Genomic DNA, 72089 nt, shown 5'->3' with positions numbered 1-72089 from the left:
GAAAAATAAAAATAATAAAGACATATGGTGCAAATGTGAAACTCTTAATTTTTCGTCCTTTAGTTTCATTTGTTTTAGATTTACTATTTTGTCCTTAATCTAACAACAAAACCTTTCTAAGAATTCTTCTTTTAAGAAAATGAAATTTTTGGTTCTCAAATCTTTTGATATATACTCATGACTTTGATATCAATTAGTTTGATTGCATATGTACTTCAATCTTTTCGCTTATGTTCCCCCAAATATCTTTTCAAACTAAATTCTAAGTATACTATATAGATATATATATATTAAGATACCAAGATTATAGATAAGCAATGACAAAAATAGATAGAGCAAAGGATGACAATGACAAATACATAGAAACTGGATTTTATGGTTAATAATTTTTTAATAACTATTTAATTTTTCATTTGTAAATTTTCATAAAGTTTATTTTATCTAAATTGTAAATATAGCAAAGGATGTGATTTTTTTCGCCCTTCCTCTGTGTATTCTTCTTTTTTATAGTGATATTCCTTATTATTTTAGTTAAATTTTGTTTGGTACAAAATATTAACACATTTCTTCTTGAAGAATTCTCTATTTGGGATATGTTTGTTTTGTTTTGTTGATTCTTCATTTTATTTTCTAATCCTTTTTTAAAAATTTATTTTTCTTTGTTTCATTACTGCCTTTAGAGTACTGCCTTTCTTTGTTTTGTCTCCTCTTTTTATTTAACATTTAGAGTACTGCCTTTCTTTGTTTCTTTCTCTTTTACAGTACTGGTGCGCTTTTCCTTAATTTTCTATGTGTTTTGTTTGATGATTATTAGGATAACTTCATTCTTGGTAGACGAGACTTCAAATCAGAGTTGTTCTAGTCCAATGTTAGGAAAAAGAAAATCGGTTAAACCACCATCATCGGTATGGGAACATTTTATAAAAGTAGAAGGATGTGATCCTAAATATCCTAGAGCTGCTTGTCAACATTGTGGGGCTTCATATGCTTGTGATTCCAAAAGAAATGGTACCACTAATTTAAAAAGACATTTAGAGAAATGTAAGATGTATGTAAATCTATTGAAAGATAATGTTGAAGGAGAGGGAGATTCTGAAAGTAGTTTGATGGCTACATCATTCACTCAAGAAAATTGTAGAAAAATGCTTGCTAGGATGGTTATCTTGGATGAATTGTCATTTAAGTTCATAGAAAGTGAAGGATTTCACCAATTTTGTCAGGCATTAAATCCAAAGTTTGTGATTCCATCAAGAGTAACCGTTGCAAAAGATTGTTTTCAAATGTATATGAAGGAGAAAAAAAAGTTAAAAAATGCATTAACTCGAAGTGGCCAAAGAGTTTGTTTAACAACAGATACGTGGACTTCTGTGCAAAAATATTAATTATATGGTTATAACGGCTCATTTCATTGATGATGATTGGAACTTGTACAAAAGAATTTTGAACTTTTGTCAAGTAACTAATCATAAAGGAGATACCATAGGTAGAGCCATTGAAAAGTGCTTAGAAGGTTGGGGTATTGATAGGCTCTTTACTATAACAGTTGATAATGCGAGTTCAAACATATTTTTTCATGAACTTTGTTTGATCCAAGAAATAATTCGTGAATACTCTTCGTATGAGAATGCATTATTGAGTCAAATGACATTAAGCATGCAGACTAAATTCAACAAGTATTGGGGTATAACTACAAGTGAGAAGACCAATTTATTATTGTATGTTTCTGTAGTTCTTGACCCTAGGTACAAGCTAGCTTATGTGAATTATTGTTTTAATGAATTTTTGGAGGAAGATTATGCAAAAATATGGACGAATACGGTTGAAGAAGAATTTCGTCGATTGTGTGATGATTATTATATGAGAATGTCAAAAGAAAAATATTCACAAACACAATCATGTACACCTATCGAAGGATTTGGCTTTCAAAGTCAAAGTGAAATACCTTCTATCTCATCTAGTGGATCTTATAAGGCACGTGCTACTGTTCATGATAGATTTAAACAAAGTAACAAAATATGTCTAGATGATGCTAAAACAGAGGTGACTCGTTATCTGGATGAGACTCGTATAGATTGTATGAGTGATGAATATTTAGATTTGCTAACTTGGTGGAAGGTGAATTCCTCTCGATTTAAGATCATTAGCCAAGTAGCTAGGGACATCTACAGTATTCCTATATCAACTGTGCCTTCTGAGTCCGCCTTTAGCACTGGAGGACGGGTGTTAGATTCTTTTCGAAGTTCTTTAACTCCTCAAACGCAAAGGCACTCATTTGTGCTCAGAATTGGATTCAGTCTAAATCTTTGGATGACATGACTGAAGAAATTGACGGGGCTGAAGAAATTGATGAAGGTAATATTCTTTTTGAAGTACGCATTTAAAATTTTCAATTATCCCATATAAGCTAACTGTTTATCATTTTGATCTAGAATTCATAAACATAGGAAAGAAGATGGAAGCAGCATTTGAGAATTTGAATAATGACTCTATGGTTTAAATCCCTACTCTCAAATCTTTATTTACATTTTTTTAAAATTTTTAACTTGTTAAATATCGAATCTTGTTTTTTTAGTGTCTTGAAGCTCAGTGATGGAAGCACTTTGGGTTATACGAACAAGGTGGTCTCGTGAAGATGTTCATTAATTCATACCTTCACAATTGTAAACTCTGTTGTTTGCGTAAGGATTTGAAGGGCCAGTAGCTTCTCTACTATCAACTCTTTAATCCCGCTATGTGTGTCCTTAGAAGATTCTTAGTTTATTTTCCTTTGTTTTCTATTTTCCATTTTTAAGTAATATACTTTAGTAATATACTTTATGTGCAGTTTTTACTTTTTATCCAAGTGCAGATATATGTTTTTCTCTCGTAGGTACAAATTAAAGAACTAACTATACTTTATTTAGCTTTTGATTATCATTTGGGAGATGGACAAGCTTGTGTTGTCACCATTATCGTTGCCTTTGATTATTTCTTCTCATGGTTTCTATTTTCATTTTTAGTGTGAACTGTGAGAATTTATATATTTAATTTCGATCTTCCTTCACTTTATTGGGTGCTTCTATTTTTCTTCTTCTAAAAGAGATAAAGATGCTTCATCAATAAGTGGACTTCAATAAGCATTTTGCCCATAAACTTTGTTTAGGACAAAGTTATGTGTCTAATTGTTTCAAGGAGCTAATTGTTTATTTTGGTGTATAATGTTAGACCCATATTTATTTTCATTGAAGTGGTTTCTAAATAACTTTTTCATTCATGTAAATTATACCCATATTTATTTTATTTTATGCTTCATCAATAAGGAGGAGGAGGAGGAGCGGAAAAAAAACCGACCCGACCCGACCCATTCGGCCCAACCCGAATGTGGGTCGGGTCGAGTTTCAGAATTAACCGTACATTTCAGGTCGGGTCGATTTTGAAGAAAATCCGACCCGACCCGACCCAATTACACCCCTAGTATATACAGATGCCAGTTGAGCTAAATTCTTGTTGGCTTATTTTGGATTTTTAAAAATTATGTTTTCCTACAATTGATCTATCATAGTTTTGATCTTTCCTGACTACATATTGAAAAATCTTAGTCAATTAAAGAAGACAAACTAGTCTTTTTAGTTTTCAAATTTTGGTATATATATAAAAACTAAAAAAACGATAGTCCTTTCAAAATTACACAAATAAGAAAAGTTTCTCTAAAAAATAAAAATTAGTTACCATCATAAATGATAATAAGAATCAACATAAGTTCCAAATGAGAAAATAAGGTATGTTTGATATCTATACATACATACATACATACTTACATACATACATACATACATACATATATAGATACATACATACATATATACATACATACATACGTACGTACGTATACATACCTACATACATATACATATACATAATATATATAACACAATATATTTGAATTTTCTAGAGATAAATATGACATAGATGATAAGCATACAAATACTACAATTTGTAAAAATACATCATTTTAAATCCCGAACAATATATTTGATGTATATTTACATTTTATAATATATTGGTAAACACACAAAAAAAAAAAAATAATTCGTGGTATTTACAATGTATTTTACCATTTTTATAATACAATATAGTATATTTATAAATATACTCAAGATATTGGATGAGAATCGACTTTCGATCAGAAAGAAAATAAATAAAATCTCTCCCAATAAAAACATTAATTTATTCTACAAATAGTCGAGTGGATAATAGAGCTATTAGTATATTTTATAGATTGGTCCAACAAAAATCAATTATATGTTGTAAAAATTAGCCACAATCGAATTTCCTCCACTTTCTCATTTTCTGTTTTCTGTTTCTAATTTTTTAAGAAACGAATGTGTTCGATAACATTCCCTGTTTCTTGTTCTCAAAACAATACAAACATTTTTCTATTGGTTAGAAATTTGTCGGAAAAAAAAAAACAATAGTTTCTCTGGTTTTGTTTTTTTTTTTTTTTTTTGTCATTCGATTCTCTTCTCTCCCTCGCAACTGTCGAGTTTTCTTCCTCTCTAAATCTTTCTTCCTCTCAAGTTAGGGCTACGGCTACACATGATTTTTGCTTATTTTGTAATTTAATTACAAAATCATTTCATGAATAGAACATGTTAAGCTCTAATTATGCAACTATAGTCGCGACTAGGCTAGGGCTATGCAATAAAAGGGACACAATCCTACCACGTTCCTAACTTCATTAATTAAACGTTATAGTTCAAAATTTCCTCTCTCCTGTTCAAGTGTGAGCGATAAAAAAAGTTTCCTACGAAAGCTAGGTTCGAACATAGGGAATTGGCGATCCTAAAGGGTTAACCGTGCATTCTAACCTCATTCAGTATCTATACAGCATATTGATATGAACAATATATTTTTATCCTTTGTATGTACAATAATGTGCAAGGGGACAACAAGATGGAGATGGCGGCGAAATGAAGTAAACTGTGAACTCATGTATTGATAACTTATAGAAATACAAGTTGTTATAGCATATGTAAAATAATGAAGTTTAATCACATAAGAATAGAAAAAATTTAGGGAAAAGTAGGCAATTTGATTAATTTATGAATAACATTGTGCATAAGAACCGCATCCCTGTTTTATTGTGTTTTAGTGCTTTTATCGTAGGATTTTAGGCAAAAGAAGTGAAGCTCGACAATATAACATTTACGTGAGGAGACGTATCCAGCCAACATGGCGACAAGAAAGCAAGCTAGGCAATCTGAGGCACTAGCAGATAAATATGGTTGGTGTGAATGTCAGAAAAAGGACAAAGAGACATATGTGCATTGCTGATGCAGCATTTTAGAAGCATTAATGACGAGTGGAATGTCCTTTCAACATTAGTCCTCACCTATAAATAAAGCCCCTCACTTCAGAACAAGGTGTGCATATTTTGGTTGGAGAGCAAGCTCAAACATCGTCCATCTTCTCTCTTCCCTTAAGTTTTAAGTCAGAGCTTAGGACAAAAGAGAGAGAGAGAGAGAGTTCATCCTCTCCATTTTCCCCTTCATTAATAGGCAAAAATCTGAGGTAAAGAGTATGAGAAATCATACTCTGCAGCATAACACCTTCTGTATTCCATTTTATATTTTTCTTGTATTGTTATGTAAGTTGTACATCATGGTCAAGAGTCCTAAAGTTATTTTTATAAAAGCAATGCATTTCTTCTTTCATTCTCCCATATTTCTTTTACTTTCCATGTTAAATTTGTTTGGTTAACTTGTGAGCAATGAAATGTGTTTTTAATAAATAGAGAATCATAATGTTTGTGTTATGAGTTTGGTTGAGTTAAACGCAGATATCAAAGCATTATACATTCGAGAGAAGAACAATGATGATTAATCGCCTGACAAGTGAAAACACACATTTAGCTAAGCGAGTGGCAAGAAGATTGTAACGATACAATCTTATCGCCAAATTCATCATTCACATACATTGTCGAGAGGCCAATGTGTGTGATGAAAGCACCGAGAGGTTGTCTGCCTTAATTAAGGATAAATTACTAACATTGTATCAAGATGATTAGATATAAATAATAGCTTAACTTTGTTTATTTGGATCCCAAGAGGCAAGCAAGTCTGGCAAAGGCGTCGAGAGGTCACTCCTTAATTCAAAGTTAATATATGCTTTGTATCGCCTTGAAGTATTAAAATACAAATCAATGCAATTAGATAATTAAACTGTTCATTCATCGCCATGCTTAAAAATGAGCTCATTTACCATCATCTTTTTCTCACTATGCTCATCTTGCACTGCCAAGCACCTTAATGTAGATAGTTAGGATAAAAGTACATTGTGCATAACATTATTGTATAGCTTATACTGCATGATTTAGTTGTGCAATAAGACAATTAGGCATTTAAATTCCCTGTGTTCGACCCTAGACTTACCAGGAAACCCCTCTTCGGTTACACTTAGACGATAGAGAGGAAAACTTGCAAAACATGCATATCTTTAGAAAGTTGGCAATACATGAATAAGAATGTACCTTTTAACGCATGACCTTATTCAGTCGCTCACTTAGAGCTTAGCATGACAAATCCACAATAGAGACTTATGCACATAAATTATCTCAAGCAGGTATTAGGAAATATCATGTTGGAATATCTAACTAATTAAGTGTAAAGCAAGGATAGTTAATGCATCAAGGCGATATAAAGCATTTGTTAACTTCAAATTAAGGCGAGCAACCTCTCGGTGCTTTTGCCATACTTGATCGCTTTCAAGATCCAAGTACTTAAAATTAAGAGATGATTTATATATGATCTTTTAGAATGAATTATAAGCAATCCATCTTAAATTAAGGCTAGCAACCTTTTGTTGCTTTCACTAAACATTATTCGCATTTTTGATATGTATGCCATAGATAATTAAGTTTGGAGACAAGATTACATTGCCACAATCCTCTCGTCGTCTATTTAACTAAATTCGGGTCATCACGCGTCAAATGACAACAGTCAACACTTTGTCTTATCTCGAATAGGACAAAGCATTAATGGTTACATTTAACTGAACAAGGCAAATAATGCAGACATCCAGATTCTCTAGCAAACTATGCCTTACATTATTTACACATGATTACTTAAACTTATGTGAAGTGGCAAGATAAGTAAATGGGAGAATGAAATTAGAAATGCATTAAATTCATAACTAAATCTTTGAGACGAGCAACATCATATACAGAAGTGAGGCTAGCTACGAAGTATGATTTCTCTACGAAGTATGATTTCTCATACTCTTTGGCTCTGATTTTTGTCTTTTACACTGAGGGGAAACAAAAGGGAATCTCTCTCTGTTCTAAGCTCCCACTTAAAACAAAGGAATTGAAGGGAATATAGAATGAAAGCTTGCTTTATGGTGAAGGTTTTCACACCCCTCTCTCTTTAAAGATGCAATCGCTATTTATATGCATGGTGTGATAAGATGTGACATAGTCTGATATTCATTTAATTCTCTAATAAAGATGCTTTGAGTCGCAGACGTCCTTTTCATCCTTTTCTGACCTTCGCGCCAACCATTTTGTCTACTAGTGCTTTAGAACGCCTAGCTTCATTATACTAGCCGCATTGTCTCCTCGCCTAACGTTTCTTCACCATGCTACTCTTTCATTATTTTGCTCGAAAACCTGTATAAAGACATGAAAAACACGATAAACAAGGATAAATCTCTTTTGTAATCCATAACAGGTAACATAATCATTTTTTCTATTTTACTATGCGTTTTCTTCCTATTTTATGTGTTAAAGTTTCATTATTCTACCTAGAAAGTTACAATAACCTGTATTTCTACTCGTTATCAATTTTCCCTTCAAATCTTTCTCTCCATCAAACCAATAGCTAGGGCACGCACAACTATCCCTCTTCTTCTCCCAAGCTAGAGCATGCACCAATAGCTACTCTTTTTTCCTCTCAAGCTAGGGCACGCATAGGTATTTTTTTTCCTTCAATTTCTGTTTAGTTTTTTATTTGGGTTTCTCTCTCTAATTTTTTCTCTAATTTGAATTTTTTCTGGAATTGTTGGTATTCTGATTTGAGAATGAATGTACAAATGCAACCTACTGTACAATATCATGATGTATGTTTTTGGATAATTAAGAACCTTGTGTGAGGCCCTTTGTTGTTACCTTTTTAGCTTTAATTGTCGGAGTAGTAGCTTAAAGATATCATCCATGACAAAGAATTTTTTGGAGGGGGCTACTTGGCAATTTTGTGAATAAATTTTATTGTTTTGATAGATGAGTAGGTTAGAATCTCTCTCACACGTATGTTGGATCCTTTATCTAATGAACAAACTTGAAAATAATAGAGATTATAATGGCAGCCTTTTATTTGGAAAGCATGATTACAGAACTCATTCTATAGGGGTAAGTATATGTAACGCCCCAAATTAAGTTAATCTTATTCTTAATTATCTTAAGTTTAATTTTGACAATTGTTGAAATTATTTTGGGTGTTATTTGATTTAATTGTTAAAATATTTGACTTGTAGAAATTAGAATTTATTAGATATTTTGGAAAAATATCTAATTAATTGAAATTTAGAATTTATGAATGGAATTGGTTGTTTTAAATGATTTGTGCTCGGGGGAATTGTATTTAAAGAAATTATGATTAATTATATATGTGATTATATAATTAATTGAATTTGAAGTTAAAATAATTATATTATGAATATAGTATAATTATTTAAGAATATATATTGTTTTGGGAAGATAAAAAGAGGATTTGGTGGGACAAGTTATTGAAGAGAGAAGATTTGAGTTAAAAGGGAAATTTGATGAGTTTTAAATGAAGAAAGAGAAATTTATTTTTGTTTGGAAAAGAATAAGGAAAAAGAAAAGAAAATAATAATAATTTTATTATTTTTTTTTCTTTTAAATAGGCTTCGGTTTATGTGTTTATTATTCATCATCTTCCTCATTGGAAACCATCTTCTTCATCACAAACCCTAATTACTCAAGCCCGCCGTCATCCTTTTTCCTCCGACCACCACTGCACACCCACTGTTCAAATCCATGAGTCTCTTTCGCCCGTCATCCATCGATCGTTCATTTCACGTAGTTGATCCTCTAGCTGTCTCAAACTTCGTCTTTCCATCAAAGTTCGCGTCGCTCGATTCTCCTCTCCATTCGCAAGTCGCCGCGTGTTCGCCATTCACCGTTCGAAGCTCTGATCTCTCTCACCAGTCATCGCAAGCCTCATGTACACCACTAGTTTTCACAATTCGTCAGCCGTCCGCCGAGCCGTACAAGTCGTTTAGCAGCTGAGCCACGTCCTTGCGTAAGTGGAGCTACATGCATGCCTTAGCCGAGCCAAGTTCGTCCAAGCCGCCCCGTCTTCTACAGTCGAGCCATCCTGTCTTCCAAGTCAAGCTGCCTAGCCGGGTCCCCCTCTAGCCAAGCCAGTTTGAGCCGTCAAGCTTGTTTTTTGCTCTTTTTTTTACCTATTTTTGGTAAGTTTGATTGAGTTTTAGTTAATGCCCAACGAAGATTAATTTTGGACCCTAAATAATGTTATTTTGGATTAATTTGGTTAAATTTTAACTGGAAGTTTGAGCGGAATTTTTTCAATCAAGGGTAATTTGGATTCGACCTCAACTTTAGGTAAGTTAAATTAAATGGATTTTGGGTTTTTAAGCAACCATTAAGTTTATTATCTTAGTATGTTATCCTTACTGTTTAGAATTTTCTTGGGAAGCTTGACCTTGCTGTCAGGATTGTATTTTTGGATTCAGCTAATCTCCAGGTAAGAGATTCTTCTACTAGACCTTCGAACTAAAGTAAGATCTTGCATGTAATTTTCCATTATGCATTGATGTAGCTAAGATGCATAATGAGTTTATGTTTATGATGATCGATAATCATAACAAAGTTTATGTTTATGATGACTGATAGTTATGATTGAGTTATGTTGATGATGATATTTGATGATGTTGATGTTTATGCATGAAATATTACTCTCATGATTAAAAATGCTATGATTAATATTCATGTCATGCTTATGATGTTACGTTGTGCTACATGCTATGGATAAGGTGTACTGTTAGCTTTATCTATTAGAGTCGTACCTACATAGGTGTCCCTCGAGATCACCACCTTTTATGACTGTGTAGTCCGACGGGATCACCAGTCCAGTATAAGATATTTACAAGTGACTCAATAGGGTCACTCACAGCCCGATTATCTTAGTGTTTGTTTCGAGTTCACTAAAGATCAGTTTTGTTCTAAGTGTGTTCCTTGTGTTCACCGAAGACCAGTTTTGTCCTAGGTTTTCCTTTGGATTCATCAAAGACCAGAAATGTTCCTACGAGATCATAGATTGCGCGTGTTCGGAAACGTGCTAGTTTAATTAGGGGTAATACTTTATAGGACTCTAATAGGAAATTAACAGACACATAGCGGGACTAGTAGTAGGTCCCTTACTGAGTATATTTTTATACTCACTCTTTAATATTTAATTTTTTTTAGGCAGGGGAGAGGTCAAGGCAGAGGAGAACTGGCGAATAACAAAAAGTGACTGTGGCGTGCCATAAGGAACATTTCTGCTTCCGCATTTATGTTATTAGTTTTAATTTCAGTATTTATGCATTTTCATTTTTACTCTTTTAAAACTAGATAGGGTCCGAGCTAGGATTTTATTTTTTAGATTTATTTCTACTTACATTTGTTTATTTATGATTTTAATGAATATTTGAGGTTTTGATTATGAACATTTCTTTTATTTTCCATTTTGATTTAAAAAGTTTTATTTTCCTTTAAATAGTAATGATCTCAGCTTAGTATAAATAGTTGGGTCGTTACAGTATAAGTTTAGTACTTCCTCGTGAATGTGCTCTGAAGGGATGGTTGGTAAGTGTTTTGAACAAAGCTTTATATGGGAGTTTTTAATACTATTGTTATTATTTTGATTTATTTTCTTAAGTTGGATTTTTTTTGTTAGGGTATTGTTCTTTCAGGTATTTGTGATGTGGGTTTACATAAGTGGATATTCCTTGGGACTCTTTTTTGGTTTGAATCTTGTTTTGTGTCAAACATATATCAATAGTTCCATTTCTAGTTTTCTACTTTTGAAAGTTATCCTTGTTTATTATTGTTAGGGTTGTTCTCAAATATAGCAAAATAAATCAAAATATTTATAAGGGGGTTTGCAAAATAGCAAAAAAATTTATGATAATAGGACTCATGTCACTACATTTTTTAAATTGCAAAAGTAGCAAATTAAAAAGTGGATAGCCCTTTGATAGCCCTTTGATAGGCTTCTGAAAGTCGTTTGATATATCTAATTACTTGACATATTTGTTATATTTGTAATATGTAAAAAAGAGGTGTTGGGCTGCTTTTTTCTAAATTTTTTTGTCATCTGATGCAATTTCCCTGTTTATAAAGTATACCAAAATTTTAGAATCTATAAATAATAGACATGGATATTAAGTTTATCAATGATAGATTTTCAAATTTTGTTATATTTTGTTAATATTTTCACTTTTCTAGATAATACTTTGCATGACAAAAAATCTAGTCTTTTTAGTACACCAATGTTAGATACCAAATAATCCTGGGTCATAGGTTCCTTTGTTCTAAATTATAATGATTGAATTATAAAATTAAACAAGTCAAATACTAATTTTAATTTATTAATGGTTGATTTCATTTCTGAGTTCATTTGAAAAGTTAAATTTGTTAATTCTTTTATTGTTGTTTTCAAAATTTTTTGAAGATCAAGTAAAGATTTCTAAGCTACATTCATTATAAACCTCTCATTTCTATTGCAATGGAAAGTAAAATTATTTGTAAAACTTGTGCTTTATTTTTATTTTTAACAATCTTCCCCATCCCACTCATCTTTAACATTCATAGTTCATTTAATGTGCTATGAAATCATGAGATAGGTCTTTTAGATAGACCATCCATATATTGTCTCTAAATGTAAAAAGTAAAAATGTATTATAATATGAAAAGTATACGTATGTGCAAATCATCTACACCATTATTGAATTATGCCATTTTTCTTATTGATTCAATCTCACCTCTCCAATTTGAGCTTCATTTTTCCATGACTTCTTCCTTTTTCTGATTTTCTTAGGTGCTCTGTATTTGCACTTTGCTACTTCAATCATTCACTACATTGATGTGTGAACAATGGGTGAATTAGCAGCTTTCTAGTTTTATTGATTTTCTTTTTTATTCCAATTTTAATATTACATTCTAGATATCACAAAAATCATTTGAACAACATTATATCGATAGGATTGTTGAAATTGATGGATTAAGAAGTGAGGGAAGATTGAAGCTCTATTGTTGACTTAATGGATGAAAAGGTTGCGAAAGGCAATCGACCAACCACAACATTTACAAAGACTAGTTGGAATTGTATGAGAAACCAACTAAACGCTAGTACAAAATATATTCATACTCATGATCAATTGAAAAATAAGTTCAATAAATTAAGACAAATTTACAAAGATTTCAAAAAGATACTGAGTGATATGACAGGAAATGGTTGGAATCCATCATTAGGCACTATCGATCTACAAGATGAGCAATGAAATGAACTTTTAAGGTAAAATATTAGATTGCAAGTGTTTGTTTTTTTTCATTTATGATCATCTATTGAAATATGGTTGGTTTTATACCTTTTTGTGTGCTACTACTTATTATAGGTGAATAAGAGAGGTAAAAAGTTTAAAAAAGTGGTTACCCACATTATGAAGAACTCATGAGAATTTTTGAAGATACTACCGGCACATGTGTAAATGTTTGCCTATTAACAAAACTTCATTCAGATTATGAAGATGGAAATGATGGTAGAAGAAATACGAACATTGGTGTTGAAAAAAATGATAATGAAAAAAGTAGAACGAGTTTGAAGAAAAAGGGACGAATTTGACAGTTTCTTTTTTACATTCATAGATGTGTATGCTGAGAATGCAAAGAGAAAAAAAATGACATCCTTGAGAAAAGATCTTTTGGTTCTACATGTAGTCAAGTTGATGAGGGTCAATCATCAAGAAAAAAAGATGATCTTGATAAAGAGTTGATGGAATGTTTCAAAATTTCAAATACAATGGAAGATATTGATGGACAGGATTATACCAAAGCACTGAACTCTTACATGGAGATCTTGCTTGGATAAAACTATTTTTTCTCATGCTCGATTCAAGGTAGAAAGATTTTATAAATAGTCTCTTGATGTCACTTACAGATGTTTTAAGATCATGTCATTTACTTCTTCATACTAGACTTAAATTACATCAATTTTATATGTTTGTCTTTTTGGTTTTGTGTTATTTTTTAACATGACTGTTGTGAATGTGATTTCTTTTGGAATTTAGAAATATATTATGTTTATGTTTCATTTATGAGATTAATTTCATTTTTGTTCCAAATTTTTTCTTTTTTCTTTTTGAGTTTGATTTAGGGATATACTAGGGAAGTGAAATGAATTTGATTCAAGAATGATTTTGAGGATTTTGATTCTGGCAACAATGATGACATCATGTGCATCATTTTCAATTTATTTTACAACATTTCAATAAAATACAATCTTCTAGACAACCATGTAGAACCTCTGCACTGAAAGGACATGATCATGTGATCGAATTGTTAAATGGAAACGATAGAATATGTTTTGATTGTTTCAAAAATGAAAGAGTTACATTCATAAGGTTTTATGAAGATTTAAAATCCAAGACAAATCTGAAAGCATCTAGGTATTACACTATTCAAGAAAAAGTTGTTATATTTTTATTAATCATATCACATATTGAAAGTGATTGTATAGCAGCAGAAAGATTTTAACATTTAGGTCAAACTATTTCTCTAGCTTTTAACCTTGTTTTGAGGAAGGTTTGCAAGCTTGGAGCAGAAATTACGAGCCCTCTCAACATGGACACTGTACCACTAGAGATCGTATTAAAATTGAAATATTACCCTTTCTTTAAGGTAATGCTTTTGAGTAAAATGTTTTAATTTATTCCTCAATAATACAATATTTTGAAATATATTTATGTTTATGCTTATCTTTTAGGGTGCTATTGATGACACTCATGTTGGTGCAAGTATTCCCCAAAATGAACAAATATCGTTTTGTGGAAAAAAAAACTAACACAACATGAAATATAACGTGTGTCTGTTAATTTGTAGGTTATTCATGTATGTCAGTCTAGTTGGAAAGGTTCGACCAATGATTCGTGTCACGCCCCATCCTAAAGGCCACTTCTCACGACCAGATCAGGATGTGCCGCCTAGACATTCATTACATATCTCTCCACAAGACAACACTTTAAACACCTAGTAAGCTGAACAACTTTTACTCTTGTCTCTTTCGATAAGCTCTTCCATTGAGTCTTAGAGATCTTCATGACTTTCTATAGTGAAAGATACTTCAACTTAGCTTCGTCGCCTAACTTTTATTGCTTAACTCAATAACTTGTAGGTGATAAGCACAAGGATATACATAGAGGAAAAATAATTTACAACCTTTGAACTTTACTTTGTCGCCTAATGCTTTTTCATGGCACAACTTAACTTTAACTCTTAAGCGACCTACAGAGAGATGACAACAACAACAAAAATAACTAAGCTTCTTTTGTTTATTAACTTACCACTTACAGAGTTCATACATTACAATTTACAACCCTTAAACTTTACTTTGCATAAAATGAAACCTAGTTTAATTTTCTCGCGTCGTCCTTCTTCTTCTTACCAAGTGCTTCTCTATGTGCCAAGGTATTTAAGAGTATAAGACTCTGATCTCTATCCTTTTTCCTTTTTGTCATCTATAATCAATCTCAAGGACATCCTTTGAGGTCTTCTTTTCTTTCTTCGCCACTTCAATTGCTTCTTTGAGGCGGGACATCTAAAGATGCAAAGTCCTCCTTCACTTCTTCACCTTGGTCACTCAGCACCCCTCAACTTAGAAAAAAATCTTTAGGGCTTCATTTCCTTGCCTAAGTTCTTCGACTCTTTTGCTTTCTAGCTTGATCTCACAAGCCAAGGTGCAATCGCTTTCCTACTGAACTGAGTTTTAAACGTTAAGGAGCGATGCTCTTATCAACGGGCTCCTTAAACATGTGATGACATGCCATGGCTAGCATGCAGCATGTAAGACTACAAAGTAACTATGTCTTCCCTCTTTAACTAGGCTACAACGCCCAAGATCAATCCTTCGCTTAGCTTTAATGCTTAACAACCTAAGGAGGGGAAAAACTTAAAACTTAAGTCATAAAAACTTAGCGGATGATGAGTTTTAGAAAACCTTTCTAGAGAAGACAGTAGAATTAATAATAAGGTCAAATTGCATCGTATAAATCTCATCGCATCAAGACACAAACACCTCAATCATCAGTAAAATAAACGCCACTGCTACCACACGCTTAAATCCTCTCGCAATTCATGTTCAACACTGAGATCTCGGATTTTCCACTCGCCTGACCTTAGGATTCACCCTCAACCAGCATCAGCGAGTTACTTAGGATGTAACGACCCAACTCCTTATACTGAATCGAAGTCATTACTCAATATAGAACAAGTGGTTTAAGTCATAAAATTTTATTAAAAGCATACGGTTCAAGAAATTCATTTATAAAAGCATAAACAAGGTAGTCGTGCAAAAATGTAAAAACGTTCTGAAATCCTACTCGGGCCCTATCTACATAAAAGATAGTGAAAAATAAAAAAGTACTCAAACTCAAATGCTAAAATCTGAAATAAGAAATAAGCGGAAGCGGTAGTCCCTATGGCCCTCCTCGGTCTCACTTCGGGTCGCTCGCCAGTTTGCCCTTGCCCTTGCCTCGTCCTCTACCTGAAAACATAAAATGGAGAGAATGAGTATAAAAATACTCAGTAAGGGACCCACTACTAGTCCCACTAGGTGCCTGTTAACTTCCTGTTAGAGTCCTGATAACTGGTACCCAATCTCCGGCACGTTCCCGAACACGTGCAATCATGCGCTCCCGTAGGAACGTAATTCTGGTCTTCGGTGCCCGGGGACACCTAGGACAGTCGGGATGCGAGGACCCCGTCGAGTCACTCGAGTCATGTCTATATCATGCTAGACTGGCGTCCCGTCGGACCACACAGTCCTCAATAGGTGGTGATCCCGAAGGACACCCATGCAGGTACGACTCTAACAGAATCAAGCTAACAGGTACCCTAATTGCAGTATACATACACATGGCATCAGCATATAACATGTCACATAATCATTTCTACATTCTCCGTCCCGACATTCGTCGTAACCATAATGGATCTTGCCACACATAACAGGCTATAGCACAACTATATCGTCATTTGCATCATACTAGCGTTTATTTCAGGCATCATACTGTCAAATCCTCAATATGCAACATAGGGCATACACAGTCTCATACTTCAAACATGAAACTAGTAGTAGAATCTCTTACCTGGAGATTCACTCGACGAGTCCTAACCGCAAGACACGTGTGCTTTCCAAGCAACGGGATCCTAAATATTTAATAACGCCAAAGTTCGTAAATAAGTCACCAACGGCTAACGGTTAAAACTCGGTTGAAATAACTTACCCCAGAAAAGGTTGCAGTGGTTGAGCCCCTACTGAAGAAAATCTCCCGCTGCAGCAGTTACTCGGTCCAAGACGTTCCTTAGGAAAAAATAATTTAATTTAGTCCAAATTAAATTATTTAGCGCCCAAAACATTGGGTCGTATTGGGGAAATGCCCAAAATGAATACTTAATTTACCAAAATAGGTGGGAGGAGCCAAAATAAGCTTGGCGGCTCGGCTGGAAAATAGGGCAGGAACCGGCTCGGCTTGGAGGCTGGAGATCGGCTCGGCTCGCGGTGCAGACAGGCGCGGCTCAGCTTGGACAGGAACTACGCGTGCGGCTCGGCTTGCAACAGGAGGGAGACGCGGCTCGGCTACGCAGAAGCGCGCGGCGCGGCTCACACGCGGGTGCACGCGGGCGCGGGTCGGTTTCCGGAATACGGCGCGCGCTGGCTCGGGTCGCGGAGCGGGTCTTCGGTCGGGTCTGATCTTCGCGCAGAGTGACGCTGACTTCCGGACTCGGGTTGCGCGACGGGTTGCGGTGGTCCGGCTTAAATGCGGCTTCGCTCGGCGGCTGCGGACGGGGGCTGCTCGGCGTCGCAACGAAGCGACGCGATTCGGCTTCGGCTGGCCGCCACGATTCGGCTTGCAGACGCGATGGGCTTCGGCTTCGGCTTGCGACTCCCGACTGAAGGCGGCTTCGATCCTTGGCGTGCGGCGGCTTCGATCCTTGGCGCGCGGCGGCTCGACGTGGACCGATCTTCGACGCTGCTGGGAGACCGGCGTGGTGACCTACGGCGGTTGACTAGCGGCGGCGGCGGCGGCGGCGGGGGAGATTGGGATTTAGGGTTTTCTTCTCTTTTTTTTTTTTCACTTCTTGGGGAAGAGGTGAACTACACGCTTTCCAAAGCCCCCTTTTTATAAAAGAATTAATACTAAATAAAAAAAACATAAATATTATTTCTTTTATCTTTTTTTTTCTTCCTACTTTAGTCCAAATAACAACCAACTTAACAAATTAAATCACCAACAAAAATCTCTAAATCTTCATTAATCACAAGTAAAAATTTCCTCAATTCGAAAGAAATTTCAAGAATTTTACTCTTAAGACGATAAAAAGGAAAGACAAATTTGGCGGGGCGTTACAATCTCCCCTCCTTAGAAAACTTTCGTCCTCGAAAGTTCTAATCCTCGAACAGCTCGGGGTACTGGGCTCTCATGTTCTCTTCTTTCTCCCACGTGGCCTCTTCCACTCCATGGTTCTGCCAAAGGATCTTGACCAGTGGGATTTCTCGACTGCGAAGCTTCTTGACCTCTCTTGCCAAGACCTCGACAGGCTGCTCCTCGTAGCTCAAGTTCTCGCTAAACTGTAGTGGCTCGAAGTCCACCACGTGTGTTGGGTCTGCGACATATTTCCTCAGCATGGAGATATGAAATACGTCGTGCACTGCAGCAAGGGATGGGGGTAGCGCCAAGCGATAAGCCACGGGGCCAATCCGCTCCAATATCTCGAACGGCCCTACGAAGCGTGGGCTCAGCTTCCCCTTCTTCGCGAACCTCAGAACACCCTTCATGGGTGCAACCTTCAGAAAGACCATATCTCCTACTTCGAACTCGAGATCCTTACGTCGTACATCAGCATAACTCTTCTGTCTGCTCTGTGCTGTCAGCATACGAGCTCGGATCTTCTGTATGGCTGCGTTGGTCGTCTGCACTAGTTCGGGGCCTAGCATCCTCTGCTCTCCAACCTCGCCCCAGCAGACAGGGGATCTACAGCACTTGCCATACAGAGCCTCGAACGGTGCCATACCGATAGTAGCCTGGTGGCTGTTGTTATAGGCAAACTCCATCAGATGCAGATGGGAGTCCCAACTTCCTGAAAACTCTAGTACGCAGGCTCGCAACATGTCTTCTAAAATCTGGTTCAATCTCTCTGTCTGACCATCAGTCTGAGGGTGGAATGCCGTGCTGAAGTCCAACCTCGTACCTAATGCAAGTTGAAGTCCTTTCCAGAACTTCGATGTGAAACGGGCGTCTCTGTCTGAAATGATGGATACGGGTACTCCATGTAGTCTCACAATCTCTGTCATATATAGCTGCCCCCACTTACTGGCAGTGTAAGTGGATTTCCCTGGCACGAAATGGGCCGACTTCGTGAGTCTGTCGACCACGACCCAGATCACCGTGTAGCCCCTTAGGGTCTTGGGCAGTCCCGTAATAAAATCCATCGACACACTCTCCCACTTCCACCCTGGCACACTCAAGGGTTGCAACAACCCTGCTGGATGCTGCCTAGGTGCCTTCACCTGCTGGCACACCAAGCATCTACTGACAAATTCTGCCACATCCCTCTTCATGCCCCTCCACCAATAGACACTCCTTAAGTCCTGGTACATCTTCGTACTCCCAGGGTGCATGGTAAACGGGGAACTGTGAGCCTCAGTCAAAAGCTCCGTCTTAACTGCGCTGTCTTCCGGCACACAGAGGCGTCCTTCAAACATAAGGCCATCGTCAGAGGATATGGAGAAGCCTTCACCTTGCTCTGTCTCTACCACGCGACGCTTCTCTGCCAGATAAGGATCATTCAGCTGAGCAGCAATGATCTTTTGCCTCAAGGTTGGCTGGACTGTCAACTGCGCCAACTGTGCGGTAACCTCACCTACTGAGACTGCAATCTCTGCCCTCTCAAAGTCCCTGAGTAAGGGGGTCTGCTTGGTGATTAGCGCTGCTGAATGTGCAACTTTCCTACTTAGCGCATCAGCCACTACATTCGCTTTACCTGGGTGGTATAGGATCTCGCAGTCGTAGTCTTTCACCAACTCAAGCCACCTCCTCTGCCTCATGTTCAACTCCTTCTGGGTGAAGAAGTACTTCAGGCTCTTATGATCGGTGTAAATCTGAATCTTCTCACCGTACAGATAGTGCCTCCATATCTTCAGTGCAAAGACCACAGCTGCCAATTCCAAGTCATGGGTAGGGTAGTTCTGCTCATGGATCTTCAACTGGCGGGAGGCATAAGCAACTACCTTACCCTGCTGCATCAGGACACAACCTAGTCCCTTCTTGGAGGCGTCACTATAGATTACAAAGTTTCCCGAACCATCGGGCACTGTCAGGACCGGTGCAGTCACTAGCTTCTGTTTGAGCTCCTGAAAGCTCTTCTCGCAAGCTGGGCTCCAGACAAAAGGGGTTCCCTTCCTGGTCAACTGGGTCAACGGGCTGGCTATACGTGAGAAGTCTTCCACGAACCTCCTGTAGTAACCCGCCAAGCCCAGAAAACTTCGAATTTCACTAACCGTGGACGGTCGAGTCCAGTTGGTCACCGCTTCAATCTTTGCGGGATCTACTGAAACTCCCTCACTGGAAACCACATGGCCAAGAAATGTCACCTTCCTTAACCAGAATTCACACTTGGAGAACTTGGCATACAACTTGTTGGCTCGAAGGGTCTCCAAAACTTGGTGTAAGTGCTCCTCGTGCTCAGCCTCAGTTTTTGAGTAAATGAGGATGTCGTCAATGAAGACTATGACGAACGAGTCTAGAAACTCCTTAAACACCCTGTTCATCAGATCCATGAATACTGCAGGAGCGTTAGTCAAGCCGAAAGACATCACAACGAATTCGTAATGTCCGTACCTCGATCGAAAGGCCGTCTTGGGGATGTCACCGTCCCTAATCCTCAACTGGTGATAGCCTGATCGCAGGTCGATCTTGGAGAAGACGGTGGCTCCCTGCAACTGATCGAACAGGTCATCAATCCTGGGCAAGGGGTAGCGGTTTTTGACTGTCACCTTGTTCAGCTCTCGGTAGTCAATACAAAGGCGCATTGACCCATCCTTCTTCTTCACGAACAATACTGGGGCTCCCCAAGGCGACACACTGGGCCGGATGAAGCCTTTGTCCAGCAACTCCTGTAATTGGACCTTCAACTCCTTTAGTTCGGCTGGAGCCATTCTGTAAGGGGCCCTCGAGATAGGAGCAGTGCCCGGCTCTAACTCGATGGCGAAGTCTACCTCTCTGGGGGGCGGAAGTCCTGGGAGTTCGTCTGGGAAAACGTCGGGGTACTCTCTTACCACGGGTTCGGAGGATAGGGAAACTTCTGGCTCTCTCACATCCACTACGCTTGCCAAAATACCCCAAGTACCCTGGCTGAGTAGTTTACTGGCCTTCATGGCTGAGATGACCTTGGGTATACATACCATACCTGCCCCCCTGAATTTGAAACTAGCCTCGGAGGGAGGGTTGAAAACAACTTCCTTGCCATAACAGTCTATATTGGCATGGTTGGCTGACAGCCAATCCATGCCTAGTATCACATCAAAATCCTGCATGTCTAACACTAGCAAGGTCACGTCTAACATACGATTCGCTATCTCTACCCGACATGCCTTTATTTGTTCTTTGGACAACAGGACCTCCCCAGATGGAGTAGAAACCGACAAAACACTACCCAAAGGCTCTACCTCTAAACCCACATGCTGAACGAAAACGGAGGATATAAACGAGTGGGATGACCCAGAGTCAAATAGCACAAAAGCATAGTGCCCCAAAATTGGGAGCGTACCTGTCACCACAGTGCCAGCTCGCTCGGCCTCCTGCCGGGTAGTGGCGAAAACTCTCCCCTGCTGGGCCGCAGAAGGCTGGGGCGGTGTCGTCTCAAAGGGTTTCCGAGGACACATATCAGCAGTGTGCCCCGGCTGTCTGCACCTAAAGCAGACTCCACTTCCAGCCAAGCAACGACCTCCGTGGACTCTCCCGCAGGTAGTACAAGCGGGTAGCTCTCTCAGAGTCCTCCCGGCTGCTGCAAGCTCCCGTCGGTGTCTCTGGAAGACACCTCCTGACCTCAGTGTTCGCTGCGGTGCTACGTCAGGCTGCGTCTCAACCTTTCTCTTCTGTCCCAAGGCTGACCCTCTGCCGGCAGCCTTAGACGCATCGGCTCTCTCAGGCAGGCTCAAATCCAGTGCTATACGTAGTGCATCAGCATGCGTGGCTGGGCGGAGGGCTCTGACAATGCCCTGAAGGTCTAGCCTGAGTCCTCTAACAAATTTCTCCGTCCTGGCAGCCTCATCTCTCACCATATCGGGAGCAAAGCGGGACAGCATATCGAACTCGGCGTCGTACTGCTCCACCGTCATGTCGCCTTGCTCCAAGTTTAGGAACTCTTGCAGCTTGGCGTGCTTCACATTGGCGGAGAAAAACTTAGCATAGAAGTTCTCCTTGAACTGCTCCCATGTTATCTTGCTTACATCGCCCCCTAGCATTCTCTCCGCGGTCTCCCACCAGGCGGTGCCCCTGTCCTCCAAGAAGAAGACTGCACACTGCACCTTCTGGTCTTCTGGGCACTTCATGTACCGGAAAATAGTCTCTATGGACGTCAACCACATTTGGGCCTTTGTGGGGTTGTCCATGGATCCGTCAAAGGTCTTGGGATTATACTTCCTGAAATCCCGTAAGTGTTTCGCCTCGGCCGACAGTTGAACTGGTACTGGTTGAGCTTCCTCAGGGGCTGGAGGAGCGACGGCCTGAGCCTGAACAGGGGCGGCCTGGGCCTGAGCAGGGGCGGCCTCGGCCTGAACAGGGGCGGCCTGGTTCTGCTGGGCGGCAAGGAAAGGCGCCAAAGCAGCTTGCAGCATGTCCTGATAACGCTGCTCCATTGCGGCGAGATCCGCCTGGGTGACCGGTGCGTTTGGGTCGACTGCCGGTGCAACAGGTGGCGCCTCCGGCTGGCCACGACCGGCTCCTCTGCCTCCCCTACCACCTCCTCGGCGTGTACCTCTACGTGGCGGCATTCTCCCTAAAATTCACCAACAAACTTCTCACCACAAGAACTTAACACCCTATATCTAGGTCTTAGACTATTCAGGCAAAATTGTAATCTTAACATTAGCAAGGCTTTAGACATACCTGGCGAGTGCCGAAGGACCGTATAGCCATAGGGTGAAGTAAAACCAAAAACAAAAATGACTTACATCGTAGGTCAGTCTACAGAACCTAAAACACTGTGCTCTGATACCAACTGTAACGACCCAACTCCTTATACTGAATCGAAGTCATTACTCAATATAGAACAAGTGGTTTAAGTCATAAAATTTTATTAAAAGCATACGGTTCAAGAAATTCATTTATAAAAGCATAAACAAGGTAGTCGTGCAAAAATGTAAAAACGTTCTGAAATCCTACTCGGGCCCTATCTACATAAAAGATAGTGAAAAATAAAAAAGTACTCAAACTCAAATGCTAAAATCTGAAATAAGAAATAAGCGGAAGCGGTAGTCCCTATGGCCCTCCTCGGTCTCACTTCGGGTCGCTCGCCAGTTTGCCCTTGCCCTTGCCTCGTCCTCTACCTGAAAACATAAAATGGAGAGAATGAGTATAAAAATACTCAGTAAGGGACCCACTACTAGTCCCACTAGGTGCCTGTTAACTTCCTGTTAGAGTCCTGATAACTGGTACCCAATCTCTGGCACGTTCCCGAACACGTGCAATCATGCGCTCCCGTAGGAACGTAATTCTGGTCTTCGGTGCCCGGGGACACCTAGGACAGTCGGGATGCGAGGACCCCGTCGAGTCACTCGAGTCATGTCTATATCATGCTAGACTGGCGTCCCGTCGGACCACACAGTCCTCAATAGGTGGTGATCCCGAAGGACACCCATGCAGGTACGACTCTAACAGAATCAAGCTAACAGGTACCCTAATTGCAGTATACATACACATGGCATCAGCATATAACATGTCACATAATCATTTCTACATTCTCCGTCCCGACATTCGTCGTAACCATAATGGATCTTGCCACACATAACAGGCTATAGCACAACTATATCGTCATTTGCATCATACTAGCGTTTATTTCAGGCATCATACTGTCAAATCCTCAATATGCAACATAGGGCATACACAGTCTCATACTTCAAACATGAAACTAGTAGTAGAATCTCTTACCTGGAGATTCACTCGACGAGTCCTAACCGCAAGACACGTGTGCTTTCCAAGCAACGGGATCCTAAATATTTAATAACGCCAAAGTTCGTAAATAAGTCACCAACGGCTAACGGTTAAAACTCGGTTGAAATAACTTACCCCAGAAAAGGTTGCAGTGGTTGAGCCCCTACTGAAGAAAATCTCCCGCTGCAGCAGTTACTCGGTCCAAGACGTTCCTTAGGAAAAAATAATTTAATTTAGTCCAAATTAAATTATTTAGCGCCCAAAACATTGGGTCGTATTGGGGAAATGCCCAAAATGAATACTTAATTTACCAAAATAGGTGGGAGGAGCCAAAATAAGCTTGGCGGCTCGGCTGGAAAATAGGGCAGGAACCGGCTCGGCTTGGAGGCTGGAGATCGGCTCGGCTCGCGGTGCAGACAGGCGCGGCTCAGCTTGGACAGGAACTACGCGTGCGGCTCGGCTTGCAACAGGAGGGAGACGCGGCTCGGCTACGCAGAAGCGCGCGGCGCGGCTCACACGCGGGTGCACGCGGGCGCGGGTCGGTTTCCGGAATACGGCGCGCGCTGGCTCGGGTCGCGGAGCGGGTCTTCGGTCGGGTCTGATCTTCGCGCAGAGTGACGCTGACTTCCGGACTCGGGTTGCGCGACGGGTTGCGGTGGTCCGGCTTAAATGCGGCTTCGCTCGGCGGCTGCGGACGGGGGCTGCTCGGCGTCGCAACGAAGCGACGCGATTCGGCTTCGGCTGGCCGCCACGATTCGGCTTGCAGACGCGATGGGCTTCGGCTTCGGCTTGCGACTCCCGACTGAAGGCGGCTTCGATCCTTGGCGTGCGGCGGCTTCGATCCTTGGCGCGCGGCGGCTCGACGTGGACCGATCTTCGACGCTGCTGGGAGACCGGCGTGGTGACCTACGGCGGTTGACTAGCGGCGGCGGCGGCGGCGGCGGGGGGAGATTGGGATTTAGGGTTTTCTTCTCTTTTTTTTTTTTCACTTCTTGGGGAAGAGGTGAACTACACGCTTTCCAAAGCCCCCTTTTTATAAAAGAATTAATACTAAATAAAAAAAACATAAATATTATTTCTTTTATCTTTTTTTTTCTTCCTACTTTAGTCCAAATAACAACCAACTTAACAAATTAAATCACCAACAAAAATCTCTAAATCTTCATTAATCACAAGTAAAAATTTCCTCAATTCGAAAGAAATTTCAAGAATTTTACTCTTAAGACGATAAAAAGGAAAGACAAATTTGGCGGGGCGTTACATAGGATTTTCACTAGTGTCTCGTCGCATCCAATCTTTCTCAGATCTGGAATTCTCCCCTCGTCGAGATATGGGATTCACAATCAATCTGCATCACACGAGTTATCTGAAATTTTCATCCGCGTCTTACTGTAGATCTCACATTCTTACGTCATTCCATCATTACAACTAAAAAGGTTAGCTTTCTATCTACTTTCCTTACATCGCGCCACAGTAACAACAATATTATGGAATAAGTATCAATGACCAAATACCCTCAAGTCAATTAACAGTAGAATACATCAATCACATATCAAGTTTAAAAATACAACAACAACTGTTTATGAAGAATTACTCATACAACATTTAATCGTAATTTGAATTCAAGCATAGAGAACATTTATCCATAAATAACAACTTAAAAATCAAATTGAAAACTTATTTATCACTCACCACATTCAAACATTCATAAGGATCACCCACAAAATTACTTGGTCTCCACTCCTTCCTCCTCTACTATTGGATTCCTCCTTTCGCCAAGTGGTTCTCTCAATCGGCAGTTCAACATTCAGGTTTCTCATTGACTTCTTGTCTGTGAAATCTAACGCTTCCGAACAACCTTTTCCTTTTAGACTTGTTGGTCCTATTTATAGTGATCTCTCGCACTCAAGGGTCACTTCCATGCTTTACACGCGTCACCTTACTTAATATGCCATGCCATGCAGCCAATCCAAACTTGACATGTAGGCTAACCGTCAGCGACGACTTGAATTTCCTTCGAGATGCACACCTTATCTCCTTGGAAAGCCAAACTCTTTAAATCGCCTGACTCTCCTATCTTCTCAAGAAGCAACAAACATTTATTTCTCTCAGCGAGTGGTCAAGTCATCTTGACAAGACACTTCCTCGTCTAACTTTCTTAAGTATAGACACTTATTCTCGCATCACTATGCTAAAAGTCTAACTCTTGGCTTCCAACGCATGTTTCTTCTTTACCAATCACTCTTATCACGTCACTTACCTTCTCACGATAGAACTCAAACATTTTTTATCGCATTACCTTTCTCTTTTTGCATCCTTTCCTGGTGGAATGTCTCATGCTTATCCAAATAACTTTCCAGCAATGATCTTTTTCAACAGAACATCCTTTATCCAGACCAAGGCCTCACAATTCGTGTATACTTCTAGAATAAATCATGCATCCTGAGAAAAAAAATTTGATGCCTAAGAGAAGTATATAATTATATGTTTTTAAAATTTTAATTCATGATTTGTCTTTATAATAATTTTTTAATTGTTTTATTTTATGTCAACCAAAACTATCACTACTACAAAACTAGTTTTACTTGACACTTTTATAATTGATATTACTTGGTAGTTTTTAAAACTGTCAAGTAACATAAAAAAGCGTCAAGAATAAGAAATAGTGAAAAAACCCATATTTTTATTTTTATTTTTTTGTTTTAAATATTTGACAGGTTAAAAGCATCAATATTTATTTTAATTACTTGACATTTAAAAAATGTCAAGTAATATATATTTTTCAATAATTTTTCCCTCTTTTAATTTAACTTTCCCAAATTTCCCCTTTTCCCCCAAATTTTATAAAAAAGCCCTAACTTTTTCCCCCCATATTTTTATTTCATGATCGAAGACAGCAGCTGCCCGCAACACCCAATTTTTTTCACGATCAAAAACAACAGTCGCACGCAACGTTCATCGTTTCTTCTGTCTGCCTGTTCGTTTGTCGTCTCTTCCGTCTGCCCGTTGCATCGTCGTCTCTTCCGTCTGCTCGTTCATTCCTTGTCTCTTCCGTCGGCCCATTGTGTTCATTATCACTCGTAAGCCACCGTTCGTCGGAAGTCGCCACTCAAGCAAAGTTGCGTTCATCCGCCGCCGTCGCCGTTTCTGCCCTTTTTCAGTCTAGTCTGTCGCCATCAATGGGTTATTAGCTCATTATTTATTTCTTTATTGTTTTAATCTACACATTTAACATAATTTGCACTTTTTTTTTTGGGAAATTTATAAATTAGTTAAAATCATTTCAGTAATGGTCATAATCTGGACTCTTTTGTTTTCTCATTACTGTTTAGTTATTCATTATTGTTTTAGTCTACAAATTTAACATAATATGCAATTCATAAAATCGGTTGTTTTCACATACATTTTGCTTAGCAGTTTAAATCATGCCCGTAATAGTATCTCATTGGTTGAAATAAGAACTCCTTTAGTTTTTCTAAGATATAGAATAATACATTTAATATTATGAAACGATCATATATATCTTAGTATTTGTTATGTTTTCTTTTTTGTTCTTTAATTCAACCCATAGTGAGAGTGAAGAAGAACCAAACTTACTTTTTATGTATGGATAAAAGTACAAGTTGGGTTTATATATATATATATATATATATTTGTAGTTAGAAAAGAAAATCTTCATGTATGTCGCTATTTTTGTTTGTATTAATGGTACCAATAATTTTATGAATTTGGTTATGGCCTAGTAACTTGTATTCTTTTTGTTAGTAGGAGTTGCTAAAATTTTGTATTTTTTGTATTCTTCCATATGAATGTCTTTCATATTATGAATTTCTTGTATTCTTTCATATTATGAATTTCTTGTATTATTTCATATATTATAATTCAAATTGATAACCATTACTCAATAAATTCTCTTAGGACTTATACTTATGGATAGATCGTGGATGCACAAGAGTAAGTTTACCAAAGATTATGAATTGGGTGTAGAAAACTTTATCGATTTTGGATTTTCTAATACGAAAGATGCCTCTATTAGTTGTCCTTGTTTGAAATGTGGGAATTGTAAAAAACAAAGTCGTACTATTATTAGAGATCACTTATATGTCAATGGAATGGATGAAAGTTATAAAATTTGGTTTTGGCATGGTGACCAACTACCTAAGTCATCCTTATACAGGGAATCTTCTAAGTTTGACACCTATATGTATGAAGAGAATGATGTTGGAAGTATAAATGAAATGATTGAAGTTGCTCATGAGGAGTATTCAAAAGATCCAAATGAATTTGAGAAATTGCTTAATGATGCCGAAAAACCACTATATGAACGATGCAAAAAATTCATCAAGTTGTCCACATTAGTAAAGTTGTATAATTTAAAAGTTAGGTATGGATGGAGTGATATTAGCTTTTCAGAACTACTAAAAACTTTAAAGGAAATTTTTCCTACTACCAATGAGATCCCAACATCCATGTATGAAGCGAAGAAAACTTTAGGTGCACTAGGAATGAATTATGAAAAGATTCATGCATGCCCTAATGATTGTTGTTTGTATAGAAAAGAATATGCCAATGCAACTGAATGTCCTGAATGTGGTGAATCAAGGTGAAAGTATGCTAATAATACAAATAGAGGGAAAAAACAAATTCCTAAAAAAGTTGTATGGCATTTTCCACCGATTCCACGTTTCAAAAGATTGTTTCGAAGTATTGACAATGCTAAAAATTTGATTTGGTATGCTAATGAGTGAGTAGACTCTCCAGCTTGGAAATTAGAAGATTTGAAGTGGCCAGACTTTGGTTCTGAACCTAGGAATATTCGTTTTGCATTATCAGCAAATGGAATCAACCCACACAGTGAAATGAGTTCAAAATATATAGTTGTTGACCCGTAGTGATAGTTATTTACAATTTTCCACCATGGTTGTGCATGAAAAGAAAATTCATGATGTTATCAATGTTGATATCGGGTCCAAGACAACCAGGAGATGACATTGGTACGTACTTAGCACCACTCATTGAGGATTTAAAACTCTTATGGGAAAGTGGTATTGAATGTTATGATGCTAATCTAGAATGAATATTCAATTTAAGGGTTGTTTTGTTATGGACAATAAATTATTTTCCTGCATATGGAAATCTTAGTGGATTTAGTGTGAAAGGGTATAAGGCATGCCCAATTTGTAGAGATCATACATCTGCTATAAGATTAAAATATGGAAAGAAAATGGCATACCTTGGTCATCGAAGATTTCTAGCACGCAACCATCCATATCGGCGTCAAAAGAAGTCATTTAATGGTGAAAACGAGCTTAAAACAATTTCAGAACCTTTGTTGGAGAGGCTATATATTCAAGAATAAAAGACCTTGAATTTCCAAGAGGAAAGAAGAAGACAAAAAAAAACAACCTATGAAAGGAAGTGAAAGGAGTTGTTGGAACAGAGTGTCTTCGTTTTTTGAGCTACCATATTGAAAAGATCTTCATATTAGACATTGTCTAGATGTGATGCACATTGAAAAAAAATATCTATATGAATATATTGGGTACGCTTCTTGATATTTCTGAAAAAAGTAAGGACGGCTTGAATGCTAGACGTGATTTAGTCCATTTGAAAATTCGACCAGAGCTTGCACCTATCAATGGTGAAAAAAAATCTTCATTCTACTTGCTTGTTATACTCTTACAAAGGAAGAAAAATGTTGTGTTTTGAAGACATTGTCAGAAGGAAAGGTACCAGAAGATTATTCTTTCAATGTTAAAAACCTTGTGCCGATGACTAATTTAAAACTTAATAGTTTAAAATCTCATGACTGTCACGTGCTCTTACAACAATTATTTCCTATTGCGATAAGATCTGTGCTTCCAAAACATGTTCGGTATGCCATCACTCGGTTGTGTATATTTTTCAATCTAATATGTAATAAAGTCGTTGATGTGCAACAACTGGAAAAGTTAAAAGAAGATATTGTGGTGACTATGTGTTTGCAAGAGAAATACTTTCCTCCATCATTTTTCACCATTATGATGCATCTCACTGAACACATTGTAAGAGAAGTCAAACTTTGTAGGCCTGTATATCTTAAATGAATGTATCCCTTTGAAAGATATATGAAAGTTCTAAAAAACTATGTGAGAAATAGACATCGTCCAAAGGGTTGTATTGCAGAAAGTTATATAGTAGAAGAAGCTATTGAGTTTTGTTCAGACTTCTTATCTAAAGTTGATCCCGTTGGGCTAGGCATTGATAAATTAGATGCATCTTTAGACAATTTAAGCCTTGGTAGACCATTGTCTGCAAGAGTTTTCTTTAAACCTGAACAAGATCTTCTATACCAAGCTCATCAGTATGTTTTTGCTAATACAATTGATGTGAAACCATATATAGAGTAAGTTAAAGTTTCAATTATCTTGTCTTCTGCTTTTTGTTTAATTAATGACATAAACTTAACTATATATTATAATGTTTCAATGTTCAAGTAAACACGTGGATGTATTGCAATTGAAATACCCAAATAAGGTCCTTCATCAAAAATGGATTCAAGAAGAACACAATCGAACTTTCATATCTTGGTTAAGAGAAGAGGTAAAATTTTAAACTCACTTACTGATCTTTTTTTATGATGGACTTTGTAATTACGTTTAGGTACTTGTCAAAACTAACTTTCAAAATAACTTAGCAATTTCTAATAATTGATTGGCTCGACAGCAGTACGCCCCAACATTAGGAAATGCACAATCCATACCTCAAAAGTAAGAAATCATTTGAAAGGATAAGTCGAAAGACTTAATGAGTGACGGTTTTTATAAAACATGTTTTCTAAAACAACTAAGCACAAATCCTTAGCTTATCGAAGCATTCAGACAGTTGGAAATCATTGCATAAGCTTGTTAATTTGAACTTAAATACATTTGATAACATTGCATAAACCATTCTTGATCGTGAATCCACAACCTGTTCTTAGCATGAAATCTAGGTAGTACTAACACCTCATCGTCAAGGCGTTGAAACACCTCTTTGTCCGAGGACAGACATAGGATATAATTTTCATTGTATCCTTCTCCTCATAGGCACAACAATATATACCTTCCTTGATGGATTTTAAGCATGGGCTTGTCATCCTTCCCATTAGTAGTGGAGTTAACCAAATGTGCACATAGAGCCATAGATAGTACATAGAACATATGAGCATATATTCATAAAAACATGCTTGAAAACTTGACTTAAAACATATTCTTGCTTTTAAATCACATAGTCATAAACATGCTTTTAACATAACATAAACTTTGGTAAACCAGCTTAAATCCATTACTTACTAAATCATGCTTTCAGTTTCCAAACACTTATACACATGCTTTACAATCTTAAATAAATCAGTAAATTCAAATACATTTCTCAAAACATGCTCTAAACATTAGCTTGTAAAACATTCTTAGAAATCAATTTAGAAATTCATTTTTTCACTCATAAGCTATTGCTTGGGGAAATTCAAAATCATACTTAGATATCTTAAGCATTTACGTAAAACATTTTAGTGCAAGTCACTCATTACTTTGAGCTAGTTCCCTAGCCCGTAAACTCAACATATTCCCTCTTGGCCTATTAAACAAACCAAAACCAAGCATCAAAATCTTAAATAGTCTTAAAATGACGCACAAACAATGTCCCATAAATTTAAAATGACGCACAAACAATGTCCCTCATGAATTCTAGACTTAAGAAATAAAATCACAATTTACACTTTTCCCATAAATTTCTAGATTCAATACGAAAACTTCACACTCATAACTTCCTTAATACTTGACCAAAATTAATGCACTGTATATCAAACTCTTCATTTTGAAACCCCAACAACTTATTTGAAGGAACAAAGATGTTATTCCCAGTGGATTTGTCTAGAATTACCCCGAAACACGGCTACGCCAAATTCGTACTTTCTACAACCCCTAATTTCCTTCTAAATTTAAACATATTTTTAGTCATAATTGGCTAATGAGTCATTCATGAAAGTTATGAAATTGAATAAGTTTTCCAATCATACTAAATAGAGCTTCTAAATCAATATGTACACTCTAGGCTACTTGAAAAACCAAAGGCTTCTCGAATTCGCACGAAAAATATGTGACCTATTTTCTTCTTTCAAAATCATCCATTTAACATAAGAACTGGCTCAAGCTTCTTTCATGAAAATTGTTAGAAAATGAGTTGATTACCAAAAAAATCAAACTTTGCCTTTTAATTCCTCTTGTGTCGCTCAAACCAAAAGAAAAAACAGAGAGTCTGTGTACACTAAACTTCTCCCATGGCTGCCTGTTTCTTCCAATTTTTCTTCATTTCCTTCAACTTTAATTCACAGTCCTTTCCCTTATTCCTCAAGTTCTCTCCTGATTTTTCTCTGAAATTTGGGTGGAAATGGTTGGAGAAATGACTTGGGTGATAGAGAGAACTCAAAACAAAATTTGCACCGATTGAACTTAATTTCCCTTTTTCTCTTTTTCTTTTCCTTTTCGATTCTCTCTTCTTAATTTCTCTTTTAATTCACTTGACAAATATATGTGTCTGTGTGTGTAATGTGTAGGAAAATAGCATCAGATGATAAAAAAATTAAAAAAAAAACAGCTCATAGCACTTCTTTTTTGCATATTGCAAATATGACAAATATAACAAGTAATTAGATATATCATACAACTATCAGAAGACTATCAAAGGGCTATCAGAGGACTACTAAAGGGTTATCCGCTTTTAAATTTTCTATTTTTGCAATTTAGAAAATGTTGTGACATGGGCCTTGTCATCATAAAAAATTTTGCTATTTTTACAAACGCCCCTTATATATATATATATATATATATATATATATATATATATATATATATATATATATATATATATATATATATATATATATATATAACATATAATTCCACTTTCTTTTGGAGAATTATCAAAAATAACAAAATGGATAAACTATTTACACATTATAGCAAAATCAAGTGTAATAAGTTTTTATGATTTAGTGGTTTCTTACAATAAAGTGTAAACAGTTTTTATTTTTTTATTACTCTTGGAAAAAAAAACCCCTTTCTTTTCCTTCTTTTTTTTTTTTTAAATAAATTCCAAATAGTTACCAATATTAGAATCAAAAAATTATTACCTAAAATTTCTATTGTTTACCTTCTTCTTGGTTCATTTCTTCGGTCCAAACTATTTAATAATAAATTCCTTAAACAACAACAAGAAATCAAAAATAACTTGAAACCTATCTTCATCAACTTACTTCCAAAGAATTTCCTTTCCATATTTTATACTAACTCAACTTCTTCTTCTTTCACCAAGTCCTAAATGTTCTTAAATCTAGGGTTTACAACTAAGAACTGGTACTTCTGGACCTAAAAGTCTTCATTATCATCTGGAGGTCAAAATATATCTTTCTTCACATCTAGTGAATGAACTTGCACTTTTTGTATAAGTTCACTGATGAAAAAATATCCCATATTCTAAATGTTAAATTTGCAAGTCAAGACAAAATTTTGTTTTTCCGAAATCTTCCATCTTGAATTCTTTTTTAAGATATTCTATTGCCTTTGAAAGCTTTTAGGAATTCTAATTACATTTAAATCATCAACATATACAATTGTAATAGCAAACGCTGATTGTGATTTTTTTTTTATATAAAAACACATGTGTAAATTGGATTATTTTGGTATCCTTCTTTCAACAAATATCCACCCAATCAATTATACCACATTATCCTTGTGTTAATCCATATAATATTCGTTGTAACTTTATTGAACATAATTCCTAAAAACGTGATTTATATATTTCAGGTATCTTAAATCCTTATGAAATTTTCATATAAATATCATTATTAAGAGATACATATAAATATGTTGTGATTACATCATATAAGGTGCATGTCCAAATTTTTAAACACGGTTAGTCCAATTAAAAATCTTAACGTGATTGCATCCACCATTGAAGAATATGTCTCATCATAATCAACTTCATGTCTGTGTGAAAAAACCTATGCAACTAATCTTGCTTTATATCTTGTAATCTCATTATTTTCATCTCCTTTTCTCACAAATAATCATTTATATCCCACACGTTTAACACCTTCTAGTATTTAGAGTACTTGTCCAAAAAACTTGATGTTTTGAAAGTGAGTTTAACTCTACCTTAGTTGCTTCTTGCCACAAATACCATTTTTTCTCTATCGACATTCTTCAACAGATTTTGATTTAGGATCCTCATTTTTAGATAGAATATCAAGAGTAACATATATGCAAAAATGTTAACAACAACTATATTAATTTGGTTCCATTTTTCTCCTGTCATGACATAGTTTATTTAAATATCATTATTATCCTCAATCGTTTTATCTTGTTAAATATTCTTGTCAAGAGTCAAATTTTTGGATTTCTTTTAAAACATTCATATCTTTAACCGAGTCATTGATTCCCTTTCTTTTTTTAAGGTTTTTATCTTTGGAACCTACTGGTCTACCACATTTCAGCGCGTGTTCCAAATTCACTAATGATAACTTGTTGTGTTCAAATATCAAATTTTTATAGGACATTTGTAGCTGCTATATGTGACTTAATTACTTTTTTTGCATCTACAAATGCATCTGGCAACTGATTTGTTATGTTTTGCAAATGAATCATTTTGTGAACTTCAAGTTCACATTGATCTGTACAACAATTTAAATAAGATAATAAAGATATATTTTATGTAATTTCTTTTTCCAACTTCTGAACTCCTCTATCTAATGTTTGAGAATTTGTCTCATTAAAATGACAATTAGCAAATTGTGCAATAAATACATCACCCATCAAGGGTTCAAAATATTTAATAATTGATGGAAAATCAAAGTCGACATATATTCCTAGCCTCCTTTGAGAACCTATCTTAGTATGTTGTTGGGAATCAAATTCAACATTTATCTCAATTGACATACAATAGTTATCAAAAGTCTGGGATGTAAAATTTACCATCAATATCAAGTCGAACATTTTTAATTGTATAATTAGGAAACTGTACTCTTAACTTAATTGTTTGAACAAGTAATAATCTTGCAAATTCAAGATTATGACTTGATAATAAGCACACATGTGACCACCGACTGCGTCTATTAATACCATGAAATACTTACATGATCCACTTGGTGGGCTATTAGGTTCGCATATATCAATCATGAATTCATTCTAAAAATATAAGTGATTCAATTCCCACTTTAGTTGGTGATAGCCTAATTATTAATTTGCCTTGAGAGCAAGTATCACATAATAATTCATTAGATTAAAGAATCTACTAGCTCTTTAATGGACGTCCATGTAAATTTTTTAATAATTTTTCTCATCATTATAGACATTGGATAACTCGATCTATCATGCCAAATTGAAAATATATATGGATTTATGAACTTCAGGTTCATTATTGCATATTTTTCAATCACTCGTTTATGAGTATAATATAATTCAAAAGATAAAGCAGACAACTTTTCTATATACGTTTTTTATTGAGACAATAGATATTATGTAAAGTACTATTTCATTATTTTTATCGATCTCAATATGATAACCATTGCAACGCATATTTTGAAAGTTCAGTATATTTATCTTTGATTGACTAAAGAACAATACTTGTTCCTCTAGGCAAAATAATGTTTGCTTTTCCAAATCCTTCAGTTAAGTTTGCAAAATCTGATATTGATTTTTCCTTCTAGTATTGTCAGTGTCACACCCCGTCTTGCACGCATCCTAACTTGCCATGCGAGACGTGATATGAATTTGAGTATCTTGAAGTGTTAAAGGCAAAAAAAAATAAAAAAAATAAAAACTCAGCTTGAGATTCTTAAGCTTTGCTTAATTGCCTAGTAGTTTTTTCTTGACTTAACTTGTAACCTAAAAGAAAATATACCTTATGTGATATATAAACTTAACACAATAGAGAAGTAACCAACTCTTAAACTTTTATTACTTAGGTCATTTGTTTAAAATACTCAACAAAATTACAAAAACAACACAAACTTAAGCTAAACGCCTTGGCAACCTCTTTTCGCCTGGCAAGCCTCTCACCTCTTTCCTTGCTTTAGCTTTAACGCCTGATACTTGGGGAGTAAAACTTAAAAACATAAGTCAAGAGACTTAGTGAGGTTTTAAGAAATCATTTCCACGAAATACCTTTTGTCAACATCATTATTCACATCAAATCGCTTAAACATATCATTTACATAAATATATTGATAGGGATTAAACGAGCAGAGCGGAAGAAAGTCCGAAATTCTACCCTAATTGCAATTAATTAACAATAAACCCTAAACCAAAAAAAGATTAAATATAGAGTTTTTTAAGAAAAACTTATGTTTGAAGCTTCGATTGATGCTTGAACCACCACTAGGGTTGACCTACTGTCCTCCAGACTCAGAGCCAGGTTGTAGGGCCCGTTGTATGAAGGAAGCCGAGAGAGAGAAAGAAGATGGAAAAAATATGGAAGAGGGTTGGGTTTTTTTTTAATTTTATTTTAGAAAACATAGCAGCCAAATTTTGTTTTAGAAAAATTGCCAAACTCTTTCCTTAAGGCTCCAAGAGCCCAATTTATAGAGAATTCACATGCAAGTGCAAACACATGGGCCAACAATACATAACTCACTAACCATTAGTAGGTTTAATGTCTTCATAGTATGCTAACACCTAGCCCACTATAGTTAGTGAGTTTATCCAACAAAATGTTGGATTTTCCCACTAACTTTGGTTAAAGGGTAAAATTGTCATTTGTTCAAAGTTAAACTTTAACTTTTCAAACCAAAAAGTCAACATTTTGACTTTTTACAATTTTTTTCGTCTTGACTAATTTTGACCTTCCAAGCATGAATCTGCATTTATTTCTCAAGATTCAAATCACATTTGAATATATTGTCAGTTAAAGTTTGATTTTTCAAAAGTCAAAAGTCAACATTTTGACTTTTTACAACTTTGACTATTTCCATCTTTTTCGAGCTTCCGAGTATGAATCCACATTCATATCTTTAATATTTAAATCTCATTTAAGCATAAAGCTCTATTAATAAACTAAAAACTGACGGGTATATCACACACACAAATTTCCTTTCCTTTCCCTAATTTCATGGATTTCTCCCCAATTTTTTCTTTCTCATTTATAGAACTTGTGCAAGTAGGGTGTGACTAATAGGATATTAAGGACATATGGTCCTTGGTGAGAAGCAAATCCATTTATTATAAATATTAACAATAATACACATATTTTTTAAAATTTTATTACAAAGTACAACTATTATAAGAAAAAAATGAAAAATTGTATCGAAGGATAAAAATATTTAGAAAAATTTAGAATATGATAAATATGATAATCATATAATTATATGAGAGCTAGAGAGGGTTATCGTTTTTAAATTTTTTGTGATTTTTACAAGCAGAATCTAATTTTGAATTTTCTCCAAGAACATTTTCGATGTTGTAATATTTGTAGGAAAAAAAAAAAGAATTTAGAATTTCAACAGTATATAAGTAATAAGCAACAAGCTTCCTTTTTAAGGAGTGAATAAGCCCTATCAAAACCCTAGGCTTTGTTTCGTCCTTCTCCCATGGCGACTCAGCTCTTCTCTCGCTCTCTCCCCAAAACCCTAATTTGGACTTCTACGTTCTCTCGTTCCTTTCTCACTGCCACCGGAGCCGCCCTTTCCGCCTCTTCTCACTCCTCTTCCTCCCTTCTCCGCCGCCTCCGTCCCCTCGCTGCTATTCTCGCCGCTGATTTTCGATGTCACTCTGCGGCTCCGAGCGTGAGAGACTTCTCTACCCGTGCCACTTCTTCGTCTCTCAATGACCCGAATCCTAACTGGTCTAATCGCCCACCCAAGGAGACCATTTTGCTTGATGGCTGTGATTTTGAACACTGGCTCGTTGTCATGGAGAAGCCAGATGAGCAACTCACGAGGGATGAGATTATCGACAGCTATATCAAAACGCTTGCCATGGTTGTCGGAAGGTTAATTCTCGTTTTCGTCGATTGTATTGAATCTCTCTCTCTCTTTCCCCCCCACGTTTGGCTACCCTTCTGATTATTGAATTTAATCGTGTCTCTTTTGTTATTTTAGTGATTGTTCTTTGATATTTAGAACAAAATGATGAGTCTTTTATTTTCAATTTCTGCTGAAGAAAAATATGCAGAGAAGAAACTAGGTTTGGTGTGTTATCTACGGAAACAGTTCCTCATGTGAAATTTCTTAGTTTTTCTCCAATGGTTGAGACATTTCTCATGCGACTTAAATATATTCGAGGGTTCTTACTTGTACTATTTTCTCTATCCGTTCCTTCTCTAAAGGATAATCATGAAGTTTATCGATCTGCGATAAATGGTATTTGTAGTCATTCGGGTCCTTGATTTTTACTGCTTTTTCCTATTTGGTTTCTTATTGCTACAGTGAGGAAGAAGCTAGGATGAAGATATACTCTGTTTCAACCAGATGCTACTTTGCATTTGGGTGCCTTGTTTCTGAAGAGCTTTCTTACAAAATCAAGGGTATATTTTTTGTGTCTTGTTTTCTTTTGTTTCGTGGTGTTTGTCTTGTTTATATTTTTATTTTGTATTGATCATATGAAGTTGTACCTAATTCTCCTCAGAGCTACCTAAAGTTCGTTGGGTCCTTCCTGATTCATATTTGGACGTTAAGAATAAAGATTATGGAGGTAATTCCTGACCTCATTAAGTATGCAAGTGTTCATTTTACCTCTTTCAGTGTCTAATTTTACTGTTTCTATCGCATCCCCACCCTTTAGTTCTAGATGAACACTCCTCCACTGGAGGCAGAACGACTCCATATTAATAAACACTTTTTTATTCTAAAATGTTAACTAGACTAGTTCTATTGAAGGTTTTATTTCAAGTTAAAGCTGCTAGATATTAAACTTTTTATTATATCATATGATTTTGTACATGGCACATTGTTCCCAGAAAAGAAGTTAAAATATGCCATTCTAAGTTAGTAAGTAGCTTTTCTCTTTACAAAAATGAAGACTATAGAGGGGATAGGATGTTAGATGCTTGATAAGTTGAAGTTCTTGTATAATAGTTTAGGATCCTGACCCATTCAGGTCGCATTCTAATATGTTAGAAAACTAAAAAAATTGTCTTAGATTGTAATGCACTCTTGAGCAGACTGTCAATATGGGGGCATTTCAATGAAAGCTCTAAAGTTTCTTGCAATTACTCCAGACAAGCAAAATTGGAAAGCTCGTATTTCTTGCAAACAATTAGGGGTCAATTTAGGAGCCAGTATCTTTTTTGTTGTAGCGTCTCTCTTGTTGGGGGAGAACTCATTAAAAATGTTTTGTGCTGGTCCACTTAATCAAGGCTATTTTGCCTTGTTATGAGGTGCTATTTTATTTTGCCTTACTATGGCGTCGTACAATCTGTTATCTGGTTTTCTGTGTATGTTTTTCCTTTTGGCAGGGGAGCCTTTTATAAATGGACAAGCTGTTCCGTATGACCCAAAGTACCACGAGGAATGGATTAGAAACAATGCTAGAGCAAACGAGAGGAATAAGCGCAATGATAGGCCCCGCAATGCTGATAGGTCGAGAAACTTTGAGAGGAGGAGGGAAAACATGCAAAATAGAGAATTTCCAAATCCTTCAGCGAATCAACCTACTGGACCAAACATGAGTGCACCAGCTCCAAGTAGTATGCCTCCCAACAACTTTAGTCCCGGCATGCCTCCTCACAACCATGCTCAAGGCAATTATCCGGGAGGACCACCACCTCCAAACAATTTTAACAGACCACCACCGCCACCACCACACAACTTCAACGGACCACCACCACCACCGCACAACTTCAACAGACCGCCACCACCACCACCACACAACTTCAATGGACCACCACACAACTTCAACGGACCACCGCCGCCACCACACAACTTCAATGGACCACCGCCGCCACCACACAACTTCAACGGACCACCGCCTCCACAGTACAACTTCAATGGTCCACCACCTCCACCACCGAACAACTTTAACGAACCATCACAACGCAACTATGCGCCAGCATCACCAAATCCTGGAGAAGCACCACCCCACGACTTTGGAGGGGCACAGGCAAACAACTATTGGGGAGCACAACAGCCAAACAACTATGGTGGACCTTCAAACTCTGGCCGGGGACCGGCATAGAACTATGAAAGGTTAAAAAAAGGCTAATGGTGGTGGATGGTCTAATAATGTGCATAAAAATCAAGAAGAATAGTCGGTTAGGTAAGTCAAATTGTGGTGGCTGGTCACTTGAGTTTTCGTTTCGGTGCTACAAACGGAGTTTAATTTTTGTTTTATGACTCGGCATATGTTTAAAATTTGTTTAAGTCTTATGTACAATTTATCATATTCATGAGATGGTGTATCGTTTATAATGTTAACTTTGTTTTGAAGTTGGCAATGATATTCTCTTTTGGCCCCATCTTTTTCAGGCTTGCAACATCACCTTTTTTTTTTTTGGGCTTTATATACATGAATGTATGTGTAGTTTTTTTTTTTTTTTTTTATTTTATTTAAAAAACAAAAAAAATATTTGAATAATAATAATAACATAGATACGAGGGAAATTCTTTTTTTCTTTCAAAAATTCAAAAGTTGTTGACCTAAGAAATGAAAGCAAGAATCACAAAGGAGAAAAAAGGACAAATTAGGATATAATTTATAAGTACAAAAACCAGATAACTTATAAAACACATCAGAATTATAAATGTGATTTATATTTATATTTTAGTATATATGTAAACCCTTATATGCGATGTCTATTTATATATTTGTAGTATATTGTTAGGATATGTGACATGTACTTGAGATATCTTTTGAATAAATCAAAGAAAACACCTAATTTTGCTTTGATTTTACACAAATGTCGATTTTACACAATATCTCAAAATCTCATTTAGAGATATAAACGGGTTGAGTTGGGTTGGGAGACATTCTTAACCTAACCCATATTATCGGTTGTCAACCCGAATAACCCAAATTAAGATTCCAATCCAACTCAACCCATAAAATATGTGTTGGGTTGAATAGGCGGGTTTTTTTTTTTTTTTTTTTTTTGTCTTCTCCACATATTGTTCGAACAGCAAAGAACCCGAAACAACAAGAGGGACGACGTGCATAGAGGAGGGAGACGAGGAGATGAGGAGATCAAAGAAGAAGGAGAACGGAGAAGAAGAAGGAAATCAAAGAAGAAGAAGGAAATCGCAGACGAGGAGATGAGGACTTGAAGAGATCGGAGAAGAAGAAGTATCACACGCAGAGGAGGGAGACGAGGGTGAGGAGAAGACAACACACTTGATTTGTAAAAAAAAAACCTAATTCTTTATATTTTATTAAAAAAATAATATAATATATATACATATATATATACACATATACATATATATTAATTCATATTGGGTTGACCTGAATTTTTCAACCCCAAACCCGAGATCCAAAAATTTTGAAAATTTTCAACCCAACCCATATAATGTGGGTTAGGTAGTCTGGGTTGTCGGGTTATTCTTATACCCCTACGTTGTTTTTATGGATTGATTTGTCTCTCACATTAATTTTAAATATTACATATTTTCGAAAATATAGATAATCTATTGCTATAAATATTTTATTCATGTTTATATTAAAACATATACTTATTATATTATATTCACTTTGGATTAATTTCATATATATACTTAATACAAGATATTATGGGAATGTAGGATTCAAACCTAGATTGTAAGAGTGGGGCACAACCACTACAACCATGTTTGTTTAAATAAAGCATTATATAATATATATTGTAATCTGACACTTTAAAATTAATATTAAAATATAAAATCGATAATGTGAGGGAGACACGTATACCCGCTAGCTTCTTAGTAAATCCACCCCTGGGCATATATACTTCATTCACCGTAAATTTTCTTAATAAAAAAACTTCATCGAAAAATTTCACTGGCATATACTATAATTTACAATTAAGAAGTAGTCGAAATATTAAGAGCTTAGTGTTTTAGAGCTCAATAATATTTTGCGATGTGCTTTGAATTACAGCTTGGAAGTCTATTTATAGACCCTGGATTTCAAACACAATTGAGATAGAAAAAATTAAAAGATATCAAATCAGATAGGGCATGACCCCTTATTCGATAAGATTTTAAAAAGAATATAAGATCGAATCAGACAGGACTCCCTTATCTGATAGGATTCTTCATTGATCTTAAAATCCTAAAAGCTAAATTCACTTATACAAGTAGAAAAATAATAAATGATGGATAAGAGTCCATCTTCGTACTAAACTAAAATGTGGAAATTTCTTCCACCATAAACAACTTAATAATTACATTACTTTACTTATTGTACATATTTAATAACTAACCTATTTATTATTAACATTATTATTAGCTTTATAATAAGTAGAAAGATATATGTCAAATTAAAGATTTGTCGGCCATTGATCCATGGAAAAATTAAAGTTGTTTTCATATTTGTTGTCCTTTCTTGCAAGTAGTAAATCATGTATACCATTAATCGTATTCCCTACGGCGAATTATTGACTGACCAATGGAACCATCATGCTTCACAATTGCGACATACGGTCGGGACCATCAAACGTACTCGAACACTCCATGAAATACATAATTTCATTTTAGCTCTTAGACTTGGTTTTATTGGCGCTTGTTGTCTTCAATTTTTTCCTGGATTTCTAGATAACATAACAATATTTATAGAGTAAATTAGAATTTTTATAAAGTTTACTCATCAATTATACTAGGGATGAGAATGTACAAACTAGATTTTTTTTCTCCATATATACATAAGCTAATATATTAATTTTGAATAGAAATCTTCTTTTAGAAGACTCTATATTGAACCTATTTTTCTTTTGAAATAGGTTTTTGGATTTGGAGCTCATATAGGTCGTGAGTTGAGAAATGGATCATCCAAATCGTATTTCGGATCTGCTTGCTCTTCGTCTTCTTGTATGGAAGAAGATGTTGACTTTGAAGATGAAGAAGCATTTACTACTGTTGATAATAATCTCTAGAAATCTGCATCAGTTGTGGCTTGAGCGAGTGCTGCAAGAAGTTTTGATTTGTCGTTTAAGAACTCGATGTTCTTCCTTTGATCAATATCTTGTAGATATCCGTTATCTGCGAACCATTCCTTTATGTGTTTGATGGTGGCATGTTGAAAATTGTATTTTTTCCACCATTTGATTTTGAGATTTTTTAACAATATCTTGTATTGAGGATATGATGCTGTGTTATAGCTCCAACAAAATATTCATGGAATTTGAAAGTAAAGGTAGAATCTCATTAATTATGAAATGAATTCTTTTGAATTGTTCTTGAGAAATAAAAATATGATTCTTGAATTGGAGTTGGTAGAATATCGTATGTAAGACCAAAATTAGTCCACCATTGAATAAACCATAAGGAAAAAATAATTTTGTAGGCGTTTTGACAAAGAAAATAAACCATGAGTGGTTCCTATTTGAAAACCAAAATACTCTATACCAAGCTTTGATGTAATTTTGGTAGGAGTAGGATTGAGGAACGAAAGATTTTGAAAGGGATTTTTCTGTAAAAAATTCCTTGATTCCAATGAATTGGATTAATTGCTTTGAAAATTTTAAATTTTGAATAAGGAATTTTTGAATGATCGTTTTTGTCTGGAACATGAGTTATTTCTACAGACGTAGTAGACGTAGTGTCTACTAGAATAAACTCATAGAATTTTCTTGTTTTTATGAGGTCTTCTAAAACAAAATTAAAGTCCTCAGGAAAGATTTTTGAAACTATCTCTTCTAAAGTGAGACTTTGATATTCGAGTTCTATGATATGATCATATACAACGATAGGTTCTTAAAAATAAAATTTGATCTCGGGTCTTGACACAAACCATTTATCAGGGGTGACAGTCTGAGAATAAGTTGTAGAAGGAGTAGAAGACTCCCTATTGGATGAAAGAGAGGCAAGAGGCCTCATTTGAACGAATATGCCAGAAGAACGGATGAGATTGGCCGAAGGCCTAGGTGGAGTGATGACTCCGTGAGAGATCCAATCCATATGCCGGACGATCTTGATTTGGATTGGGTTAACGTGGTAAACCCTAAATCCATTGTATATTGATCTACACTCATAGGTAAAGGTGCAGAATTAGAAGAAGAAGAAGATGGATGATTGCCCTTTGAACAGATAGAATTTGTTCTTCCTCTATCACTTCCTTTTTCCAAACTCATTTTTCTTTCGAGAGAGAGTTTTTAGAAAGGAGAGAAAGTTTTGGAGTTAGAAACTCCCTTGATAAATAATTGGCTAAAGGGTTTTGTTCTTTGTAGGCGTAACTTCAAAATCAAAGCAAGACAGTATGGCTTACTATCTAGCAAAGATTTGTTTTGAAACAATAATTTTTACATCTTTTCCTAACACAAATTTTGAGGCTCTAGAATCAATTTTGATAATGAATTTTTTATTAATCAACTCTCCTTTGAATTTTTGAATACAAAGAACTATTGCCAGTAATTTCTTTTTTTACTGTTGAGTAATTTTTTGTGTGTCATTCCAAATTTCTTAATAGAATCAGATTATTGATTCAGTCTTATCTACACACTGTTTTAGGATTCCTCCATATCCGATATCAAATGCATCAGTTTCAACGATAAAATTTGCTTTTGAATTAATTAAACTGAGGCAAGGGATTGATTTGACTAAAGACTTAATTTTCTGAATAGTTTGGGTGTATTTATCTGACCATGATTTTGTCTTTTTCTTTAACCTTTCGTATAGTGGTTTACAAATGGGCTTGAGATTTTGGATAAAATCAGATACATAATTTAAACCACCCAAAAACCTTTGAAGTTAGGTTATTTCTAGGACTTGGTCAGGAAAATTTAAAGCAAACTCAATTGATCTCTAAGTAGGCTTAATTTTTACTAAGTGGATTTCAAAACCCAAAAATCTTATTTTTGTTTCAAATAATTTGACTTTTGGTAGAGAAACTGCCAAACCATTTCTTTTTATAATATCTATAAAAATATTGATATGTTTAAAATGTTTTTCTATGCTTGGAGAAAAAACCAAAACATCATCAATATAAACAATTATAAAATCTTGAAAATTATTAAAAATATCACTCATAATTTTTTGAAATTCTGATGGGGCATTTTTTAGCCCAAAAGGCATTACGTTCTATTCGTATTGTCCAGACAAAACATTAAAAGCAGTTTTATATTTATCTTTTTTCAGAAATTTGAATTTGCCAAAATCCTGATTTCATATCAAATTTTGAAAATACTTTTGCATTTGAATTTTTTTTTAGTAAATCTTGTTTATTGGGAATATGATATCTAATCCATTTCAAAACTTTGTTTAAAGGTTTGTAGTTGATTACTAACCTTGGAACTGCACGCTCCTTTTCGACGATGTTGTTGACATAAAAGGCGGCACATGACCATAGACTTTTTGAAGGACTTGTTAGATGTATATCTAATAGATGTTTTGAAACAATGTTCTTTATTCCAAACATGTACTTTTGAAAGTTTAAATTTGATATTTAATCTTTTTCCATTTGTTCCAGTAAGAACCTCTCTCGTTTTTTCAAAATATTTTGTAGGAATTAAATCTTAATGAATACAATTTTAAACAACACCTTAGTCAATTAGTGCTTTTAAAGTAATTTTGAAATCTTCTATTTTTAGTGTAATTAAACAATATCATTTTTGAAAACTTATTCTTGAAATAAAATTAATTTCATGATTTAAATTACTTAAAAATATTTTCCTAAATCCAAATCTCTTAAATTATCATTTTGTTTCATTTGAGAAATTTCTTTTTTAATTTTTAAAATTTCATACTTATGTTGAGAAAATACTCTTTCTAAGCAATTGATTTTAAAATTTAAATCATCAATAGAAATCAATGTTTCTTCTTTTGGAGTTTTTAAAATTTCAGAAAGACTTTTTTTCAGAAATTGTTTTCTTTTTGGAAATGGTTAATAGTTTGAAATAATAATTCGGAAGTTAAAACATTTATTGCCGCATGCTTTTAGCCCTTCATCTGAGGAAGATTGGCTTGAAACTTTTGAATCAGTTTCATTTGCAATTTCCCGCAAATTAAACTAAAAAAATATAGGATGAATTTGAAGAATATTCTTCTTCATTTATCTCATGGATACCTCTTTGTGGATACTTGTTGGCATAATGTTCTTATTTTCTGCATTTGTAGCAAAAAAAAACCTTTTTATTTGATTTTCCTCTTTTTTGAGTTTCCTTTTGTTGTTTTTCAGCGGGTTTCTTGTAATTTGAATATTTTTTATACCTCGTGGGGTATGAGGTTTGCTATACCTTCGAGATTTTCTATAATACGTGGGTTTCATATTATAGTTTTTTGGACGAACTTCATGGTTCTTTGACTTTCTTATATCCATATTGAGAACAAAAAGTCTTCATTTCTTTCTTATAAAGATTTGAATGTTTTTGAACTTTGGTTTGAATCTTTATCTCGTTGTAGATGTCTAAACCACACTCTATAATTTTAGAGGTTAATTTGAGCATAAGTAAGGTTCTCTCATAAAGCTAGGAAGTCCATCAGTGAACATTTCTTTCTAATGTCTAGCATTGCAATCCTTGAAAATATAAATTCTTAATAAGAATATATCCTTATACCATCTAAAATTTTCCATAGAGGAGCATTTTAGATTTTTTATTATTGTCCTTTAATTTTCTACATCAGTATCACTTCCTAGATCGAAATGTAGGTTAATTGCGTAGAGAAGAGTTTCTACAGCGTTCTCTACTTCTTCTTCCACTTCTTGAGTTGCTGAAGTTCCTTCTTCAACTTTAATTGTTCTTCTAACCTTTGTCTTATGTCTTTTTATTGCTTCTTTTTCTTTAGTGGTTAGGGCATAATCCCACCACAATTTGAGACTTCAACTAAATCCATTAATTAGAAGCATGACAACTTATCTATTTGAATGACCGTTAGATTCATAGGCTATGACACAAGTTAACATATTATTTAATATGTCATAGATTTGAAATTATGGAGTTCCATCAAGGTTCCAAACATATATGGATTCTCCATTGAACTTTGCATTTATTGAATATATGTCTTTGTTTCTCCTGGAAATGAAGGTCGATGATAGAAATTAATTTGATCTCTTTTGTTAATATACCTTCCAAAATTTATCTTATTGATTTATTTTTCTTCTTCATTGATTGAGAGATTTTCAAAATCTTCCATGAATTGGGTTGCATCTTCTTCATTAATGACATTGATCAAACTTTCGTCCTTGAAGTTATCTAGGTGTTTGTTAATCTCATCTAGAAAATCTAGAAGTTTTTGTTTCTGAGTTTTTATTTTAACCTTTTCTAAGGGTTGGAAGAGACTAGGATTTCTTCTGGAGAAGGAGGATTGATAAGTTCTTCTAATTTAAAAACTTGGTTTGCAATTAAAGAAAGCATTCTGTTAGAATAATTGTTTTGAACTTGGATACTTTTTATTTCCTTATTTGTAGGAGCCCTATGCTCTTCGGATTCTTTGATAATTTGAAAGGGTTTTGCTATAACATTTTCGTTATAAAAACTTTTGAACTCAACATCTTCCATTGGTGGAAAATCAACTTTGATTTCTCCTCTTTGAGTTTTCCATGATTCTTTTTCTTTGGTCGTACAAAGATGGTCAAACTCTTTTCTTTGGTTAAACCATCTAAAAAATGCAATATGTTCTTGAAGTATTTCAAGGGTTTTGAAATACTCTTCTTTGATAAGCTTCCTTTCTATTTTAGAGTAGTTTTTGAAAAAAGAAATTCTTTCAATATGGTTTTCTTTAGACATAAATTCTTTTTGGAGGGATTCTTTGTCAAGCTCAAACTTTGACTTTGAAATAATTACATTTGATTAAGAACTAGTACCCATTTCTGTTTGGGTTGGGGAATTTGGAAGATTTTCTTCATAAATAATATTCGATATTCCTTGATTTATTTTAACAAATTTAATTTTTAGATTAGGAATCGACTCACTTCTAATACTAGATATACTTGGTCTTGAACTCATGAAATCTGTATAACTCATATTTTCTTTAACAATAAGGAAATTAGGTGATTCGTTTTCAAATTTATTTTACTTTCCCATTAGGATGCTAAATGATGTGAGAAACTTCTTTTTCTTTCTTTTGAGGGATAAAAGCATTGTCTAAAACCCAACGGAATTTTTCGTAACTTCGTCCCAAGAAAAGAGTTTTGGAACACTAACAGATGATTTATTGAGATTTGTTTCTATTAACGTAGTTTTTCCCTTAGTTGAAGACAATAAAGCTTTTGGATGCACGGTAGTAGTCAAAACTTTATAGGTGACTTTGTAAACAAATGGTTAATTTTTTTACTCCTTCAAAATTTAATCATTAGCCAGTAATATTTAGGCTCAACGTTTTGAGAATGTGTGGATCATCAAGAGGCACCATGAAATTTGGAAAACAATTAAAATAGACAGAGTCATTAACCAAATTTGATTTAGTTATTCCTAACAAAAAAATTTGAAAAATCTTTGTGACGTTTATCACCTTAAAATTGCTAAGACTTGTGCGTCCAGTCCAGATCTAAACATTGGAATTAAAGCTACTTGGACGGATCCTATATGAAGAAATGAAAATTCTTTTTGATGTTTGTCAATATTATTTCTTAGAAATAATTGTATGGAATCAATTTTTCCATAAACTTTTTTTTTTCAACAATTTTTACACAGAGATTTTCTTTGAAATTGAAAGAATTTTGGAAATAAATTGTTTTTGAATCAAGTTTGGGAATTCCCCAATTAAGAAAATCATTTTCTATTTTTGCAATAGGAATTAATTTATTTGTCGCATCACTTTCACTATAAGATATTTTGAAAAAGATTTAGACTTTCTTCTAGGAAATTAGACATTTGAAAATTTTAAATTTTCATACTTTAAAATTTATTTTTCAAAATTTTATTAAATCTAGAAATAAAATTTCTTGGATCAAGAATTTATACCTGTATGTACTAAGATGAATTATTGCTGATCAACGGTCTCACCGCACTTCCTTGTGTCTTACTGTCGGGACCACAAACTTAGACACGAACGTACAAGCGGACGTAGAATTTGGATCTTCGAAATTGAATCTCTTGAATTCAACAAAATTTGAAGAATAAGATTTATTGATGAGAATTAAAATTATCAAACTCTTCTCCTCTGAAAATGAAATTTGAAAACGAATTGAAAAGAAATTAAACTTTTATCGAAGGCTTTGATACCAAAATAAAGTAAAAAATTATAAAATTATTTAATAATTTTAAAATGATAGTGAAAAAGTTAAAATGGTTCAAAACTCACAATAAAATCGTTTAAAATTTAGGATATTTATAAAATATTGTGCAACAAAAATCAAATTTACATATTTTTCCAAATCTGATTGGAAAATAGAATTCTGCAAGGAAAAACACTAATTTTGTATCTTCTTATAGATGATTTTCCATTTTGTAATCTTTTTTTTTAGAATTTCCGTAATATATAGGAATAAGTAACGAGATCTTTATTTATTTATTTATATATATAAAAGGAAAGCTTGCAAAAATAGCAAAAGAATTTATGATAATAAGGTTGATGCCACTGCATTTTCTAAATTACAAAAGTATAAATTTAAAAACGAATAACTCTCTAATAGTCTTTCATTAATCCTCTAACAGTCGTTTGATATCATTAATTACTTGTCATATTTGTCATATTCGTAATATACTAAAAATAAATGCTATGTGTTGTTTTTTTTCTAAGTTTTTTTGTCTAATGCAATTTTGCTATATATAAAACTAAATTATACAAAAATCCTTACACTTTGTGTAAACAAATGTTTTAAACTTAAGAAAACAGTTCAAAAGTATCTTTGTTAGTAAGGGATGGAAACCTAGTATTTTGTTTCAAAAATACACTTGAACTTACAAAAAATTTAAAAATACTATTGTTGTCAGTATATGAACACAAACCGTTAATACTCATTTCAAATATTCTTGAATTTTAAAAGTTAGATTAATACTATCATACTATCATATTTTAAAGATATTTTTGAACTTTTTAATAGTGAAGGGTATATTTTATATATACAAAACTAGGGATAAAAGTGTATTTAAACTATTATTGAAACTTTAAGGTAGTTTTGTTAGAAAGTGCGATGACGAAGGAAATTTTATATAGTTTAGCCTAAAATATCTCATTCATATGGACTAACTGGAACAAAAATATGAGATTAGTAATTAACCTAATTTATTATATAATGAGATAATATATAATTTAATTTTTTTGAATAATGGATTTAATTTCAAAGTTATAAAAATTTAGTTATAAATAGAATGAAAATGTAGGATTTGAATTCCATAATTGGAAAACAATTTTTAGAAACTGCTAAACATATATTATATTGATTGAATGAATTGAAATATAAAATAGAATCTAAATCCCGCAGCCTTTCAAAACAAATAAATAAATAAATAAATAAATTATTATTATATAGCAAAAGCAAACCCTTAAACCCTGCCAAAACCCTTCCTTGTCTTTTTTGTTTCAACCTTCTCCCATGGCGACTCAGCGCTTCTCTTGCTCTCTTCCTAAAACCTTGTCTTTGTTTTCTCGTTCCTTTCTCACTGCCACTGGAGCCACCATCTCCGTCTCTTCTCACTCCTCTTCCTCCCTTCTCCGCCGCCTCCGTCCCCTCGCTGCTATACTCGCCGCTGATTTCCTCTGTCACTCTGCGGCTCCGAGCGTGAGAGTCTTCTCTACCCGTTCCACTTCTTCGTCTATCAAAGATCCCAATCCTAACTCGTCTAGTCGCCCACCCAAGGAGACCATATTGCTTGATGGCTGTGATTTTGAACACTGGCTCGTTGTCATGGAGAAGCCAGATGATCAACTCACGAGGGATGAGATTATCGACACCTATATCAAAACGCTTGCCATGGTTGTCGGAAGGTGAATTATCATTTTCGTAGATAGTATTGAATATCTCTCTCTCTCTCTCTCTCTCTCTCTCTCTCTCTCTCTCTCTCTTTCCTCCCAATGTTGGACTACCCTGAATCTGATGATTGCATTCATTCGCGTCTCTTTTGGTATTCTAGCGATCATAATTTGACATTTAAGCAGAATCATGATTTTTTTGTGTGTCATCTACGGAAAAATTTCCCCAGGTGAATTTTCTTTGTTTGTTTTTCCAATGTTTGAGATATTTCTCACGCGAATAAAATATATTAAAGTATATTTCTTATTTAAACGTAAATGAGCTCTCGGAGTCTGTGAGATAATTGGTGGAACCGTTTGTTTGTAATAACGTCCATATTCAATTCTTTAAGAATTCATTGTCGTTATCGACTGTCTATACCTATGCACTGAATTTTTTACGAGAGGTGGAATTTGAGATTTCTGACATGTACTATTTTCTCTATCTGTTCCTTCTCTAAAGGATAATTATGAAGTTTATCAGTCTTCGACAAATGGTATTTGCAGTCATTCGGGTCTTTGATTTTTACTGTATTTTCCTATTTTATTTCTTATTGTTTAAGTGAGGAAGAAGCTAGGATGAAGATATACTCTGTTTCAACCAGATGCTATTTTGCATTTGGGTGCCTTGTTTCTGAAGAACTTTCTTACAAAATCAAAGGTACACTTTTTTGTCTTTTTTCTTTTTTGTGTTCTGTTTCTTGGATATGTCTTTATTTTGTATTGATTATATCAAGCTGTAACTTTTCCTCTCAGAGCTGCCCAAGGTTCGTTGGGTCTTACCTGATTCATACTTGGACGTCAAGAATAAAGATTACGGAGGTAATTCCTGATCTAAATATGTACGCAAATAATCATTTTATCTCTTTCAGTGTCTAATTTTATTGTTTCTATCACATCCTCACTTTTTACTCCTAAAAAGAGGTCAGTCGTTTTGAAGAAGATTTTATTTCAATTTAAAGCTACTAGAAGTTCAAATTTTCATTATAATCATATGTTTTGTTCATTGTATCTTTTTCTTAGAAAAGAAGTTTGAAATATGCCATTCTAAGATAGTAAGTAGCTTTTCTCTTTACAAAAATGTAGACTATAGAGGGGACAGAATCTTGCTTGAAAAGTTGAAGCTCTTGCATTGTATGATGGTTGAGGATCCTGACTCATTCAGGTCACATTCTTAAGATGATAGAAAGTTAAAAAATTTATCTGAGATTGTAATGCACTCTTGTGCAGACTGTCAATATAGGAGGCATTTCAATGAAAGGTCTACTCTCGAAGCTTATTTTCATTACACCAGACAAACTAAATTATAAAGCCCGTATTTCTCGCTAACAATTAAGGGTCAATTTGAAAGCCAGTATCTTTTTGTTGTAGTGTCTCTCTTGCTTGCTGGAGAATTCATTAAATAGTGTTGTGCTGGTGCACTTAAGGCTACAACTATATTTTGCCTTATTTGGAGTTGTACAGAACTGTTATCTGACTTTCTATTTATTCTTTCCCTTTGGTAGGGGAGCCTTTTATAAACGGACAAGCTGTTCCGTATGACCCAAAGTACCACGAAGAATGGATTAGAAACAATGCTAAAATTAGGCGCCCTGATGTTAATGGTAGGCGCAATTTCGATAGGTCAAGAAACTTTGAGAGGAGGAGGGAAAACATGCAGAATAGAGAATTTCCAAATAATGTTTCGGCGAGTCAACCTACTGGACCAAAATTGAGTCCACCAGCTCCAAGTAGTATGCCTCCCAACAACTTTAGTCCTGGCATGCCCCCTCACAACCATGCTGGAATGCCCCAAGGCAACTATCCGGGAGGATATCCGAACAATTTTAATAGATCACTGCCGCCGCCGCCACCACCGCACAACTTTAACGGACCACCGCCTCCACCACCTCACAACTTTAATGGCCCACCGCCACCGCCACTGAACAACTTTAACGGACCACCGCCTCCACCACCTCACAACTTTAACGGCCCACCACCACCGCCACCGAACAACTTTAACGGACCACCACCACCGCCACCGAACAACTTTAACGGACCACCGCCTCCGCCACCGAACAACTTTAACGAACCACCAGCACTGAACAACTTTAACAGACCACCGCCTCCACCACCGAACAACTTTAACGGATCACCACCAGCACTGAATAATATCAATGGACCACCAACGCAAAACAACTTCAACGGACCACCGCCACCATCAAACCCTGGGGGAGCACCACCACACTACTCTGCGGGGCCGCCAAACAACTATTGGAGTGCACCACAGCCAAACTTCAGCAGGCCGCCTGCACAGAACAACTATGGAGGGATGCAACCTAACGCTGGTGGATGGTCTAATTATGTGCATAACAATCGACTAGAATAGTCGCCAACTGGTCTGGGAAGTCTCAAACTTGCATAATTCATTAATTTTTTGGATATAGTTGCTGCTTGGTTCAAACCTCAAATTCTACTTGTCGCTGGCCGCCGAGTATTCGTTCTTGTGCTACAAACGGTCGAGTTTAGTTTTGCTTTTTTGAGTAGGCATATGCTTAAAACCTGTTGGGTATTCTAAATGCAAGTATAGTTTAAAATATTCATGTGATGATGTAATTAATTCATAATGTCTCTTTTACGGTTGATATTTTAATGATGTGTCTATTTTTTTGTTTTTTAAAAATGCACTTCACGTTTTACTGTTGATTTTTTGAAAAGAAAAATCGGGAAAAATACATTTGGAGATTTTCTTTTTGGTTAAAATGGGGATTGCGATTGTTGTTAATAATTAAATTTGAAGTGTAAGAAAATAATAGAAACTTCAAATTTTGGTATTTTGTTAATCAGATTATCATTAGAATTAGTAGTCTATTTGACTGATGTAATTCATTTGGAGCTTTGTAATAGGGAGAATGGTAGTTGGCTTTTTACCTTGAAGCAAAGTTAATATTTTGGGCACTGTTCTAACTTCTAAATCTTAGGGAAGCAAGAGAAAGATTCTCAGTGGGGATGCTGAAAGATGCAAACTTATAATTTATGCTAAAGCTATATTCTTTTGCACAATGATTTGATTGAACCACTATTCTCTTGATTGAGGGTTGATGCCTTAAATACTAAAAAAAAAACCTCATGTCAAATGCTTTCCATTGTTAACTTTTCTTTTCTATAATTCAATTGCAAAAGTTGAGGGGAAAAAGGGCAAAGTCAATTTTTCTTTCTGCTGCCATGGACATTGAGCTTTTGCTAATACAGATTGTAAAAGTTTTCGTCAGTTGTTGTCACTGCCTTTTCTTCAAGTATTTCAACACTCCTGAGTTTTAACCTTTTTACTTGTGTAGAATCGAACGATCTTCGTATAACTCTAATGGATCTAAATGTTCCAAGAATCTGCAGACAAGTAAAAGATACATACATAAGCATCGTTGTGTGTGCGTTATGCAGTAGAAGAATTACTATCATGTTGAACAAAATGCAAAACCCTTTTTAACTCCCAATGGAATTTCGACATTGAGAGTAAGAGAAGTCTTTCGCACCTTTTAAGAAATATCAATAACATATAAATACATAAGTTATTGATAAAATGAAAATCACCTGGAATGGGAGGAAAAGGCGCCTTCAGACACCAGATAGTTGCTCTTCTTGCAAGCAGTAAAGAACAGTTGAAGGTTATCTTTCCGCAACCCCGGTGCACTGGAATGCCAAAGTAGAGGCTGCTATAAGAACTTTGCAGGCTGTAGATTCAGCTTTTCTATTCTTAGCAACTTGAATTTGATCTGCCAGTGATGCTTCTTTTCTCATTTGACCTTTCTTTATAAGATCCAGATCCAGTGTTTCCCAGGATGTGTTTTGCGGTGCCACTGATGCTATACTTCCTTGAGTAGTGACTGCACCATTTATGGAAATCTTTTTGCGAATCTATATTCAAAGACAAGCGAAAGAGGATAACATGAACATAAGAAGACATAAAAGCATGATAAGATCCTTGATATCATAAAGCTGCATTTGTATTGATAGTTCATTTTACATTTCAGAGCACTGGCAAATTAAAAAGAAGAAAGCTGACCGAAAGATTTACATTTCCAAGTTGTTATCATAGGTGGACTTTCATTATAGATCAGTTCATGGCATGCTTGCTAGCATTTTGATTCATCTAGTGGAAATGAGGAATCACAAGTTTTACATTTCTACTCAAGGAACAACAATTTCGATCAAACTATTTGAGTAAATCAACAGAACCTCCCTGATGTTTACCTTTTTCAATCTCTGCTTAAGCTTTGATCTTTCAATGGTAGTCGATTTCTTCATCTTTCTCAAGTTGTCATCTTCTTCTTTTCCCTTTCTTTTCCCCGCATCTCTTCTTCTGGAACACATTTTCAACTTCTTTGTTTTGGCATTGTCATCCCCTTTTTCTTTCTTACGAACCCTCCTTTGGACTTCTCTCATTTTTGCATTCTCTGCTCTCATCGCTTTTAATTTTTCCTTCTCTGCAACCCGTTGAAGCTCTTGGTGAAGTGTTTCTTGTTTTATCTTGTCGTAGCTGTCCCAGTCGAGTTCTTGTTCTTCCTTCCCTCCTTTCTTTGCAGCAACAGCAATGCTTTCCATCCACGATAGAAAGAATGTCTCATTTAATCTCTTCTTCAATAGTCTCTTTCCCCAAACACGTCTGAGTGAAGAGCTAATTTTAACCTTGACCTGATCACTGCAAATAGAATAATGGATGATTCAACTGCCTAGCACGTCAATACCTTATGAAAAGATGAGATTTGCCTCATCAAGCCGAACAGTTCCACTTGAAGATGAAGAAACTCTCTTAAACTAATAAATTTTCGTCAACAAGAACTTGCTTCCAGGATTCAAGAACAAAATAAAGTTTTGGTGAATATTCAAACACAGAGAGATTTTTAATTTTTTATTGGCACAGGGTAAAGTGCAAAATGTTTAGATTTTGGAACCAATAACATCAATTATAGGACTACAAGAGTCGAGCATTCTTTTCCCACAGCTTTATTGAACTATAGGCCAGGATGGTTACAACTTAATCAAAGATAAGACATTTATGATTTCAGGGGAGATCCTAAAACGGGATTTCCCCCCTCTTCTGTATTATAAGAGATCTTGAGTGTAGATTGTAGGTTTACAATTTAGACTTACATTAGACTTCTTATTAATTCTATAGAAAGAAGTTAGCGGTTTTATTAAAATGAAAATGCTGCAAGAAACTTTTGCTTTTAATATAAATATTTAACAAAGTCTAAAATCATGTGGTTTTAGTTCTTCTGTTATGCATAAGGAAAGCCAGCAATCTTCCACGTACAAGCACCTACTATGTGACCAATTTATGTTGTTTATCTAAACTTCCAAACCTTATGTTCGAATCCTTGAACTTTTTTTTTGCATTTATTTTCTACTAATCATTTAATGCCCAGGCAGTAGTTTCCCTCGTGATTCCATCCACTTTTTCCTCTAGAGTTCACCTTCGGTTCAAACTTCTAACATACTAAAACAACAAATCAACCACCTCATATATATCCTCATAATTTGTTGTCCAGCTACTCTACCCTCCTAGTACCCATTTCCATCATTACTCTGAAAACATGATCATAACATGTAAATACAACCGACTATATGGCATCTTCCAAATTTATGGTTAAACAAAGCATTTTTCAAATTCATTTCAGAATTAAGAAATATAAGTGTGAAAGAATAAGATGAAACCTGTGAGTGCGGGGATATTCGGACATCTTCCTTCTCACCTGCAATATTCAAGGAAAAATGAAAAAGTTGAGAACTTTAGATTAGGGAATCTGATTGGTGAGTTGATCTAAAAGTCAAACTATCCACACTGAACGTGCAAAACATGCCTTCCTTTTCCATCATCTTTCAATGCTTATTTTCCTTTTAAAGTGATATTAGAGGGAAACGACTAGCAGTGAGAAGAAAGCTATGTATGGCAACAAGTAGTAGGATGTTTGGAGTGAGACAGGAATCGACAATGTGCAGAAAGCCTAAATTCAGTTCAACAGCATCAAGAAAGTACAGATAAACATAAGTTGGCAGAACCTCACCTCAGGGTCTCTCAAGGCTTCAATTGTTCTCTGCTTGATTCGTTTACGAGTTTCTGCAGATAATTATAGGTTAAAATCCCAAATGCCACCGAGTGTAACCTTAGCCTTAAAATTCACCACTCCTTCCTACTAAATGTTCTTACCCAGGTTGTGTTTCTTGCCCTTGTTCCATGGCACTCGCCCTTTATTTGCAAGTCCTATCTTTTTTCGTCTTTGCCATTCGTTGTCATTTTCAGTCTCAAGATTTTCTGGGGAATCATCTTTGTTGCTCAAAACCTGCTTCTCAATAGAACATGAGGAACATTTAGACTTGTAGCACTCACCAAAGTGGGAATTTCTACCCTCATCAACCATAAACAGGAAGGCTTGTGAAGAACTCGTTCTGTTGAAGACATTGAAAGGAGAAAATAGTGAATCACTCCTTATTATAGACATCTGATGATTAATTGGCGTAGCATTAGATGGAAAATTGATATTGGCTACTGGGTAATAAGAAATCTTCCAGAGGGCAGGATTCGGGGCAAGCTTAACTGTAAATGTTGTACCTAATAATCTCCTGTAATACATTCAGAAATGCAATGAAATAAATGTCTTGCAACGAAGAGTAGAAACATCTTATGTTTTCTCTTTTGACCCTTTGCTTCTATCTGACTAGTAAATATTAATGCTATAAAATAATCGATGAAAAACAATGTACAAAAAGGGTTTCATTATTGCTCCAATCTTTTGGTTATTGCTTAGATGTACATGCCATCACTGATGAGTGTCAAAACAATAGTGTGAAAAGTTATCTGTTTCAACTCCAAAATGAGGAACATAATCCAACCGATATTGGTGGCTGCATTCCAAAATGAAATGACTAACTTCCTTCATTGTATCCAACCAAAACAATGCCTAAAGCCTAGCTCAAATTCATGTTTTCTATTAATCCGACCCGCCAGAAAAACGAACATTTGCTGTATTCACATATTTCCCGTGAATATAAGCCAAAAACAAAACAAAATCTTAACATGGGCATAGCTAAGCGGTTAAAACATCTACTTCTTCTATCGTGATTGGAGTTCACACCCTACCCTTTCGGCCCTACCCTCGCATTTGTTATCCTCCAGAGCGGGAATTATCCATAATGGTTGAAGTACACTAGTAGCAACGAAGAAGATAACAAGGTCTTAAATGCAGGAATGTATATTAATAATTTATATTAATAATTAAGTCCCATTGCCCTTCAACTTCCTTCCCTATCCCTTCACAATACGGACCCCTACTTCTTCTAAAACAGAAAGAACGCAGCTGAAGCCAGAGCATTCATGGCCACTTCCTTGCAAGCTAAAACAGAGATGTTAATGGGAGAAAATTATGATGGGAGCTAGAATCAGATAGGAAAGCAAAGAAAAAAAGAAATTCAAAGTTTCGTCGAACCCATAAGAAGAAAATTTCCGGCGAACTTGAAAATGTAGAAGAATGGAGAGTGAGTTACATGTGAATGTATGGCATCCGAGTAAAGTGGCAATCCATAAGGTGGAGACCGACGAAGAAAACGGCGACGGCGAGCGGCGTCCGAAAGGGGTTTGCAGCAGAAGAAGAATCCGAAGGACCCAACAGCCCAAATGGCCATAAATTCCAAAATCGAACATTTGGGTTTGGTGATTAGTTTTATAAATGATCAAATTGCACTTTGAAACTTAGAACCATTGTGTTGCGCACTATAATTTGTGTAAACCCATTGCATTTTTGTGATTGGATTGGATCGGATCGATCACCCTACTCTCCAACTTCAACTCTCAACATAGATTAGAGCTGTCAAACTGTCAAATTATTTATTAACATCAAGAGGTTGTATTAAAAAAACTTAGGGCCATTTGGTAAAAGGAAAGGAAAAAAATATGCGAGAAAGTATTATGATAATATTTGTTTAAGAGAAATTACGTCCAAGGATTGCAAGAGGTTATGATAATCTTTTGTGGACAGAGGACTATGTGAGAAGGATTATGAATTTTCTTTTTAAATTTATATTCTTGTAATTTTTTTTTAAAATTTGTATTCTAAATTTGATACACAAATATTCATAATTTTAATTTCCATTCGTACAAATGCAAGTGTTTCGTGCTAATAAATTAATAAATATGTTACGTGTGAATAAATTATATTTTTTTATATTGTAAATGCAACGAAAAATTTGATGAAAGTACACGTGGCATACATACGATTGTCATACAATCTATATATTTTAAGATACTTCTATGATGTAATTAATGAATAAATAATAATAATAACAACAGCAACAAAAATTACAACTTAAAAAAAAAACAGAAACTAAATTAGACATTTCAGATAATATATACATAAATTAATGAGGAACTTAATGTAACAAACTATTTACGGCGTGTAACAAAACCCATAGGTTAGTCATTTGCCCTTCCATCTTTCTATTCTTCTTCGCGATTCGTCTTTCTCCTGTTATTTTGTCTTCCTCGACAATTTCGTCTTTCTTCTTTTCTCTTTTTCTTTTCTGCGATTTTTTCCATCATCTTTCTTATTTTTCAATTCTTTATTTATGTCGTTTAATATTTCCGTCGTTTTTCTTCTTTTCCTCTTCGTTTTTTCGTTTCGATTTCTTTCTATCAGACTTTGCTGCAATTTCTTTTCATCGTCTTTCTTCTTTTCTTTTTTTTTTACGCGTTTACATTTGGTAACCAAATCTAAACGACTGTGTATAAGACTGTGTACAACAAAATAGCAAAATTTAAAAGATCGAGAATCTTGAAAAAAAAATCATTTAGATTTGAGAAGCTAAATGTAAACGATCGTTTAAAAAAGTAAATGGTCGTGAAAAAAATAAAAGATCATATATAAAAAATCTTTAAAAAAAATCATTTTGATTGAAGTAGACAAATGTAAATGATCACGTAAAAAAAGTAAACGATCGTGTACCAAAAGAATTAAAAAAAACCGTGTACTAATTTTTTAAAAAAATCATTTGGATTTGGGTCCCTAAATTTAAACGATCGTGTAACAAAATTAAACGATGGAATTGAAAAGATAAATTGTAGTCATATCTAAACGATCGCGTATAAATTATATTCATATCTATATATTGAACCATATCTAAACAATCGCATATAAATCACAAATATATTACGCGCGCGTTATTGACGGCGTGGTTGACAGAACATTTTTTGTATTTTACACGGTAGGTCTCTTGGATTTTTCCGTTTTTGGAATTCTTCTATAGAGTGTAAATATTTTGCCGCTTTTTTATATTTTTGAAAAGACCCCTAAGTTAATCTAATATTTATTTTGTTGAATTAATTAATTATTAGTTGAAGGTAATGAGAAAACATTATTAGGTAAACTAATGTATGGTAATACAAGAAATGGCTCTAAGAAGGGATGAATGGCCATTTCACTCATTACACATAATTTATATCTCAAAATTTATTTTTTATTATTAATAACAATAACAACATCAACAATTTAAAAAGGGTAGAATTGATAAAATATTGACAAAGTATACCAAAATTTAGATATAATAGAATCTAAATTTTTACTATACCTTACAAATATTTTGATTCATTTTACTATCTTTAAAAATGTCACAATAACGATGATAATAATGATATATGTAAGTTTCCAAAAGGCAAAGAAAATACCATTTGCTTTGTTTAATTTTCTTTTTTTTAAAAAAAAAAATTGTTTGTAATAGCTTTTCTGGCAGCCCCGTGTACTTTTTGATTTGTACTTGCACAAAGAAAAAATGAAATAAAAAAATAAATTTAGAGAGAGAAAGGATTATGGGGGATTTGAACGGAGATTGAGAAGAAAGAAAGTGATAAAAGAGGAATTTAGGGGAAGAAAGAGATGGATTTAGAAGGAAAATAGGAGGGATTAAATCCCTATTCCTTATTCCATTCCTTTCCTTTCCTTTCCTTCCCCCAAATAGGCCTTTAAATTAAATGTAAAATAATTGTTAATGAAAATTATTATTACTTTGTTTTATAGATACGTTTGAATTTTAAAAGGTTCTCTTATCATTGAAACATCAATCTTTCAAAATTTTATAATGAAATTTCAAAAGTTGTATTAGTATTCATTTAACTTTTGGAAACAAAGTTAATAATTGCTTTTGTTAATAAGTCATAAAAAAAGTACCTGCGGTTTTCACGAGATTTCCAAAGAAATGTAATTCGTGGAATTTGAACTTTGTATTGATTTCAGTATAATGCAGTGGGTACAATTTCTAATACACTCCCTTGATGCTTTCTCTCGAATAAAAATTAAGACTTAGAACTTCTAACTTATCGGTCTTCAGAAAAGTGTGGATGTAGATGTAAGTTAATTTGGGCTTCCATGAAAGTTTAATCTTCTAAGTCTTTAATCCTTAAGATGGTAATCTCGAGGTCGAGCTTTTAGAAGTTCAAATCTTCAATTCTTCAGAACTTCAATTCTTCGTTCTAAAAAAAAAATCCCACCTTTTGATCGAATCGTTAGTCGATTTTGGTCAGTTCGATTTTTTTCCTTATTGCCTTTAATATAATTCCCTATTGGGCCTAGGCCGACTTTAGGTTCGTTGGGTTTCCTTTGGAAATTACTGATAACTTGTAGAAATACAAGTTATTATAGCCTTTTAGGTAGAATAATGGAATCAAAACACGTAGTAAATGTGTCAAAACGCGTAGCTTCTATTACAATTTCATAACTATTAGGAAATACATCTTACATAAGTCTCCATGCCTATATTCTATTTTCAGTGTTTTAACGCATAATTAATAAGAAAAGTAGAATAGTGAATCATAGAGGAGCACGTGCAAAGCATTATGCGAGAAGAACCCGTCTGGTAAGTTACAATCTAGGCAAGGAACTACATCACCACACAAGGAAGGTTCACTAGAAGACAAGAACTATAGTTGGAGTTGATGTGACTTGACATGCAAACGACGTTGACATGATCAGAAGAATAGAAGTTTCCTGTCGAAAGTTGCCTATAAAAAAACTCCTTCCTTACCAAGTAAAGTGGTCGGCTTCAAGAGGAGTCAGACATCTATATGGATCAACCAAACCCTAGAGAGTGGCAGAAAGGAGTAGCCTTTCCACCATCTGTATAGTCATTATTCTTCTTCTTCGATCAATCTCTATAAGTGAAAGTTTAGAGTCAGAGTAGAGAAGATTTCATTCCTCCTTTTCCCTAACTTGTAAAGTCATTCTCTTTACCTTCCATTTTTGTACTTCTTTGTAATGTATATGTTCACATTGTACAGTGGTCTAAAGCCTATATTCTTTAATACATTGCATGTTTATACCTTTTCAATCCAACATTCCTTTAGTACTCATTTGTCAATGTGTTATCTGTAGTTTAAGTTTGTGATAAGTTCTTGATAAGAAGTTTAGCTTATAAAGCTTATCGCGTTAGTTGAGCTATAATCATCACTTGACCAGTGTATATCGCCAACTACTCGAGAGAGAGAGAAAATAGCAAGGATATGACTAACGCGCACAAGGAGGAGTTTGGAGACAAACTCCACCTTGACAAGATAACTTCCATAACTTGTATCCCAAAAGGAGAACAAATGTGGGTATTTGGCGCCGAGAGGTTGTCACCCTTAAGAGAAGTTCTATAAGTTGTGTAAATGAACCCTTCTAGATAGATCTCGCTTAACCAAGCTTTATCATTTGTCTCAAGAGGTGAGCAAGTGTGGCGTTTAAGGCACTGAGAGGTGTTCACCTTAATCATAAGTTAGTTAACTGATCTCTGTCGCATCAAGGCTACCACATGGCTTAATCGCTAAGTAACGCAGAGATCTTCCTTCACTCTTTCTTAACACAAGTTAGTTCACACATCCACCTCGTCTCCATTCTTATTCTCCTTTACAGAATCTCTAGTGTAGATAGTAGTTTCGCTTTAGATACACTTTTCCCTTATACTGTATAGATACAAATTATATACCGCCTGAATGCAAAGTAAGCTTTAGAACTAAAATTTGATATCAATTCCCTGTGTTCGACCCTGGACTACCTAGGAAACCTATGTTTCACTTATACTTGAGCAAGTAATAGAAAAACTTGTACTCAACGAGGACTTAGTAATCACGCAAGGATGAGAGACATAGAGAGCATCTCACATGCAATGACCATGTCTCACTGCATAAGATTGAATATAGACATACACAACACTACAAGCTGAGTCCGAATAATTCTACCAAGTACATCCCTAATCATCGATCCAAATTCTAAACCTTGACCAACTTGGAGAAAGTCAATTTACATCCTTTGAAAATTGCATGGATTTGGTTTTTCTTTACTTCAATTTCAAGTTTCTTTATTTGTGTAGCACTGTTCATTTTGTTTTATGTTAAAGAAGAAAATATCTTCAGCAAAATTAGAACAATTCTATATATCTATATATTTTCATATTCTTTTCCTCAAATTAGAACAATTGTATATATTACATTCAAACACAATATTAATGTCGTACATTACAAAATTCTTCAATGAAACTTTGACATCTTCGAATGATTGAATCCTTTAGATGCACCTTTAGAATTAAAATAACAAAACATAAAAAATTAGAACATTCAACATTGTAGTCTTAGATGTTCGAATACAAAAATAACAAAACCTAAAAAATAGCAACATGATTATTTAAAACATTCCATATTGTCGACATTTTTTCTCCATCCATGACAACTCGAAATCCTAAAACATTAGAATTTTTCAGTTTAAAAAGACTAACTAAAGGAACTAGAAAATATGAATAAGAAATAAAGTAAAGATGAACACATACCTTCTTCAAAATTTACATTGTCTTCAAATTCTAAATAATAAAGCTCAAGATTGTTTGATTTTGAATTTAGCCAATTTTGAGTGCATACAAGAGCCTTCACCATTCTTGGAGCCAATGAACAATGATTAGAATTAACCATTCGTCCTCCTGTATTAAAAGCAGTCTCAGATGCTACAGTAGATACCAAAATTGCTAGAATATCTCTACTAATGTGTCACGCCTCGCCCCTGAAGTCACTCTATGAGACCAAGTGGAGATGTTACTGCCTAGACATTTTACGCAAATCTCTCTGCGAGATAACATAAGAACACCTAGTAAGCAAAATAAACACAACCCAAACTGAATGCAAAATGAGAACTCAATTAAAAACATAATTACTTCATTGATAATGGATAAAGAAGTACATATAACACTAGTACAAAGTTCCTTCAACTGGAAATATATACAATTTCAAAATACTAGTTAATCTCTTTTCGCCTAGTTTCTACATGCTATGTGAGTTGGCAATGCCCACTACCAAGATGATGCAACAAATGTATGGCACGTTAGACGATCAGGATGGTAAGACAAAAGCTAGATGTTCCTCGCTACCTGGGGGAGATAAATAGAAAAATTCGAAAGATTAGACAAAAATGTCTAGTAAGTGGGGTCTTTTATCAACACTTTTAATAAGTCAAACACTGTCATAACGCATTGCAACTCATTTCGTCAAATCACGTGATGTAAATAGTTATGCGTTTCAATAATGAAACATTGAGTCTATATAAAATCATCTCAATGCGTTAGGCGATCTACACAATCCGGATTCCATTAAAAAACATTTATAAGTCATATAGAAAGCATTTCTTTTCAAATCATTCATAGCAACTCATCTCATAAGTATCAAAGATCATCTCATCACATTATTCCAGTTCATATCAAATCCAATCCATTTATAAATCACTTGCATTTTAGAATTGGAAAGCATAACAAAAATCATGTAACTCAGGGTTTCAATAGAAATACATTTAAGGATTTAATATAGAAATCCTTTTATTTTTTAAAACTATTTTAGGAAGAACCACTCACAATCAATTTGCTTCCTCGCCTAACTCTTTGACCAAGAACTTCCTTGTTGGATTCAAGCTCCTCATAAACCTCTAAAAATATGGAAATTCTCTAAATTCTTTCACAAGGTAAAAAGAAACTTCAACAATGGTCAGACATCACTTATTTATAAGTCTCTCTGGCGAGACTTCCCATGGTAGAATGATTACTTATGTCCGACGATGAAACTCAGCCAATGCTACAATGCTACATGTCACTGTAATTTCTTTATCCTTATTTAAATTTGAGCGGCAAGGTCAAATTAATCGATGGCTTTCTTACACAAGAATGATGTCATTACTTTTAGGTGAAGAAAGCTTACCTCGCCTTCTAGTCGATCGTGTAGCTCCTTCTCATTGTGTAACTAGTTTCATCGCATAATTCACTCTTGCCGCATAAAATATTATCTCATAGTTCAGGACACGATCAGGGTCTCACATAATGTGACTATGAACCACAAATCAATGCTCATTTTGCTTCTACCAATAAAGTAAATTGAAGTTACTATTATCAAGAGAATCCAACAAGTATGCATCAATTTCTAACTCTTTATCAAAAGTCGTGGTTTCAGTAGAATGAAACATACTTGTGTAGCCATACTCCATATCTTGCTTATCTTCCACATCCATATCTAAAATAGTATCCACAACACTAGAACTACTAGCACTAACACCAATACTAGCACTAGAAGTAGTACTACCATGAAGAGAATTCTTGTATTTCTGAAATATACATCTCAAAACATTCTCCACAGTCGTAGTCTTCATTTTAGCAATTTCTGGCCTATAAAGGTCAATCCAACAATATGTTAAACACTTCATTTTATAACGAGATCCAATGCAACGCCTATGCACAAGAGTAAATTATTTTTCTTCTCTTCACTTTGCCAATACTTGTCAAATTTAGCCTTTATATTATTAGCCATAGTAGAAAGCATGCTAACTTCATTACTAGCATTCAATTGTATGCAAATCTGAATTATACATATATCATGAAAAGCTAAGTTTGAAGTTGTAAACATTAAAAATAAGCCAGAAAGTTTTAAAGTGGCATTGTAAACCCTAAACCCTAAACTTTCAAGAACCTAAGCAACATCCTAGCCATACTCCAATCATGCTTAGTAGGTGGCGGCTCATTTCTGTAAGACTCGTCATTATCCTCAAACTTATCAAAAGCTCTTGCAAATTTTATAGTTGCTTCAAGCATCAAATATGTGGAGTTTCATCTAGTTGGAATATTTTTTGTTTATTTTTGTCCTTTTTCTAACATTCGCACTAACCAAATTTGTTTGCTAGTGCATCAGATCACCTAGCGTGATTGCTTGTCGCCGCAATGCCTGGACACGTCTCCTTGCAGAAACATTCTTATCGCGAAGATCTACTTTTTGCCTATTACCGTGCGATAAAAACATAATAAAACAAGGATTGAGTTCTTTTGCATGACGTTGTAGCCACGTACCCGAGACGATGCAGAGCGGCCGACATCCTTAAAAAGGGTTTAATTTAAAAAAAAAAAAAAGGAGTCGCCACCAATCTTTTTTTTACGATGTGATTGGACACTGAAATAAAGTAAATCATTTTAAATAAAATAAAAACTGGTCTACGAAAAAATTAAAGTTGAGTTCAGGAGTCATTTGTGTACGAGGAAGGTGTTAGCACCCCGTAACACCCGTTTTAAAAAACGGTGGCCAAATTTAATATCTTGAATGAAATTCATTTTTTTAAAAGAACTATGTCTTATTTCATTGCTCACTACTCCAATATTTGGAGAAATGATCCCATAAAATAAGTGGGATACACCTATTAATTAGACTATATTGAGGAAAAATTCCTCACGAGGATGAGAAATTATTACAATTTCTCAAATTCTATCATAGGTTAGTCTTCGAATAATTTTTTTTAAAACATTGATTAAATTTATTTTCTCTTGGGATCAAATCTCGGATTCTCAAAGATATTGATCCCTCACCTCAAAAATCTAAAAATAACGGACTCTCACAAATTTTTAGATTTTATCGTAGGATTTTTTTAGCGAAATTGGCGTGAGTTATTATAAAAAAAAAAGTAGATTAGGAAACCTTATGAAATATATATTTAATTTTGAGTTTAAAAGAAATAATTTTGAAGCAACAAAAATTCTAAATGGTTTAAAGAGAAAAGGTTGTAAAATAGATTCCAAAATTACATGTAATTAAGGTTAAAAAACTATTTAAAAAACTTTAAGAAATTTTTAATGATGGTTAAATATAAATAATCCACCATAAATCAAATCAGATATGCCACACAATAAATGAGGCAAATAACGTAAGATATCAATGCATGCATATATGGATTTGAAGTCATAATATAATAATTATTGAGATGATAATAAAAATGAGTTAAAAGAAAATAAAAAAAAAAAACAAATAAGGAAAGATGAGAGAAAAATAAATAAATGAATGAATAATCGAATAAGAAGAAAGAAAGAAAAATAAAAGGAAAAAAAGAAAGAAATCAGAGGGGGTTGCCGCCCCCTAAAAAAAAAATATATAATAATAAACAACAACAACAACAAACTAAAAAAATGTCATATGCTTTAAAGTGAAGGTTAAAACAAGATGCAAATGGCCTAAGTGTAACTTTCAAAACCAAAACCAACCTAAAAAGTGTCCAGGTGACTTTGAAACTTAAGTCCAACTAGAAATGTGTTAAAAAATATCTTAACTCTTAAAGTGGACCTACAAAACAAGTTTCAAATGCGTAAGTGTGATCACAAAACACAAAATCAACTACAATAAATCTAAAAAGTGCCTAAGTAATACTTTTACAAACCATCCAAAAAACTAAAAAATGTCATATACTTTAAAGTGTCATATATGTTTCAAAGCATCCAAAGACCTAAAAATGTCATAGTTTTCCATTAAAACGACAAGCTTAAAGTCCTAAAAGAAATGAAAGTTCAAACAAGATGCAAATGATCTAAGTGTCTAAGTGTCTAAGTGATACTTCTACAAAACATCCGAAAACCTAATTGTGAAATAATATGCATGTTTGGCTACCGTAACTGCAGGATAGTCACAAATTTTTTTAACTCAAGTACCAAAATAAATGTGAAATGTATGTTGATTTTTTATCGTGCTCTATAATAATTTTATTATTCAATTGCATGTTATTGTATAATAATATCCATGAATGTGTTACTATATTCTAAATGTCTCTAATTGATTATTATTGTAGAGACAATAATAAATTAAGATTAGTGTGAGTTATAATTGATAATCATACGATGATTATATATGTAGAGACATAAGTTATAATCATATTTTCCTATTAGAAAATAAGAATTGGACTGACCCCTTTTTGAGATTATTACATGGACATATATCATAAATAATCTCAAATAATTGATTGCTTTGATCCATAGACATGAGATTATCATAGTATCAAACATGATAATTAATCTATTCTAATGCAATCAAACATTATCTTTAATCGGATAATTATAAAGGTTGTACTTGAATACGTTATGAATTATGTATTGAACAATGATTAATCAAGATGAAATTTATCCCTCTTGTTATAGAGAGATATCTTTGGGCCCCTCAATTAAGCGTGACTGTGGAAATGCATGGTTGTACTTTAAATGAATGAATTAATAAGGGTATTAATGTCATTTATTATTACAGTATGCTTATTGATCGAGAAAGCAATTGAATTAAATAATGTGACTTTGTTCATGCCTTATATTCAATTGTAGATATCGTGTGACAAATGGATTACAACAATAATTATATTCGGTTATGTTGGATCACCGACTTAATTTAATATGGGTGACCATAATGTATTGCTAGATACTAATTATATAGGTCATAAAATGAGTTATTGGGCCATTGGCAAATTAAATTAAGAGGAAACCATGGAAATAGCAAAATCTTGGATAGAAAAAAGGAAAATAGCAAATCAAAAAATTATTTTGATTTATGGCAAAACTACCTGTCAGATGAATTTTTTCAATTTTTTTCCCCAAATTTAGTCCTCCACGAAAAGTAATTGCTCACATACAAATACAGAATATTTGTTGAGATCAAAAAATCAAACAAAATATCACATATCACGAATACAATATATTTGTAAACACATTCACTTAAATCTTAACTAAGTCAAAATATATTTTGTTGTTGCAGAAGATTGAACTAACAATCCCTAAAGATATGGCTTTAGTTTCAACATCACTTAATTATTAGGATACAAAATCAAGTAATTAATGAATTGTATATTTCATATTATTTATAAAAAATATATATTAAATAATACATATTACAAATTTTTAATAACAATTTCAATCTACATCATCCCCTAAAATTGTCAATTTGAATTCAAATTCATTAAAATAACTTTAAAGATAAATTCAACTATTTCACATTTTTTATTTTTCAAATTATTTATGAAAAAATATACATAAACAATACATAATATATATTTGATATTCTAACATTATTTTCCATCCTATTTTAACCGTTAATTTTAATTCAAATTTGTAACACTATTTTTAAATCCAAAATTTACACCTTATTTTTAAATCCAAATTTTACACCTTAAAGATCGTTACATTGAATTCCTAAAATTATGCAAAAGATAATGGATAATATCTTAATTTTAGCATTTTTTTATTTGTCAAATTATTTATGAAAAACATACATAAATACATTAATTTTAGATTCTTAATTTGAATTCCTAAAATTATGCCAAAAATAATGGATAATCCCTTAATTTTAGCATTTTTATTTTTCAAATTATTTATGGAAAAACATACATATATATTGATAACATTTGAAGGACCCTCCAACGAACACACACACACGGCACGCACGCACACGCACGCACACACACACGCACACATATGTTGTTATTTAACTCCAAAGATAAATTTAACAATTTAGCATTTTTTATTCTTCAGATTATTCATCAAAAAATAGACATGAATAATACATAATACATGCCAAAAATAATGTTTGATATATATCCCACCCTAATTTTAAACGTTTGGCCACAGTTTTCTCTGGTTTTAATTCAAAATTTTCAAATTATTTTTAAATTAAAATTTTGCACCTTAATTTTAGATTGTTAGTTTGAATCCCTAAAATTGAGCCAAAGATAATATTTGTTATATATCCCATCCTAAAATTACACTTTGGTTTTAATTTAGTTTGAATCCCTAAGACTATGCCAAATATAATATTTGAATTCCTAAAAGTATTTTGTATAATTTATGAAACAATAATTTTATATACATCTGTCATATGCTATGATAAAGCTGAAAATCAAATCTTCGCAATTCAATAATATTTTAGCATATATCTCTTCACTTAATTATTCTCACACATTTTAAATAATGTTGTTAATTTAAAAATATACCGGATAATAATTTAAGATACATCCATCATATGCTATGATAAAGCTGAAAACCAAATCTTTGTAATTTAATAATATTTTAGCATATATATCTCTTCACTTAATTATTTCCACACATTTTAAATAATTTTGCCAATTTAAAAATATACTTGACTACTCAGTAAACATGTTCCCTTTGTAAAGTGTAAAAGACGATGTGTCAGGCGAAATTGAAGATTGGAGATTGAAGTGGAAAGGACAATTGAAGTTGCAAATAAGATTGAAGTGAAACGAACGAAGTTGAAGATTGGAGATGTGCCAAACTAACGAAATGCAAAACGAACGATGGGTTCTCTTTGATGCAAAGGAGATGCAAAACGGACGATGAGAAGGATGAGATGCGAATGAAGTTTGGGTTTTTCAATTTGAAGCGGACGAAGTTAGGGTTTTCAAAGTAAGGGAAGGAAATGCTTGAAGATTCTTTGTTTCCAAATTCCAAATAATGGAAGATCTGAAACGATGGCTTGCACAAATTGAATGAGATATGATAACTTGCAAAGTTTTGAGAATGTGATTTGATGGGTTCTTTTCTGTTTTGGGAGAAAATAGGGAAAGTAGATTATTCAATTGTTGGTGCAAAATTTTATTTAATTAGAGGGTATTTAGGGATTAGTAAACAAATATATTTAGAAATCACATTTGTCACTTAGGTAGGGGTATTTAAGGCATTGTCCAACCAATTTTTATTTAGAATTCTTATGTTTTGCTATTTTGTCAATTTAAAAATAAATTTATCATTTATACAAAGTAAACCTCTAATTTTTCCATTCTTCTTGTCAGCCCTTAAGTTAACATAACGGGTTGCACATGAAAGAACTAGATCAAATTGTCTTTGGGCTGGATAATTAATAAGTCCAAGTGGAGAATTGGAATCTTATTAGGAAATCCTAGAAAACCTATAAATATGACCTTAGGCATTTTATTTGATACACACGCAAAAGGCCATAAATTCGTTCAACACGGAGAGAGAAAAGAGAGAGTCGAAATTCCCACTCTGTGAGGTTTTAGCATACACGAATTCGAGGAATTGAATTTCCAATTTGTGTGTGGATACTATTAGAGAACGCTAGTGATTTCGCAACGTTTTGGTGATACAAATTTGGATGATCGTTCTTATGGAAACAGAGACAATTAAAATTTGGAGAATTACTCACATCGACACAGAGGTATGTTTATTCGTAATTTAATTGTTTATGCATTGTTTGTTTACATTCTAGGGATAGAAAATTTTTTTATGTTAATTATACTTCCTCTAGCCCTAGATCGTTTTCCAACAATGTATGCATGATTGGCTATCGTAACTGTAGGATAGCCACACATAATATTGAGACATGCTTTAACAATATAATTTTTTTTTATTTTAGTTTGGTAAAATACCTAAGTGTTTGAAGGTGTATCATCTTCCTCTCCTAGATCCAACTTTTTTTTAATGTCAGTGCACCTTTGTTCCCATCTTGCAAGTTCATTGGTTAACTTTTCATTTACTTCTTTAAAGTATGTCATCTCATTCTTCTCTTAATGCAATTTTAGGGACAAAAGCACATGTTGGTTTTCCTTCATCGTCGTTAATCTCAATCTTGATTTTTTCATGTTTTTCCACAAACTTGTCCAATCATATGTTTCAACCATACCCTCTCACACCCCTTCCTCTTTTATTTTAGTTTGTGATTGAGATCCTAAAAGAAAAAAAAATAATTTCAGTAACGTATAAGAAATAAAGTTACATATCATATTAATTACATGATGCTCTTGTGCCATCTTGATGAGTGGATACTGGTGGAGTGTTTGCTTGTTCAACTTTAGTCCATGCCAATTGTGCTTGATTTGGATGTACCATTACGCTGCAAAATCAAATATTAGTGGTTGGACTTTAAAATAACATGTCATAAGTAAATTTATTAAATATATAATATATACCATTTATTCAATACCATCTGAATCCATTTCATCGGCATCTTCTGGAAATTCCTCATAAAAACCATCTCCGTCATCAAATTTTTTTCCCTTGCTATCGTTGATCCTTGCAAATCAATTAAAAGATCTAAAATATCTTTATCCTTGTCGCCAACATTATACTCTTTACTTAATCTACCACCTTTTAATGAAGTAGTACCCCGTTTAACTCGAGCTAAGTTCATTTCTCTTCCATGATATTCATTTATTATATAAAGAAGGAATTCCATAGGAAAATAAATGGCACTCTACTCCATCCAATTTTTGTATCACTGAATTTTGAC

General features: G+C 34.5%; 3 protein-coding genes and 1 long non-coding RNA gene across 5 annotated transcripts; 3 read left to right on the top strand and 1 right to left on the bottom strand.

Moving 5' to 3' along the window:
- Nucleotides 1-2226: 2226 nt before the first annotated feature.
- LOC127150142 (uncharacterized) lies at nucleotides 2227-2691 on the top strand. Its single transcript, XR_007822149.1, has 3 exons — nucleotides 2227-2352; nucleotides 2430-2491; nucleotides 2573-2691. It is a non-coding gene; the product is annotated as an uncharacterized LOC127150142 (long non-coding RNA).
- A 34338-nt stretch (nucleotides 2692-37029) lies between these two features.
- Nucleotides 37030-39954, top strand: LOC103492931 (multiple organellar RNA editing factor 8, chloroplastic/mitochondrial). Its single transcript, XM_008453502.3, has 4 exons — nucleotides 37030-37491; nucleotides 37928-38025; nucleotides 38127-38192; nucleotides 38956-39954. The coding sequence occupies exons 1-4, from the start codon at nucleotides 37091-37093 to the stop codon at nucleotides 39672-39674; spliced, it is 1284 nt and encodes a 427-aa protein (XP_008451724.2). The 5' UTR covers nucleotides 37030-37090; the 3' UTR covers nucleotides 39675-39954.
- Nucleotides 39955-50054: 10100 nt separating this feature from the next.
- Nucleotides 50055-53147, top strand: LOC103492930 (multiple organellar RNA editing factor 8, chloroplastic/mitochondrial-like). Its single transcript, XM_008453501.3, has 4 exons — nucleotides 50055-50491; nucleotides 51079-51176; nucleotides 51272-51337; nucleotides 52021-53147. Exons 1-4 carry the CDS (start codon nucleotides 50100-50102, stop codon nucleotides 52881-52883), a joined length of 1419 nt encoding a protein of 472 aa, XP_008451723.2. The 5' UTR covers nucleotides 50055-50099; the 3' UTR covers nucleotides 52884-53147.
- Nucleotides 53148-53624: 477 nt separating this feature from the next.
- On the bottom strand, nucleotides 53625-58357 carry LOC103492929 (uncharacterized). Of its 2 annotated transcripts, none has more exons than XM_008453500.3 (7): nucleotides 58037-58357; nucleotides 56703-56941; nucleotides 56560-56612; nucleotides 56210-56247; nucleotides 54746-55193; nucleotides 54086-54409; nucleotides 53625-53881 (listed from the first exon to the last, which is right to left on the bottom strand). In XM_008453500.3, the coding sequence occupies exons 1-6, from the start codon at nucleotides 58072-58074 to the stop codon at nucleotides 54161-54163; spliced, it is 1065 nt and encodes a 354-aa protein (XP_008451722.2). In that variant the 5' UTR covers nucleotides 58075-58357; the 3' UTR covers nucleotides 53625-53881; nucleotides 54086-54160. The 2 variants fall into 2 exon arrangements, with proteins under 2 accessions (XP_008451722.2, XP_008451721.2); XM_008453499.3 differs by having other exon boundaries at nucleotides 56703-57115; nucleotides 58037-58350.
- Nucleotides 58358-72089: the final 13732 nt, after the last annotated feature.

The sequence above is a fragment of the Cucumis melo genome, chromosome 7 (genome assembly GCF_025177605.1).
Source record: "Cucumis melo cultivar AY chromosome 7, USDA_Cmelo_AY_1.0, whole genome shotgun sequence".
NCBI lineage: Eukaryota > Viridiplantae > Streptophyta > Magnoliopsida > Cucurbitales > Cucurbitaceae > Cucumis > Cucumis melo.
Note: the sequence above shows the minus strand (reverse complement) of the source record. Positions and strands in the feature narration are given on the sequence as shown.

Excerpts from the sequence above, each read along its gene's own strand:
- LOC103492931 (XM_008453502.3), top strand. The coding sequence starts at position 37,091 with ATGGCGACTCAGCTCTTCTCTCGCTCTCTCCCCAAAACCCTAATTTGG. Across the intron at positions 37,492-37,927 it reads CTTGCCATGGTTGTCGGAAG|TGAGGAAGAAGCTAGGATGA; the intron begins GTTAATTCTCGT and ends TTATTGCTACAG. Across the intron at positions 38,193-38,955 it reads TAAGAATAAAGATTATGGAG|GGGAGCCTTTTATAAATGGA; the intron begins GTAATTCCTGAC and ends TCCTTTTGGCAG.
- LOC103492929 (XM_008453499.3), bottom strand. The coding sequence starts at position 58,074 with ATGGATTGCCACTTTACTCGGATGCCATACATTCACAT. Across the intron at positions 56,613-56,702 it reads GGGCAAGAAACACAACCTGG|AAACTCGTAAACGAATCAAG; the intron begins GTAAGAACATTT and ends AATTATCTGCAG. Across the intron at positions 56,248-56,559 it reads AAGCCTTGAGAGACCCTGAG|GTGAGAAGGAAGATGTCCGA; the intron begins GTGAGGTTCTGC and ends TGAATATTGCAG.
- LOC103492930 (XM_008453501.3), top strand. The coding sequence starts at position 50,100 with ATGGCGACTCAGCGCTTCTCTTGCTCTCTTCCTAAAACCTTGTCTTTG. Across the intron at positions 50,492-51,078 it reads CTTGCCATGGTTGTCGGAAG|TGAGGAAGAAGCTAGGATGA; the intron begins GTGAATTATCAT and ends TTATTGTTTAAG. Across the intron at positions 51,338-52,020 it reads CAAGAATAAAGATTACGGAG|GGGAGCCTTTTATAAACGGA; the intron begins GTAATTCCTGAT and ends TCCCTTTGGTAG.